Here is a 72,089-nt window from a genome sequence, read left to right as displayed (position 1 = left end):
GTGATGGGTGATAGTAGTTGGCCCTTATATTGGCCCCTTATCCCTCATTAAACCTTGAGAACTCACTCCCCTTAAAGAGCATTTGAGATTTTACAGGTTTGCTGCCAGTAGCCATTAAAATGTCTGAAATGGGGACACTTTTTTCAAATGGTCACAAAATCTTGTACACTTCGAGTTTTTAGCTGAATTTTTTTGTGCATGCCAACAAAAATACAATGATGATTTCTACCAAGTTCGGGGCCAAAAATCCTTTCAAAAAAATTTTAAAAAATCCCGAACCGCAAAACGTTTTGAAAATCATGAAATATAGAAAAGGAATCGTCTTGCCATGAAACTTCACGTGAAGGCTTAAGGGACCATTATATGAATTTACAAGCCGTAAAAATAACATTGGCACGCAGAAATAGGAAGATGTGCCTAAACCCACCTACCACCCTATCAATCCATGGCTTGCGTATCCCGTCTCTCTGGTCGGCGTAGTGCCTGCCCGCCCGCTCGTTTCGTCTTTTGGCTTAGGCATACGGAGTTCATTCCCAGTCTAAGATCGGACCAGACTGAGGGTTGTGGTAGCAAGATTGGTAGCATGTAGAGGGAGACCAAGCCGATCCCCGGCTTGCGCATCCCACCCCTCTGGCCGGCTGAGCGCCCGTATGCTCGTTTCGTGGGTTTACTTAGGCATACAGAGTTCATTCCCAGTCTAAGCATATGGAGTTCATTCCCAGTCTAAGATCGGACCAGACCGAGAGTTACGGCAGCACATGTTGGGCTCGGCCATGTGCTGGTGCTGCTTTTTCCTTCGCCTGGGCACCATCACCGGAGCATCGTCAGAGAACCTGACCGACAGAATTGGGGTTTCGGCGATCGCGGGGGCTGGTGGCTGTGCGCACATGAGGTGCGATGGGTGCTGGCACTTGGCCCTTATATTGGCCTCTATCCCTCATCAAACCTTGAGAACTGACACCCCCTTAAAGAGCATTTGAGATTTTACAGGTTTGCTGCTAGTAGCCATTAAAGTGTCCAAAATGGGGACACTTTTTTCAAATGGTCACAAAATCTTGTACACTTCGAGTTTTTAGCTGAATTTTTTTACGCATGCCAAAAAAAATACAAGGATCACGTCTACCAAGTTTGGGGACAAAACTCCTTTCGAAAAAATTTTAAAAAATCCTGAACCGCAAAAAGTTTTGAAAATCATGAAAAATAGAAAACTAGTCGTCTTGCCATGAAACTTCACATGAAGGCTTAAGGGACCATTATATGAATTTACTAGCCATAAAAATGGCATTGGCATGCAGAAATATGAAGTTGTGCCTAAACCCACCTGCCACCCTATCGATCCACGGCATGCGCATCCCGTCTCTCTAGCTGGTGTAGTGCCCTCCCGCCCTGCCGCTCGCTCGTTTCGTCAATTGGCTTACGCATACGGAGTTCACTCCCAGTCTAAGATCAGACCAGACTGAGGGTTGCGGCAGCCGGATCAGCAGCACGCAGAGGGGGACCCAGTCGATCCCTGGCTTGCGCATCCCACCCCTCTAGCCGGTTGAGCGCCCACACGCTCGTTTCATGGGTTCACTTAGGCATACAGAGTTCATTCCCAATCTAAGCCTACGAAGTTCATTCCCAGTCTAAGATCAGATCGGACCGAGGGTTACGACAGTACTTTTTGGGATCAGGCACGTGCTGGTGCCGTATTTTTCTTCGTCGAGGCACCATCGCCAGAGCATCGCCAGAGAACCTGATCGGCGACATTGGGGTTCCAACGATCGGGCAGGCCGGGGGGTGTACGCACATGATGTGCGATGGGTGCTGGTACTTGGCCCTTATATTGGCCCCCTATCCCTCATCAAACCTCAAGAACTCACACCCCCTTAAAGAGCATTTGAGATTTTACAGGTTTGCTGCCAGTAGCCATTAAAGTGTCTGAAATGGGGACACTTTTTACAAATGCTCACAAAATCTTGTACACTTCGAGTTTTTTGCTGAACTTTTTTGTGCATGCCAAAAAAAATACAAGGATCATGTCTACCAAGTTTGGGGCCAAAACTCCTTTCGAAAAAATTTTAAAAACTCCTGAACCGTAAAAAGTTTTGAAAATCGTGAAAAATAGAAAACGAGTCCTCTTGCCATGAAACTTCACGTGCAGGCTTAAAGGACCATTGTATGAATTTACTAGCCATAAAAATGGCATTGGCAAGCAGAAATATGAAGATGTGCCTAAACCCACCTACCATCCTATCGATCCACAGCTTGCGCATCGCGTCTCTCTGGCCGGCGTAGTGCCTGCCCGCTCGTTTCGTCGGTTGGCTTAGGCATATGGAGTTCATTCCCAGTCTAAGATTGGACCCGACTGAGGGTTGTGGCAGCAGGATCAGCAGCACACAGAGGGGGACCCGATCGATCCTCGGCTTGCTCATCCCGCCCTTCTGGCCAGTTGAGCGCCCGCACGCTCGTTTTGTGGGTTGACTTAGGCATCGCCGGAGAACCCGACCGATGGCATTGGGGTTTCGGAAATCAGTGGGGTCGGGGGGGTGTGCGCACATGATGTGTGATGGGTGCTGGTACTTGGCCCTTATATTGGCCTCCTATCCCTCATCAAACCTCGAGAACTTGCACCCCCTTAAAGAGCATTTGAGATTTTACAGGTTTGCTGCCAGTAGCCATTAAAGTGTCTGAAATGGGGACACTTTTTTCAATTGGTCACAAAATCTTGTACACTTCGAGTTTTTAGCTGAATTTTTTTGTGCATGCCAACAAAAATACAAGGATCACGTCTACCAAGTTTGGGGCCAAAACTACTTCGAAAAATATATTAAAAAATCTTGAACCGTAAAAAGTTTTAAAAATCGTGAAAAATAGAAGACGAGTCGTCTTGCCATGAAACTTCACGTGAAGGCTTAAGGGACCATTGTATGAATTTACAAGCCATAAAAATGGCATTGGCATGCAGAAATATGAAGATGTGCCTAAACCCACCTACCACACTATCGATCCATGGCTTGCACATCCCGTCTCTCTGGTCGACGTAGTGCCCGCTCACCCGCCCGCCTGCTCATTTCTTCGATTGGCTTAGGCATACGGAGTTCATTCCCAGTCTAAGATCAGATCAGACTGATGGTTACGATAGTAGGATCGGTAGAACGTAGAAGAGGACCTAACTGATCCTCGGCTTGCACATCCCACCCCTTTGGCTGGGTTGCACATCCCGCCCCTTTGGCTGGGTTACGCATCCCGCCCCTCTGGGCGGCTGAGCGCCCGCACGCTCATTTCATGGGTTGACTTAGGCATACGGAGTTCATTCCCAGTCTAAGCATGCGGAGTTCATTCTTAGTCTAAGATCAGACCGAACCGAGGGTTGCGACAGCAGATGCTGGGCTCGGGCATGTGCTGGTGCCATATTTTTCTTCGTCGGGGCAACATCGTCGGAGCATGTGCTGTCGCAACCCTCGGTCCAGTCCGATCTTAGACTGGGAATGAACTCTGTATGCTTAGACTGTGAATGAACTCCGTATGCCTAAATCAAACCACGAATCGAGCGTGTGGGCGCTCAGCCAGCCAGAGGGGCGGGATGCGTAAACCGGGGATCGGTCGGGTCCCCCTCTATGTGCTGCCGATCCTACTACTGCAACCCTCGGTCTAGTCTAATCTTAGACTGGAAATGAACTCCGTATACCTAAGCCAACATACGAAACGAGTAGGCGGACGGGCGGGCAAGCACTATACCGACCAGAGAGAAAGGATGCGCAAGCCGTGGATCGATAGGGTGGTTGGTGGGTTTTGGCATATCTTCATATTTCTGCATGCCAATGCCATTTTTATGGCTTGTAAATTCATACAATGCTCCCTTAGGCCTTCACATGAAGTGTCATGGCAAGATGACTCATTTTCTATTTTTCACGATTTTCGAAACTTTTTACGGTTCGAGATTTTTTAAAATTTTTTTGGAAAATGTTTTGGCCCCAAACTTGGTAGACGTGATCCTTGTATTTTTTTGGCATGCACAAAAAAATTCAGCTAAAAACTCGAAGTGTACAAGATTTTGTGACCATTTGAAAAAAGTGTCCCCATTTCAGACACTTTAATGGCTACATGCAGCAAACCTGTAAAATCTCAAATGCTCTTTAAGGGGGTGTGAGTTCTCGAGGTTTGATGAGGGATAGGGGGCCAATATCAGGAACAAGAACCAGCACCCATCGCACATCCTGTGCGCACACCCCCCGGCCCCCCCGATCGCCGGAACCCCAATGCCACCGGTCAGGTTCTCCGGCGATGCTCTGGCGATGGTGCCCCAACGAAGAAAAATGTGGCACCAGCACATGACTGAGCCCAGCATGTGCTGCCGCAACCCTCGGTCCTGTCCGATCTTAGACTGGGAATGAACACCGTATGCCTACGTCAACACACGAAACGAGCGTGCGGGCGCTCAGTCGGCCAGAGGGGCGGGATGCGCAAGCTGGGGATCGATCGGGTCCCACTCGACGTGCTGCCGATCCTGCTACCGCAACCCTCGGTTCAGCCTGATTTTAGACTGGGAATGAACTCCGTATGCCTAAGCTAACCGACGAAACGAGCGGGCGGGCGGGCACCATGCCGGCCAGAGAGACGGGATGCGCAGGCCGTGGATCGATAGGGTAGTAGGTGGGTTTAGGCACATTTTCATATTTCTGCATGCCAATGCCATTTTTATGGCTTGTAAATTCATACAATGGTCCCTTTAGCCTTCACGTGAAGATTCATGGCAAGACGACTCGTTCTCCATTTTTCATGATTTTTGAAACTTTTTACGGTTTGGGATTTTTAAAATTTTTTCGGAAGGAGTTTTGGCCCCCAAACTTGGTAGCCGTGATCCTTGTGTGTTTTTTTTGGCATGCACAAAAAAATTCAGCTAAAAACTCGAAGTGTACAAGATTTTGATACCATTTGAAAAAAGTGTCCCTATTTCGGACACTTTAATGGCTACTGGCAGCAAACCTGTAAAATCTCAAATGCTCTTTAAGGGGGTGTGAGTTCTCGAGGTTTGATGAGGGATAGGGGGCAATATAAGGGCCAAGTACCTGCACCCATCTCACATGATGTGCGCACACCCCCCCGGCCCCCCGATCGCCGGAACCCAAATGTCACCAGTCAGGTTCTCGACGATGCTCCGACGATGGTGCCCCCGTAAAGAAAAATGCAGCACCAGCACATGCCCGAGCAAAGCCTGTGCTACCACAACCCTCGGTCCAGTCTGATCTTAGACTGCGAATCAACTCCGTATGCTTAGACTGGGAATGAACTCCGTATGCCTAAGTCAACCCACGAAACGAGCGTACAAGCGCTTAGCTGGCCAGAGGGGCAGGATGCGCAAGCCGGGGATTAGCTGGCTCCCCCTCTGCGTGCTGCCGATTCTGCTACCACAACCCTCGGTCCGATTTGATCTTAGACTGGGAATGAACTCCGTATGCCTAAGCCAACCGATGAAACGAGCAGGTGGGCGGGTGGGCGACCACTACGTCGGCCAGAGATACGGGATGTGCAAGTCACGGATCGATAGGGTTGTAGGTGGGTTTAGGCACATCTTCATATTTTTGTGTGCCAATAACATTTTTATGGCTTGTAAATTCATAAATGGTCCCTTAAGCCTTCACGTGAAGTTTCATGGTAGGACGACTCCTTTTCTATTTTTCACTATTTTTGAAACTTTTTACGATTCGAGATTTTTTAAAATTTTTTCGTAAGGAATTTTGGCCCGATAGACATGATCCTTGTATTTTTGTTGGCAGGCACAAAAATATTCAGCTAAAAACTTGAAGTGTACAAGATTTTGTGACCATTTGAAAAAAGTGTCCCCATTCCAGACACTTTAATGGCTACTGGCAACAAACCAGTAAAATCTCAAAAACTCTTTAAGGGGGTGTGAGTTCTCGAGGTTTGATGAGGGATAAGGGGCCAATATAAGGGCCAAGTACCATCACCCATCGCGCATCATGTGCGCACACCCCCCCCGGCCCCCCCGATCGTCAGAACCCTAATGCCGCCGGTCAGGTTCTCTGGCGCTGCTCCAGCGATGGCACCCCGGTGAAGAAAAATGCGGCACCAGCACATGCCCAAGCCCAGCATGTGCTACCGTAACCCTCGATCCGGTTCGATCATAGACTGGGAATGAACTCCGTATGCTTAGACTGGAAATGAACTCCATATGCCTAAGTCAACCCACAAAATAAGCGTGCGGACGTTTAGCCAGCCAGAGGGGTAGGATGCGCAGTCCTAGGATCGGTCGGGTCCCCCACTACGTGCTGTCGATTCTGCTGTCGCAACTCTCAGTCTGGTCCGATCTTAGGCTGGGAATGAACTCCTATGCCTAAGCCAACCGACGAAACGAGCGGGCGGGCGGGCGGGCACTACGCCGGCCAGAGAGACGGGATGTACAAGCCGTGGATTGATAGGGTGGTAGGTGGGTTTAGGCACATCTTCATATTTCTGCTTGCCAATGCCATTTTTATATCTTCTAAATTCATACAATGGTCCCTTAAGCCTTCACGTGAAGTTACATGGCAAGACGACTCGTTTTCTATTTTTCACGATTTTTGAAACTTTTTACGGTTTGAGATTTTTAAAATTTTTTTGGAAGTAGTTTTGGCCCCAAACTTGGTAGACGTGATCCTTGATTTTTTGTTGGCATGCCCAAAACAATTCAGCTAAAAACTCGAAGTGTACAACATTTTGTGACCATTTGAAAAAAGTGTCCCCATTTCAGACACATTAATGGCTACTGGCAGCAAACCTGTAAAATCTCAAAGGCTCTTTAAGGGGGCGTGAGTTCTCAAGGTTTGATGAGGGATAGGGGGCCAATATAAGGGCCAAGAACTAGCACCCTTCACACATCATGTGCGCACACCCCCCCGGCCCCCCCGATCGTCGGAACCCCAATGCCGTCGATCAGGTTCTCTGACGATGCTACGGCGATGGTGCCTTAATATTGGCCCCCTATCCCTCATCAAACCTCGAGAACGTACACCCTCTTAAACAGCAATTGAGATTTTACAAGTTTGCTGCCAGTAGCCATTAAAGTGTCTGAAATGGGGACACTTTTTTTAAATGGTCACAAAATCGTGTACACTTCGAGTTTTTAGCTGAATTTTTTTGTGCATGCCAAAAAAAATACAAGGATCACGTCTACCAAGCTTGGAGCCAAAACTCCTTCCAAAAAAATTTTAAAAAATCCCGAACCGCAAAAAGTTTCAAAAATAGTGAAAAATAGAAAACGAGTCGTCTTGCCTTGAAACTTCATGTGAAGGCTTAAGGGGCCATTGTATGAATTTACAAGCCATAAAAATGGCATTGGCACATAGAAATATGAAGATGTGCCTAAACCCACCTACCACCCTATCGATCCACGGCTTGCCCATCCCGTCTCTTTGGCCGAAGTAGTGCCCACCCGCCCGCTCGTTTCGTCGGTTGGCTTAGGCATATTGAGTTCAGTCCCAGTCTAAGGTTGGACCAGACTGAGGGTTGCGGCAGTAGGATGGGCAGCATGCAGAGGGGGACCCAGCCGATCCCCGACTTCTGCATCCCGCCCCTCTGGCCGGCTGAGCGCCCGCATGCTCATTTCATGGGTTGACTTAGGCATACAGAGTTCATTCCTAGTCTAAGCATACGAAGTTCATTCCCAGTCTAAGATTGGACCAGACCGAGGGTTGCAGCAGCACATGCTGGGCTCAGGCATGTGCTGGTGCCGCATTTTTCTTCGTCAGGGCACCATCGCCGGAGCATCGTTGGAGAACCTGACCGGCGGCATTGGGGTTCTGACGATCGGGCGGGCCGGGGGGGTGTGTGCACATAATGTGCGATGGGTGCTGGTACTTGGCCATTATACTGGCCCCCTATCCCTCATCAAACCTCGAGAACTCACACACCCTTAAAGAGCATTTGAGATTTTACAGGTTTGCTGCCAGTAACCATTAAAGTGTCTGAAATGGGGACACTTTTTTCAAATGGTCGCAAAATCTTATACACTTCTAGTTTTTAGCTGAATTTTTTTGTGCATGCCAACAAAAATACAAGGATCACGTCTACCAAGTTTGGGGCTAAAACTCTTTCCAAAAAAATTTTAAAAAATCCCGAACCACAAAAAGTTTTGAAAATCATGAAAAATAGAAAACGAGTCGTCTTACCATGAAACTTCACGTGAAGGCTTAAGGGACCATTGTATGAATTTACAACCCATAAAAATGGCATTGGCATGAAGAAATATGAAGATGTGCCTAAACCCACCTACCACCCTATCGATCCATGGCTTGCGCATCTCGTCTCTCTGGCCGAAGTAGTGCCCACCCGCCCGTCCACTCGTTTCGTCGGTTGGCTTAGGCATACGGAGTTCATTCCTAGTATAAGATCAGACCAGACCGAGGGTTACGGTAGCAGGATCAATGGCACGCAAGGGGGACCCAGCCGATCCCCGACTTGCACATCCCGCCCCTCTGGCCGGCAGAGCACACGCACGCTTGTTTCGTGGGTTGGCTTAGGCATACGGAGTTCATTCCCAGTCTAAGCATACGGAGTTCATTCTTAGTCTTAGATCAGACCGAACCGAAGGTTGCGACAGCACATGCTGGGCTCGGGCATGTGCTGGTGCCACATTTTTCTTCGTCGGGGCAACATCGTCGGAGCATCGCCGGAGAACCTGACCGGCGGCATTGGGGTTCCGGCGATTGGGGTGGCCGGGGGGGGGGGTTGTGCACACATGATGTGCGATGGGTGCTGGTACTTGACCCTTATATTGGCCCCCTATCCCTCATCAAACCTTGAGAACTCACACCCCCTTAAAGAGCATTTGAGATTTTACAGGTTTGCTACCAGTAGCCATTAAAGTGTCTGAAATGGGGACACTTTTGCTAATGGTCACAAAATCTTGTACACTTCGAGTTTTTAGCTAAATTTTTTTGTGCATGCCAACAAAAATACAAGGATCACGTCTTCCAAAATTGGGGCCAAAACTCCTTTTGAAAAAATTTTGAAAAATCCCGAACCACGAAAAGTTTCAAAATCATGAAAAATAGAAAACGAGTCGGCTTGCCATGAAACTTCACGTGAAGACTTAAGGGACCATTGTATGAATTTAGAAGCCACAAAAATGGCATTCTCACTCAGAAATATGAAGATGCCCCTAAACCCACCTACCACCCTATGGATCCACGGCTTGCGCATCCTTTCTCTCTGGCCGATGTAATGCCCGCCCGTCCGCCCGCCCACTCGTTTTGTCGGTTGGCATAGGCATACAGAGTTCATTCCCAGTCTAAGATCAGATCGGACCAAGGGTTGTGGCAGCAAGATCAAAAGTATGCAGATGGGGACTCGATCGATCCCCGGCTTGTGCATCCCGCCCTTCTGGCCGACTAAGCGCCCGCACGCTCGTTTCGTGGGTTGACTTAGGCATATGGTGTTCATTCCCAGTCTAAGCATACGGAGTTCATTCACAGTCTAACATCGAACCGGATCGAGGGTTGCGGCAGCACATGCTGGGCTCAGGCATGTGCTGGTGTTGCATTTTTCATTGTCGGGGCACCACCACCGGAGAACCTGACCGGTGGCTTTTAGGTTCCAGCGATCGAGGGGGCCGGGGGGTGTGCGCACATGATGTGCGATGGGTGCTGGTACTTGGCCCTTATATTGGCCCCCTATCTCTCATCAAACCTCAAGAACTTACACCCCCTTAAAGAGCATTTGAGATTTTACAGGTTTGCTGCCAGTAGCCATTAAAGCGTCTGAAATGGGGACACTTTTTTCAAATGGTCACAAAATCTTGTACACGTCAAGTTTTTAGCTGAATGTTTTTGTTCATGCCAACAAAAATACAAGGATCACCTCTACCAAGTTTGGGGCCAAAATTCCTTCTGAAAAAATTTTAGAAAATCTTGAATCGCAAAAAGTTTCGAAAATCGTGAAAAATAGAAAACCAGTTGTCTTGCCATAAAACTTCACGTGATGGCTTAAGGGACCATTGTATGAATTTACAAGCCATAAAAATGGCATTGGCATGCAGAAATATGAAGATGTGCCAAAACCCACCTACCACCCTATCGATCCACGACTTGCGCATACCGTCTCTCTGGCCGACGTAGTGCCTGCCCGCCCGCCCGCCCACTCGTTTTCTCGATTGGCTTAGGCATACGGAGTTCATTCCCAGTTTAAGATAGACCAGACCAAGGGTTGTGGCAACAGGATCGACAGCACGTAGAGGAGGACCCGACCGATCCTCGACCTACGCATCCCGCCTCTCTGGCCGGCTGAGCACCCGCACGCTCGTTTCGTGGGTTGACTTAGGTATACGGAGTTCAATCCCAGTCTAAGCATACGGAGTTCATTCCCAGTCTAAGATCAAATCGGACCGAGGGTTGTGGCAGCACATGCTGCGCTCGGGCATGTACCGGTGTCGCATTTTTCTTTGTCGGGGTACCATCGTCGGAGCATCATCGGATAACCTGACCGGCGGCATTGGGGTTTCGACGATCGGAGGGGTCGGGGGTGAGGGGTGTGCGCACGTGATGTGCAATGGGTATGGTACTTGGCCCTTATATTGGCCCCCTATCTCTCATCAAACCTCGAGAACTTACACCCCTTAAAGAGCATTTGAGATTTTACAAGTTTGCTACCAGTAGCCATTAAATTGTCTGAAATGGTGACACTTTTTTCAAATGGCCACAAAATATTGTACATTTGGAGTTTTTAGCTGAATGTTTTTGTGCATGCCACCAAAAATACAAGGATCACGTCTACCAAGATTGGGGCCAAAACTCCTTCTGAAAAAATTTTAAAAAATCCCGAACCGTAAAAGTTTCAAAAATCATGAAAAATTGAAAATGAGTCATCTTGCCATGAAACTTCACGTGAAGGCTTAAGGGACCATTGTATGAATTTACAAGCCATAAAAATGGCATTGGCATGCAGAAATATGAAGATGTGCCTAAACCCACCTACCACCCTATTGATCCACGGCTTGCGCATCCCGTCTCTCTGGCCAAAATAGTGCTCGCCCGCCCGTCCGCCCGCTCGTTTCGTCGGTTGGCTTAGGCATACGGAGTTCATTCCCAGTCTAAGATTAGACCGGACCGAGGGTTGTGGCAGTAGGATCAACAGCACACAGAGGGGGACCCTGTCGATCCCCGGTTGTGGATCCCACTCCTCTGGTCGGCTGAGCGCCCGCACGCTCATTTCGTGGGTTGACTTAGGCATACGGAGTTCATTCCCAGTCTAAGCATACGGAGTTCATTCCCCGTCTAAGATCGGATCGGATCGAGGGTTGCAGCAGCACATGCTGGGCTCGGGCAAGTGCTGGTGCCGCATTTTTCTTCATCAGGGCACCATCATCGAAGCATCGTCGGAGAACCAGACCGACGGCATTGAGGTTCCGGTGATTGGGGGGCCGGGGGGGTGTGCGCACATGATGTGCGATGGGTGATGGTACTTGGCCCTTATATTGGCCCCCTAATCCTCATCAAAGATAGAGAACTCACAACCCCTTAAAGTGCGGTTGAGATTTTACAGGTTTCCTGCCAGTAGCCGTTAAAGTGTCTGAAATGGGGACACTTTTTTCAAATGGTCACAAAATCTTGTACACTTCAAGTTTTTAGCTGAATTTTTTTGTGCCTACCAAAAAAAATAGAAGGATCATGTCTACCAAGTTTTGGGCCAAAATTCCTTCCGAAAAAATTTAAAAAAATCTTGAATCGTAAAAAGTTTCAAAAATCATGAAAAATAGAAAAAGAGTCTTGCCATGAAAATTCACGTGAAGGCTTAAGGGACCATTGTATGAATTTACAATTCATAAAAATGGCATTGGCATGCAGAAATATGAAGATGTGCCTAAACCCACCTACCACCCTATCGATCCACGGCTTGCGTATCCCGTCTCTCTGGCCGGCATAGTGCCTGCCTGCCTGGCCGGCTGCTCATTTCATCAGTTGGCTTAGGCATACGGAGTTCATTCCCAGTCTAAGATCAGACCGGACCAAGGGTTACAGCAGCAGGATCGACAGCACGTAGAGGGGGACCCGACCGATCCCCGACTTATGCATCCCGCCCCTCTGGCTGGTTGAGCGCCCGCACGCTCGTTTCGTGGGTTGACTTAGGCATACAGAGTTCATTCCCAGTCTAAGCGTATGGAGTTCATTCTCAGTCTAAGATCGGACCAGACTGAGGGTTGGTGCAGTATATGCCAGGCTCGGGCATGTGCTGATGCCGTATTTTTCTTCGTCGAGGCACCATCACCGGAGAACCTGACCGACGGAATTGGGGTTCCGGCGATCGGGGGGCTGGGGGGGTGTGCGCACATGATGTGCGATGGGTGCTGGTACTTGGACCTTATATTGGCCCCCTATCCCTCACCGAACCTCGAGAACTCACACCCCCTTAAAAAGCATTTGAGATTTTACAGGTTTGCTGCCAGTAGCCGTTAAAGTGTCTGAATTGGGGACACTTTTTTCGAATGGTCACAAAATCTTGTACACTTCAAGTTTTTAGCTGAATTTTTTTGTGCCTGCCAAAAAAAATACAAGGATCATGTCTACCAAGTTTGGGGCCAAAATTCCTTCCGACAAAATTTTAAAAAATCTCAAACCGCAAGAAGTTTCAAAAATCATGAAAAATAGAAAAGGAGTCGTCTTGCCATGAAACTTCACGTGAAGGCTTCAAGGACCATTGTATGAATTTACAAGCCATAAAAATGACATTGGCACACAAAAATATAAAGATGTGCCTAAACGCACCTACCACCCAATCGATCCACGGCTTGCGCATCCCGTCTCTCTGGCGGGCGTAGTGCCGGCTTGCCCGCCCGCTCGTTTCGTCGGTTGGCTTAGGCATACGGAGTTCATTCCTAGTCTAAGATCAGACCGGATCGAGGGTTGTGCCAGCAGGATCGATAGCACGTAGAGGGGGACCCGATCGATCCCCAGCTTACGCATCTCGCCACTCTACCCGACTGAGTGCCCGCACGCTCGTTTCATGGGTTGACTTAGGCATATGGAGTTTATTCCCAGTCTAAGCATACGGAGTTCATTCCCAGTCTAAGATCGGACTAGACCGAGGGTTGCGGCAGCACATGCTGGGCTCAGGCATGTGCTGGTGCCGTATTTTTCTTCGTCAGGGCACCATTGCTGGAGCATCGCCGGAGAACCTGACCGACGAAATTGGGGTTCCAGCGATCGGGGGGGCCGGGGGGTGTGCGCACATGATGTCCGATGGGTGCTGCTACTTGGCCCTTATATTGCCCCCCTATCCCTCACCAAACCTCGAGAACTCACACCCCCTTAAAGAGCATTTGAGATTTTACAGGTTTGCTGCCAGTAGCCATTGAAGTGATTGAAATGCGGACACTTTTTTCAAATGGTCGCAAAATCTTGTACACTTCGAGTTTTTAGCTGAATTTTTTTGTGCATGCCAATAAAAATACAAGGATCACATCTACCAAGTTTGGGGCCAAAACTCCTTTCAAAAGAATTTTAAAAAATCCAGAACCTAAACAGTTTCAAAAATCATGAAAAATAGAAAACGAGTCGTCTTGCCATGAAATTTCACATGAAGGCATAAGGGAGCTTTGTATGAATTTAAAAGCCATAAAAATGGCATTGGCACGTAGAAATATCAAGATGTGCCTAAACCCACCTACCACCCTAACGATCCACGGCTTGCGCATCCCGTCTCTCTGGCCGGCGTATTGCCCGCCCGCCCTCTCGCTCATTTCATCGGTTGGCTTAGGCATATGAAGTTCATTCCCAGTCTAAGATCAGACCGGACCGAGGGTTGCAGCAGCAGGATTGAGAGCACCTAGAGGGGGACCCGACCGATCCTCGGCTTACGCATCCTGCCTCTCTGGCTGGCTGAGCACTCGCACGCTCGTTTCGTGGGTTGACTTAGGCATACGGAGTTCATTCCCAGTCTAAGCATATGAAGTTCATTCCCAGTCTAAGATCGGACCGGACCGAGGTTTGCGGCTGCACATGCTGGCCTCGCACATGTGTTGGTGCCATATTTTTCTTCGCCGGGGCACCATCGCCAGAGCATCATCGGAGAACCTGACCGACGACATTGGGGTTCCGGCGATCAGGGGGGCCAGGGGGTGGGCGCACATGATGTGTGATGGGTGCTGGTACTTGGCCCCTATATTGTCCCCCTATCCCTTATAAAACCTCAAGAACTCACACCCCCTTAAAGAGCTTTTGAGATTTTACAGGTTTGCTGCCAGTAGCCATTAAAGTGTCTAAAATCGGGACACTTTTTTCAAATGGTCACAAAATCTTGTACACTTCGAGTTTTTAGCTGAATTGTTTTGTGCATGCCAATAAAAATACAAGGATCATATCTACCAAGTTTGGGGCCAAAAACCCATTCGAAAAAATTTTAAAAAATCTAGAACCGTAAAAAGTTTCAAAAATCATGAAAAATAGAAAACGAGTCGTCTTGCCATGAAACTTCACATGAAGGCATAAGGGAGCATTGTATGAATTTAAAAGCCATAAAAATGGCATTGGCACGTAGAAATATGAAGATGTGCCTAAACCTACCTACCACCCTAACGATCCACGGCTTGCGCATCCCGTCTCTCTGGCCGACGTAGTGCCCGCCCGCCCTCTCACTCGTTTCGTCGGTTGGCTTAGGCATACGAAGTTCATTCCCAGTCTAAGATCCGACCAGACCGAGGGTTGTGGCAGCAGGATCGGTAGCACGCAGAGGGGGACTCGGCCGATCCCCGACTTGCGTATCCCGCCCTTCTGGTCGACTGAGCTCCCGCACGCTTGTTTCATGGGTTGACTTAGGCGTACGGAGTTCATTCCCAGTCTAAGCATATAGAGTTCATTCCCAGTCTAAGATCAGATCGAACCGAGGGTTGCGGCAGCACATGCTAGGCTTGGGAATGTGTTGGTGCCGCATTTTTCTTCACCGGGGCACCATCGTCGGAGAACCTAACAGGCAGTATTGGGGTTCGAGCGATCGGGGGGGCCGGGGTGGTGTGCACACATGATGTGCAATGGGTGCTGGTACTTGGCCCTTATATTGGCCCTGTTTCCCTCATCAAACCTCAAGAACTCACACCCCCTTAAAGAGCATTTGAGATTTTACAGGTTTGCTGCCAGTAGCCTTTAAAGTGTCTGAAATTGGGACACTTTTTTCAAATGGTGACAAAATCTTGTACACTTCGAGTTTTTAGCTCAATGTTTTTATCTATGCCAAAAAAAATACAAGGATCACGTCTACCAAGTTTGGGGCCAAAGCTCCTTCCAAAAAAATTTTAAAAAATCCCGAACCAGAAAAAATTTTAAAAATCGTGAAAAATAGAAAATGAGTCGTCTTGCCATGAAACTTCACGTGAAGGCTTAAGGGACCATTGTATGAATTTACAGGCCATAAAAATGGCATTGGCAAGCAGAAATATGATGATGTCCCTAAACCCACCTACCACCCTATCGATCCATAGCTTGCGCATCCCGTCTCTCTTGTCGACGTAGTGCCCGCCCGCCCGTTTGCCCTCTTGTTTCGTCGGTTGGCTTAGGCATACGGAGTTCATTCCCAGTCTAAGATTGAACCGAATTGAGGGTTGTGGCAGCTGGACCGGTACCATGCAGAGGGGGACCCGACCGATGCCCGGCTTGCGCATCCCACCCCTCTGGCCGGCTGAGCACCCGAACGCTCGTTTCATGGGTTGACTTAGGCATACAGAGTTCATTCCCAGTCTAAGATCAGACCGGACCAAGGGTTGCAGCAGCACATGTTGGGCTCGGGCATGTGTTGGTGCCATATTTTTCTTCGTCGGGGCACCATCGTCGGAGCATCACTGGAGAACCTGACCGGCGGCATTGCGGTTCCGACGATCGGGGGGGCCGAGGGGTGTGCGCACATGATGTGCAATGGGTGCTGGTACTTGGCCTTTATATTGGCCCCCTATCCCTCATCAAACCTTGAGAACTCACACCCCCTTAAAGAGCATTTGAGATTTTACAGGCTTGCTGCCAGTAGCCATTAAAGTGTCTGAAATGGGGATGCTTTTTTCAAATGGTCACAAAATCTTGTACACTTCGATTTTTTAGCTGAATTTTTTTGTGCATGCCAACAAAAATACAAGGATCACGTCTAGCAAGTTTGGGGCAAAACTCTTTCCAAAAAAATTTTAAAAAATCCCAAACTGTAAAAAGTTTCAAAAATCAAGAAAAATAGAAAACGAGTCATCTTGCCATGAAACTTCACGTGAAGGCTTAAGGGACCATTGTATGAATTTACAAGCCATAAAAATGGCATTGGCACGCAGAAATATGAAGATTTGCCTAAACCCACCTACCACCCTATCGATCCATGGCTTAGGCATCCCGTCTCTCTTGCCGGCGTAGTGCCCGCCCGTTCGTTTCGTCGGTTGGCTTAGTCATATAGAGTTCATTCCCAGTCTAAGATCGGACTTGACCAAGGGTTGCAGTAGCAGGATCGGTAGCACGCAGAGGGGGACCCAACCGATACCCGGCTTGCGCATCCCGCCCCTCTGGTCGGCTGAACGCCCGCACGCTCATTTCGTGTGTTGACTTAGGCATACAGAGTTCATTCCCAGTCTAAGATCGGACTGGACTGAGGGTTGCGGCAGCACATGTTGGGCTCGGGCATGTGTTGGTGCCACATTTTTTTTCGTCGGGGCACCATTGCCGGAGCATCGTCGGAGAACCTGACCGATGGCATTGGGGTTCCGACGATCAGGGGGGCCAGGGGTGTCGAACATGATGTGCGATGGGTGCTAGTACTTGGCCCTTATATTGGCCCCCTTTCCCTCATCAAACCTCGAGAACTCACACCCTCTTAAAGAGCATTTGAGATTTTACAGGTTTGCTGCTAGTAGCCATTAAAGTGTCTAAATGGGGACACTTTTTTCAAATGGTCACAAAATCTTTTACACTTCGAGTTTTTAGCTAAATTTTTTTGTGCATGCCAATAAAAATACAAGGATCACGTCTACCAAGTTTATGGCCAAAACTCTTTTCAAAAAAATTTTAAAAAATCTCGAACCACAAAAAGTTTTGAAACTTGTGAAAAATAGAAAACGAGTCATCTTGCCATGAAACTTCACGTGAAGGCTTAAGGGACCATTGTATGAATTTACAAGCCATAAAAATGGCATTGGCACTCAGAAATGTGAAGATGTGCCTAAACCCACCTACCACCCTATCGATTCACAGCTTGCGCATCCCGCCTCTCTGGCCGGCGTAGTGACCGTCCGCTCGTTTCATCGGTTGGCTTAGGCATACGGAGTTCATTACTAATATAAGATCAGACCAGAATGAGGGTTGCGGCTGCAGGATAGGCAGCACACAAAGGGGGACCCGACTGATCCCCGGCTTGCGCATCTGCCCCTCTGGCTGTCTGAGCACCCGCACGCTCGTTTCGTGGGTTGACTTAGGCATACGGAGTTCATTCCCAGTCTAAGCATATGGAGTTCATTCCCAGTGTAAGATCAGATCGGACCGAGGGTTGCGGTAGCACATGCTGGGCTCGGGCATGTGTTGGTGGCTCATTTTTCTTCACCGAGGCACCATCACCGAACAACCTGATCGACGACAATGGGGTTCCACCGATCGGGGGGTCGGGGGGTGCGCGTACATGATGTGCGATGGGTGCCGGTACATGGCCCTTATATTGGCCCCTTATCCCTCATCAAACCTCGAGAACTCACATCCCCTTAAAGAGCATTTGAGATTTTACAGGTTTGCTCCAGTAGCTATTAAAGTGTTTGAAATGGGGACACTTTTTTTAAATGGTCACAAAATCTTGTACACTTCGAGTTTTTAGCTGAATTTTTTTGTGCATGCCAACAAAAATAAAAGTATCACATCTACCAAGTTTGGGGCCAAAACTCTTTTCAAAAAAATTTTAAAAATCCCGAACCGTAAAAAGTTTCGAAAATCATGAGAAATAGAAAACGAGTCGTCTTGCCATGAAACTTCACGTGAAGGCTTAAGGGACCATTTTATGAATTTACAAGACATAAAAATGGCATTGGCACACAGAAATATGAAGATGTGCTTAAACCCACCTACCACCCTATCGATCCACGGCTTGCGCATCCCGTCTCTCTGGCCGGCGTAGTGCTCGTCGGCCCGCCCGCCCGCTCGTTTCGTCGGTTGGCTTAGGCACACGAAGTTCATTCCCAGTCTAAGATTGGACCGAACCGAGGGTTACGGTAGCAGGATCGACAGCATGCAGAGGGGGACCTGGCTGATCCCCAGCTTGTACATCCCGCCCCTCTGGTCAGCTGAGCGCCCGCACGCTCGTTTCGTGGGTTGACTTAGGCATATGAAGTTCATTCCCAGTCTAAGCATACGGAGTTCATCACCTTTCTAAGATCGGACCGGACCGAGGGTTCCGGCAGCACATGCTAGGCTCGGGCATGTGCTGGTGCCGTATTTTTCTTCGTCGGGGCACCATCGTCGGAGATTCATCGGAGAACCAGACTGTCGGCATTGGGGTTCCGATGATGGGGGGTCGAGGGGATGTGCGCACATGATGTACGATGGGTGCTGGCACTTGGCCCCTTATATTGGCCCCATATCCCTTATCAAACCACGAGAACTCACACACCCTTAAAGAGCATTTGAGATTTTACAGGTTTGCTGCCAGTAGCCATTAAAGTGTCTGAAATGGGGACACTTTTCTCGAAAGGTCACAAAATCTTGTACACTTCGAGTTTTTAGCTGAATTTTTTTGTGCATGCCAAAAAAAATACAAGGATCATGTCTACCAAATTTGGGGCAAAAAATCCTTTCGAAAAAATTTTAAAAAATCTCGAACCGCAAAAAGTTTTAAAAATCTTCAAAAATAGAAAATGAGTCATCTTGCCATGAAACTTCACGTGAAGGCTTAAGGGACCATTGTATGAATTTACAGGCCATAAAAGTGGCATTGGCATGCAGAAATATGAAGACGTACGTAAACCGAACTACCACCCTATCGATCCACGGCTTGTGCATCTCGTCTCTCTGGCCGACGTAGTGCCCGCCCGCCCGCCCGCTCGTTTTGCCGGTTGGCTTAGGCATACGGAGTTCATTCTCAGTCTACGATCGGATCAGACCAAGGGTTGCAGCAGCATGATCAGCAGCACGCAGAGGGGGACCCGACCCATCCCCGGCATGCGCATCCCACCCCTCTGGTCGGTTGAGCGCCCTCACGCTCGTTCCGTGGGTTGACTTAGGCATAAGAAGTTCATTCCCAGTCTAAGATCGAACCAAACCGAGGGTTGCGGCCGCACATGCTGGGCTCGGGCATGTGCTGGTGCCGCATTTTTCTTCGTCGGAGCACCATCGCCTGAGCATCGTTGGAGAACCTGACCGACGGCATTGGGGTTCTGACGATCGGGGGGGCCGAGTGGGGGTCTACGCACATGATGTGTGATGGGTGCTGGTACTTGGCCCTTATATTGGCCCTCTATCCCTCATCAAACCTTGAGAACTCACACCCCCTTAAAGAGCATTTGAGATTTTACAGGTTTGCTGCCAATAGCCATTAAAGTGTCTGAAATGGGGACACTTTTTTCAAATGGTCACAAAATCTTGTACACTTCGAGTTTTTAGCTGAATTTTTTTGTGCATGCCAACAAAAATGCAAGGATCATGTCTACCAAGTTTGGGGCTAAAAAACCTTTCGAAAAAATTTTATAAAATCCCGAACCGCAAAAAGTTTCAAAAATCGTGACAAGTAGAAAACAAGTCATCTTGCAATGAAACTTCACGTGAAGGCTTAAGGGAAAATTGTATGAATTTACAATCCATAAAAATGGCATTCACATGCAGAAATGTGAAGATGTGCCTAAACCCACCTACCACCCTATCGATCCACAGCTTGCGCATTTTGTCTCTCTGACCGATGTAGTGCCCGCCCGCCCGCCCGTCCGCCCACTCGTTTCATCGGATGGCTTAGGCATACGGAGTTCATTCCTAGTCTGAGATTGGGCCAGACCGATGGTTGCGGCAGCAAGATCGGTAGCACGCAGAGGGGGACCCGACCGATCCCCAGCTTGCGCATCCCGCCCTTCTGGCCGACTGAGCGCCCGCACGCTCGTTTCGTGGGTTGAATTAGGCATACGGAGTTCATTCCCAGTCTAAAATCAGACTGGACCGAGGGTTGCAGCAGCACATGCTGGGCTCGAGCATATGCTGGTGCCATATTTTTCTTCGCCGGGGCACCATCGCCGGAGCATCGTCGGAGAACCTGACCGACGGCATTGGGGTTCCGGCAGTCGGGGGGGCCAGGGGGTGTGCGCACATGATGTGCGATGGGTGGTGGTGCTTGGACCTTATATTGGCCCCCTATCCCTCATCAAACCTCGAGAACTCACACCCCCTTAAAGAGCATTTGAGATTTTATAGGTTTGCTGCCAGTAGCCATTAAAATGTCTAAAATGGGGACACTTTTTTCAAATGGTCACAAAATCTGGTACACTTCGAGTTCTTAGCTGAATTTTTTTATGCATGCCAACAAAAATAAATGGATCAGGTCTACCAAGTTTGGGGCCAAAAATCCTTTCAAAAAAATTTTAAAAAATCCCAAACCGCAAAAAGTTTAAAAAAAATCGTGAAAAATAAAAAACGAGTCGTCTTGCCATGAAACTTCACGTGAAGGCTTAAGGGACAATTGTATGAATTTACAAGCCATAAAAATGGCATTGGCACACAGAAATATGAAGATGTGCCTAAACCCACCTTTCACCCTATCGATCCACGGCTTGCGCATCCCGTCTCACTGGTCAGTGTAATGCCCGCCCGTCCACCCACCCATTCGTTTCATCGGTTGGCTTAGGCATACGAAATTCATTCCCAGTCTAAGATCGGACTGGATCGAAGGTTGCGACAGCACACAGAGGGGGACCCGGTCGATCCTCGGCATGCGCATCCAGCCCCTCTAGCCGGCTGATTGCCCGCACGCTCGTTTCATGGGTTGACTTAGTCATACGGAGTTCATTCCCAGTCTAAGCATATGGAGTTATTTCCCAATCTAAGATCGGACCAGACCGAGGGTTGTGGCAGCACATGCTGGGCTTGGGCATGTGCTGGTGCTACATTTTTCTTCACCGGGGCACCATCGCCGGAGCATTAGGGCTCCGACGATCGGGGGCCGGGGGGTGTAGCACATGATGTGTGATGGGTGCTGGTACTTGGCCCTTATATTGCCCCCTATCCCTCATCAAACCTCGAGAACTCATACCCCCTTAAAGAGCATTTTAGATTTTACAGGTTTGCTGCCAGTAGCAATTAAAGTGTCTGAAATGGTGACACTTTTTTCAAATGGTCACAAAATCTTGTACACTTCGAGTTTTTTGCTGAATTTTTTGGTGCATGCCAAAAAAACTACAAGGATCACATCCACCAAGTTTGGGGTCAAAACTCCTTCCGAAAAAATTTTAAAAAATCTCGAACCTTAAAAAGTTTCAAAAATCGTGAAAATAGAAAACGAGTCGTCTTGCCATGAAACTTCACATGAAGGGTTAAGGGACCATTGTATGAATTTACAAGCCATAAAAATGGCATTGGCACGCAGAAATATGAAGATGTCCCTAAACCCACCTACCACCCTATCGATCTACGACTTTCACATCCCGTCTCTCTGGCCAACGTAGTGCCCGCCCGTCCACCCACCCGCTCGTTTCGTCGGTTGGCTTAGGCATACGGAGTTCATTCCCAGTTTAAGATTGGACCAAACCGAGGGTTGCGATAGCAGGATCGGCGGCACGCAGAGGGGGGCTCGATTGATCCCTGGCTTGTGCATCCCACCCTTTTAGCCGGCTGAGCGCCCGCATGCTCGTTTCGTGGGTTGACTTAGGCATACGGAATTCATTCCCAGTCTAAGCATACGAAGTTCATTCCCAGTCTAAGATCAGATGGGATCGAGGGTTACGGTAGCACATGCTAGGCTTGGGCATGTACTGGTGCTGCATTTTTCTTCGTCGGGGCACCATCGTCGGAGCATTGCCAAAGAACCTGATCGGCGGCATTGGGGTTCTGACGATCGGGGGGCTGGGGGGTGTGTGCACAAGATGTGCGATGGGTGCTAGTACTCGACCCTTATGTTGGCCCCCTATCCCTCATCAAACCTTGAGAAGTCACACCCCCCTTAAAGAGCATTTGAGATTTTACAGGTTTGCTGCAAATAGCCATTAAAGTGTCTAAAATGGGGACACTTTTTTCAAATGGTCACAAAATCTCGTACACTTCGATTTTGTAGCTGAATTTTTTTGTGCATGCCAAAAAAAATACAGGGATGACGGCTACCAAGTTTGGGGCTAAAACTCCTTCCGAAAAAATTTTCAAAAATCCTGAACCGCAAAAAGTTTTGAAAATCGTGAAAAATAGAAAACAAGTCGTCTTGCCATGAAACTTCACGTGAAGGCTTAAGGGACCATTATATGAATTTACAAGCCATAAAAATGGCATTGGCACGTAGAAATATGAAGATGTGCCTAAACCCACATACCATACTATCAATCCACGACTTACGCATCCCGTCTCTCTGGCCGGCGTAGTGCCCGCCCGCCCGCTCGTTTCGTCGGTCGGCTTACACATACAGAGTTCATTCCCAGTTGAAGATCAGACCAGACTGAGGGTTGCGGCGGTAGGATCGACAGCACACAGAGGGGGACCCAACCGATCCCCGGCTTGTGCATCCTACCCCTCTAGCCGGCTGAGCGCCCACACATTCGTTTCGTGGGTTGACTTAGGCATACAGAGTTCATTCCCAGTCTAAGCATATGGAGTTCATTCCCAGTCTAAGATCGGACAGGATCGAGGGTTGCGGCAGCACATGCTGGGCTCGGGCATGTGCTGGAGCCTTATTTTTCTTCATCGGGGCACCATCGTCGGAGCATACCGGAGAACCTGATCGGTGACATTGGGGTTCCGACGATCGGGGGGGCCGGGGGGTGTGTGCACATGATGTGTGATGGGTGCTGGAACTTGGCCCTTATATTGGCCCCCAATCCCTCATCAAAACTCGAGAACTCACACCCCCTTAAAGAGCATTTAGGATTTTACAGGTTTGCTGCCAGTAGCCATTAAAGTGTCTGAAATAGGGACACTTTTTTCAAATGGTCACAAATTCTTGTAGACATCGTGTTTTTAGCTGACTTGTTTTGTGCATGCCAACAAAAAAATAAGGATCACGTCTACCAAGTTTGGTGCCAAAAATCCTTTCGAAAAAATTTTAAACAAATCCCGAACTGCAAAAAGTTTCGAAAATCATGAGAAATAGAAAACGAGTCGTCTTGCCATGAAACTTCACGTGAAGGCTTAAGGGACCATTGTATTAATTTACAAGCCATAAAAATGGCATTGGCACGCAAAAATATGAAGATGTGCCTAAACCTACATACCACCCTATCGATCCATGGCTTGCGCATCTCGTCTCTCGGCCGACGTAGTGCCTGCCCGCCCGTCTGCCTACCCGTTTATTTCATCGGTTGGCTTAGGCATACAGAGTTTATTCCTAGTCTAAGATCAGATCAAACCGAGGGTTACGATAGCAGGATCGGCAGCATGCAGAGGGGGACCCAACCGATCCCCGACTTGCGCATCTCGCCCCTCTGGCCAGCTGAGCGCCCGCACGCTCATTTCGTGGGTTGACTTAGGCATACGAAGTTCATTCCCAGTCCAAGCATATGGAGTTCATTCCCAGTCTAAGATTGGATCGGATCGAGGGTTGCGACAGCACATGTTGGGCTCGGGCATGTGCTGGTGCTGTATTTTTCTTCGTTGGAGCACCATCATCAGAGCATCGCCGAAGAACCTGACCGGTTGCATTGGGGTTTCGACGATCGGGGCAGCCGGGGGTGTGCACACATGATGTGCGATGGGTGCTGGTACTTGGCCCTTATATTTGTGCCCTATCCCTGATGAAACCTCAAGAACTCACACCCCCTTTAAGACCATTTGAGATTTTACAGGTTTGCTGCCAGTATGAAATGGGGACACTTTTTTCAAATGGTCACAAAATCTTGTACACTTCGAGTTTTTAGCTGAATGTTATTGTGCATGCCAACAAAAATACAAGGATCACGTCTACCAAGTTTGGGGCCAAAACTCCTTCCGAAAAATTTTTAAAAAATCCCGAACATAAAAAGTTTTGAATATCATGAAAAATAGAAAACGAGTCGTCTTGCCATGAAACTTCACGTGAAGGCTTAAGGGACCATTGTATGAATTTACAAGCCAAAAAAATGGCATTGGCATGCAAAAATATGAAGATGTGCCTAAACCCACCTACCACCGTATCGATCCACGGCTTGCGTAACCCGTCTCTCTGGCCGACGTAGTGCCCACCCGCCCGCCCGCCCACTCATTTCGTCGATTGGCTTAGGCATACAGAGTTCATTCCCAGCCTAAGATTGGACCAGACCAAGGGTTGCAACAGCAAGATCGGCAGCACACAGAGGGGGACCTGGCCGATCCCCGGCTTGCGCATCACGCCCCTCTGGCCGACTGAGCACCCGCACGCTCATTTCGTGAGTTGACTTAGGCATACAGAGTTCATTCCCAGTCTAAGCATACGGAGTTCATTCCCAGTATAAGATCGAACCGGACCGAGGGTTGCAGCAGCACATGCTGGGCTCGGGCATGTGTAGGTGCCGCATTTTTCTTCACCGGGGCACCATCACCGGAGCATCGTCTGAGAACCTAACTGGAGGCATTGGGGTTCCGACGGTCGGGGGGGCCGGGGGGTGTGCGCACATGATTTGTGATGGGTGCTGGTACTTGGCCCTTATATTGGCCCCCTATCCCTCATCAAACCTCGAGAACTCACACCCCCTTAAAGAGCATTTGAGATTTTACAAGTTTGCTGCCAGTAGCCATTAAAGTGTCTGAAATGGGGACACTTTTTTCAAATGGTCACAAAATCTTGTACACTTCAAGTTTTTGGCTGAATTTTTTTATGCATGCCAATAAAAATACAGGGATCACGTCTACCAAGTTTGGGGCCAAACATCCTTCCAAAAAAATTTTAAAAATTCCTGAACCACAAAAAGTTTCAAAAATCGTGAAAAATAGAAAACGAGTCGTCTTGCCATGAAACTTCACGTAAAGGCTTAAGGGACCATTGTACGAATTTAAAAGCCACAAAAATGGCATTGGCATACAGAAATTTGAAGATGTGCCTAAACCCACCTACCACCCTATCGATACACGGCTTGCGCATCCCGTCTCCCTGGTCGGCGTAGCGCCCGTCCGTCCACCCACCGCCCGCTCGTTTCGTCGGTTGGCATAGGCATACAGAGTTCATTCCCAGTCTAAGATCATATCGGACCGAGGGTTGCGACAGCAGGATCGACAGCACGTAGAAGGGGACCCGACCGATCCTCGGCTTGCACATCCCTCCCCTCTTGCCGGCTGAGTGCCCGCACGCTCGTTTCGTGGGTTGACTTAGGCATACGAAGTTCATTCCCAGTCTAAGATCGGATTGGACCGACGGTTGCCGCAGCCCATGATGGGCTCAGGCATGTGCTGGTGCCACATTTTGCTTCGTCGGGGCACCATCGCCAGAGCATTGCCGGAGAACCTGACCGGCGACATTGGGGTTTCGGCGATCGGGGGGGCCGGGGGGTGTGTGCACATGATGTACGATTGGTGCTGGTACTTGTTCCTTATATTGGCCCCCTATCCCTCATCAAACCTCGAGAACTCACACCCCCTGAAAGAGCATTTGAGATTTTACAGGTTTGCTGCCAGTAGCCATTAAAGGGTCTGAAATGAGGACACTTTTTTCAAATGGTCACAAAATCTTGTACACTTCCAGTTTTTAGCTGAAGTTTTTTGTGCATGCCAACAAAAATACAAGGATCTGACTACCAAGTTTGGGGCCAAAACTCCTTCCGAAAAAATTTTAAAAAATCCTGAACCGTAAAAAGTTTCAAAAATCATAAAAAATAGAAAACGAGTCGTCTTGCCATGGAACTTCATGTGAAGGCTTAAGGGACCATTGTATGAATTTACAAGCCATAAAAATGGCATTGGCACGCAGAAATATGAAGATGTGCCTAAATCCACCTACCACCCTATCGATCCACGGCTTGTGCATCCCGTCTCTCTGACCGGCGTAGTGCCCACCCACCCGCCCGCCCGCTTGTTTCGTCGGTTGGCTTAGGCATACGAAGTTCATTCCCAGTCTAAGATCAGACCGAATCGAGGGTTGCGGCAACAGGATTACCAGCACGTAGACAGGCACCCCGTCGATCCCCGGCTTGCGCATCCCACCCCTCTGGTCGGCTGAGCGCCCGCACGCTCGTTTCGTGGGTTTACTTAGCCATATAGAGTTCATTCCCAGTATAAGCGTATGGAGTTCATTCCCAGTCTAAGATCGGACCGAACAAAGGGTTGCGGCAGCACATGCTGGGCTTGGGCATGTTCTGGTGCCGCATTTTTCTTCACCGGGGCACCATCGTGAGAGCATCGACGGAGAACCTGACCGACGACATTGGGGTTCCGGTGATCGGAGGGGCCAGGGGGTGTGCGCACATGATGTGCGATGGGTGATGGTACTTGGCCCTTATATTGGCCCCCTAATTCTCATCAAACCTCGAGAACTCACACCCCCTTAAAGACCATTTGAGATTTTACAGGTTTGCTGCCAGTAGCCATTAAAATGTCTGAAATGGGGACACTTTTTCAAATGGTCACAAAATCTTGTACACTTCAAGTTTTTGGTTGAGTTTTTTTGTGCCTACCAAAAAAAAAACAAGGATCACGTCTACCAAGTTTGGGGCCAAAATTCCTTCCGAAAAAATTTTAAAAAATCCCGAACCTAAAAAGTTTCAAAAATCGTGAAAAATAGAAAGGGAGTCGTCTTGCCATGAAACTTCATGTGAAGGCTTAAGGGACCATTGTATGAATTTACAAGCCATAAAAATGGCATTGGCATGCAAAAATATGAAGATGTGCCTAAACACACCTACAACCCTATCGATCCGCGGCTTGCGCATCCCGTATCTCTGGCCGACGTAGTGCCTGCCTGTCCGCCCGTCCGCTCGTTTCGCCAGTTGGCTTAGGCATACGGAGTTCATTCCCAGTCTAAGATCGGATCAGACCTAGGGTTACGGCAGCAGGATCGGCAGCATGTAGAGGGGGACCCAGTCGATCCCCAGCTTGCGCATCCCGCCCCTCTGGCCGGCTGAGCGCCCGTATGCTTATTTCATGCGTTGACTTAGGCATACAGAGTTCATTCCCAGTCTAAGCATACGGAGCTCATTCCCAGTCCAAGATCGGACCGGACCGAGGGTTACGGCAGCAAATACTGGGCTCGAGCGTGTGTTGGTGCCACATTTTTCTTTGTCGAGGCACTATCGTCGGAGCATCGCCGGAGAACCTGACGGGTGGCATTGGGGTTCCAACGATCGGGGGGCCGGGGGTGGTCATGATGTGCGATGGGTGCTGGTACTTGGCCCTTATATTGGCCCCCTATCCCTCATCAAACCCCGAGAACTCACACCCCCTTAAAGAGCATTTGAGATTTTATAGGTTTGCTGCCATAGCCATTAAAGTGTTTGGAATGGGGACACTTTTTTCAAATGGTCTCAAAACCTTGTACACTTCAAATTTTTAGCTGAATGTTTTTATGCATGCCAGCAAAAATACAAGGATCACCTCTACCATTTTGGGGTCAAAACTCCTTCCGAAAAAATTTAAAAAAATCTCAAACCGTAAAAAGTTTCAAAAATCGTGAAAAATAGAAAACAAGTCGTCTTGCCATGAAACTTCACATGGAGGCTTAAGGGACCATTGTATGAATTTACAAGCCATAAAAATGGCATTGGCATGTAGAAATATTAAGATGTGCCTAAACCCACCTACCACCCTATCGATCCACGGCTTGCGCATCCCGTCTCTCTGGCCGATGTAGTGCCCGCCCGCCCATCCGCTCGTTTCATCGGTTGGCTTAGGCATACGGAATTCATTCTTAGTCTAAGATCGGACTAGACTGAGGGTTGCAGTAGCAGGATCTGCAGCACGTAGACGGGGACTCGGCTGATCCTCGGCTTGCGCATCCTACCCCTCTGGCCGGCTGAGTGCCCGCACGCTCGTTTCGTGGGTTGATTGAGGCATACAGAGTTCATTCCCAGACTAAGCATACGGAGTTCATTCCCAGTCTAAGATCGAAATAGACCGAAGGTTGCGGCAGCACATGCTGGGCTCGGGCATGTACTGGTCCCGTATTTTTCTTCATTGGGGCACCATCGTTGGAGCATCGTTGGAGAACCTGACCGACGGCATTTGGGTTCCGACAATCGGGGGGGCCGGGGGGTGTGCGCACATGATGTGCGATGGGTGCTGGTACTTCGCTCTTATATTGGCCCCTTACCCCTCATCAAACCTCGAGAACTCACACCCCCTTAAAGACCATTTGAGATTTTACAGGTTTGCTGCCAGTAGCCATTAAAGTGTCTAGAATGGGGATTGTTTTTTCAAATGGTCACAAAATCTTGTACACTTCGAGTTTTTAATTGAATTTTTTTGTCCATGCCAACAAAAATACAAGGATACGTCTACCAAGTTTGGGGCCAAAACTCCTTTCAAAAAAATTTTAAAAGTTTCAAAAATCGTGAAAAATAGAAAACGAGTCGTCCTGCCATGAAACTTCACGGGAGGTCTTAAGGGACCATTGTATGACTTTACAAGCCATAAAAATGGCATTGGCAGGCAGAGATATGAAGATGTGCCTAAACCCAACTACCACCTTATCGATCCACGACTTGCGCATCCCGTCTCTCTGGCCGGCGTAGTGCCCGCCCATCCGCTCGTTTCATCGGTTGGCTTAGGCATACAGAGTTGATTCCCAGTCTAAGATCGGACCAGACCGAGGGATGTGGCAGCAGGATCGACAGCACACCGAGGGGGAACCAGCTGATCCCCGGCTTGTGCATCCCGCCCCTCTGGCCGGATGAGCGCCCGCACGCTCGTTTAATGGGTTGACTTAGGCATACGGAGTTCTTTCCCAGTCTAAGCATACGAAGTTCATTACCAATGTAAGATTAGACCTGACCGAGGGTTGCGGCAGCACATGCTGGGCTCAGGCATGTGCTGGTTCCGCATTTTTCTTCATCGGGGCACTATCGTCGGAGAACCTAAATGGTGGAATTGGGGTTTTGGCGATCAGGGGGGTCGGGGGGTGTGCGCACATGATGTGCGATGGGTACTGGTACTTGGCCCTTATATTGGCCCCCTATCCCTCATCAAACCTCGAGAACTCACACCTCCTTGACGAGCATTTGAGATTTTATAGGTTTGCTGCCAGTAGCCATTAAAGTGTCTGAAATGGGGACACTTTTTTCAAACGGTCCCAAAATCTTGTACACTTCGAGTTTTTAGCTGAATTTTTTTGTGGATGGCAAAAAAAATATAAGTATCATGTCTACCAAGTTTGGGACCAAAACTCCTTCCGAAAAAATTTTAAAAAATCCAGAACCGCAAAAAGTTTCCAAAATCATGAAAAATAGAAAACGAGTCATCTTGCCATGAAACTTTAGGTGAAGGCTTAAGGGACCATTGTATGAATTTACATGCCATAAAAATGGCATTGGCATGCAGAAATATGAAGATGTAACTAAACCCACCTACCACCCTATCGATCCAAAGCTTGCGCATCCCGTCTCTCTGGCCGGCGTAGTGCCTGCCGCCCGTCCGCCCGCCCGTTTCATCGGTTGCCTTAGGCATACGGAGTTCATTCCCAGTCTAAGATCGGACAGGACCGAGGGTTACGGTAGCACATGTGATGGTGCCCCGATGAAGAAAAATGTAACACCAGCACTTGCCCGAGCCCAGCATGTGCTGTCGTAACCCTCGGTCTGATCCGATCTTCAACTGGGAATGAAATCCATATGCTTAGACTGGGAATGAACTCTGTATGCCTAAGTCAACCCATGAAACGAGCGTGCGGACGTTCAGCCGGCCAGAGGGCCGGGATGCACAAGCCTGGGATCGATCGGGTCCCCCTCTGTGTGCTGCCGATCCGCTGTCACAACCCTCAGTCCAGTTCAATCTTAGACTGGGAATGAACTCCATATGCCTAAGCTAACCGATGAAATGATCTGGCGAGTGGGCGGGCGGGCAGGCACTACGTCTGCCAGAGAGACGGGATGCGCAAGCCGTGGATCGATAGGGTGGTAGGTGGGTTTAGGCACATCTTCATATTTCTGCGTGCCAATGCCATTTTTATGGCTTGTAAATTCATACAATGGTCCCTTAAGCCTTCGCGTGAAGTTTCATGGCAAGAGGACTCGTTTTTTATTTTTCATGATTTTTGAAACTTTTGGCGGTTCGGGATTTTTTAAAATTTTTTTGGAAAGAGTTTTGGCCCTAAATTTGGTAGACGTGATCCTTGTATTTTTTTTTGGCATGCACAAAAAAATTCAGCTCAAAACTGGAAGTGTACAAGATTTTGTGACCATTTTGAAAAAAGTGTCCCTATTTCAGACACTTTAATGGCTACTGGCAACAAACCTGTAAAATCTCAAATGCTCTTTAATGGGGTGTGAGTTCTCAAGGTTTGATGAGGGATAGGGGGCCAATATAAGGGCCAAGTACCAGCACCCGTCGCACATCATGTTCGCACACCCCCCCCGGCCCCACGATCATCGTAACCCTACGCCGTCGGTCAGGTTCTCCGGTGATGCTTTGACGATGGTGCCCCGGCGAAGAAAAATGCGGCACCAGCACATGCCCGAGCCTAGTATGTGCTGTCGCAACCCTCGGTCCGATCCGATCTTAGACTGGGAATGAACTCCGTATGCTTAGACTGGGAATGAACTCTGTATGCATAAGTCAACCCACGAAATGAGCGTACGGGCGCTCAGCCGACCAGAGGGGCGGGATGCGTAAATCGAGGATCAGCCAGGTCCCCCTCTGTGTGCTACCGTAATCCTCGATCCGGTCTGATCTTATACTGGGAATGAACTCCGTATGCCTAAGCCAACCGACGAAACGAGCGGGCCGACGGGCGGCTGGGCACTACGCCAGCCAGAGAGATAGGATGCGCAAGCCGTGGATCGATAGGGTGGTAGGTGGGTTTAGGCACATTTTCATATTTCTACGTGCCAATGCTATTTTTATGGCTTGTAAATTCATACAATAGTCCCTTAAGCCTTCACGTGAAGTCTCACGGCAAGACGACTCGTTTTCTTTTTTTCACGATTTTTGAAACTTTTTATGGTTCGGGATTTTTTAAAATTTTTTTGGAAGAAGTTTTAGCCTCAAACTTGGTAGACATGATCCTTGTATTTTTGTTGGTATGAACAAAAAAATTCAGCTAAAAACTCGAAGTGTACAAGATTTTGTGACTATTTGAAAAAGGTGTCCCCATTTCAGACACTTTAATTGCTACTGGCAACAAACCTATAAAATCTCAAATACTCTTTAAGGGGGTGTGAGTTCTCGAGGTTTGATGAGGGGTAGGGGTCCAATATAAGGGCCAAGTACCAGCACCCGTCGCACATCATGTGCGCACACCACTCCGACCCCCCGATCATCGTAACCCTACGCCGTCGGTCAGGTTCTCCGGTGATGCTTTGACGATGGTGCCCAGGCGAAGAAAAATGCGGCACCAGCACATGCCCGAGCCTAGCATGTGCTGCACAACCCTCGGTCTGGTCTGATCTTAGACTGGGAATGAACTCCGTATGCTTAGACTGGGAATGAACTCCATATGCATAAGTCAACCCACGAAATGAGCGTACGGGCGCTCAGTCGACCAGAGGGGCGGGATGCGTAAATTGAGGATCAGCCAGGTCCCCCTCTGTGTGCAGCCGCAACCCTCGATCCGGTCTGATCTTAGACTAGGAATGAACTCCGTATGCCTAAGCCAACTGACAAAACGAACGGGCCGACGGGCGGTTGGGCACTACGCCGGCCAGAGAGACAGGATGCGCAAGCCGTGGATCGATAGGGTGGTAGGTGGGTTTAGGCACATTTTCATATTTTTAAATGCCAATGCCATTTTTATGGCTTGTAAATTCATACAATGGTCCCTTAAGCCTTCACGTGATGTCTCACGGCAAGACGACTCCTTTTCTTTTTTTCACGATTTTTGAAACTTTTTGTGGTTCGGGATTTTTTAAAATTTTTTTGGAAGAAGTTTTAGCCTCAAACTTGGTAGACATGATCCTTGTATTTTTGTTGGCATGAACAAAAAAATTCAGCTCAAAACTCAAAGTGTACAAGATTTTGTGACTATTTGAAAAAGGTGTCCCTATTTCAGAAACTTTAATGGCTACTGGCAACAAACCTGTAAAATCTCAAATGCTCTTTAAGGGGGTGTGAGTTCTCGAGGTTTGATGAGGGATAGGGGGCCAATATAAGGGCCAAGTACCAGCACCCGTCGCACATCATGTGCGCACACCCCCTCGGCCCCCCGATCGTCGGAACCCCAATGTCGTCGGTCAGGTTCTCCGACGATGCTCTGACGATGGTGCCCCGACGAAGAAAAATGCGGTGCCAACAAATGCCCGAGCCCAACATGTGCTGACACAACCCTCGGTCTCATCCGATCTTAGACTGGGAATGAACTCCGTATGCTTAGACTGGGAATGAAGTCCATATGCCAAAGTCAACCCACGGATCGAGTGGGCGGGCGGACAGGCGGGTGGGCGGGCACTACGCTGTCCAGAGAGATAGGATGCACAAGTCGTGGATCGATACGGTGGTAGGTGGTTTTAGGCACATCTTCATATTTTTACGTGCCAATGCCATTTTTATGGCTTGTAAATTCATACAATGGTCCCTTAAGCCTTCACATGAAGTTTCATGGCAAGACGACTCATTTTCTATTTTTCATGATTTTTGAAACTTTTTACGGTTCGGGATTTTTTAAAATTTTTTTGGTAGGCCTTTTGACCCCCCTGATCGCTGGATCCCCAATGTCGTCGATCAGCTTCTTCGATGATGCTTCGACGATGGTGCCCCGGCGAAGAAAAATACGACACCAGCAGATGCCCGAGCCCAGCATGTGCTGCCGCAACCCTCGTTCCAGTCCGATCTTAGATTGGGAATGAACTTCGTATACTTAGACTAGAAATGAACTTCGTATGCCTAAGTCAACCCACGAAACGAGCGTACGGGCACTCAGCCAGTCAGAGGGGCGGGATGCACAAGCTGGGGATCGATCGGGTCTGCCTCTGCGTGCTGTCAATCCTACTGCAGCAACCCCCGGTCTGGTCTAATCTTAGACTATGAATGAACTCTGTATGCCTAAGCCAATCGATGAAATGAGAGGGTGGGCGGTCGGACGGGCGAGCACTACGTCGGCCAGAGAGACAGGATGCGCAAGCCGTGGATAGATAGGGCGGTGGGTGGGTTTAGGCACCTATTCATATTTCTACGTGCCAATGCCATTTTTATGGCTTGAAAATTCATATAATGGTCCCTTAAGCCTTCACATGAAGTTTCATGGCAAGACGACTCGTTTTCTATTTTTCTGGATTTTTGAAACTTTTTGTGGTTCGGGATTTTTCAAAATTTTTTCAGTAGGCCTTTTGGCCCCAAACTTGGTAGACGTGATCCTTGTATTTTTGTTGGCATGCACAAAACAATTCAGCTAAAAAATCAAAGTGTACAAGATTTTGTGATCATTTGAAAAACGTGTCCCCATTTTAGACACTTTAATGGCTACTGGCAGCAAACTTGTAAAATCTCAAATGCTCTTTAAGGGGGTGTGAGTTCTGGAGGTTTGATGAGGGATAGAGGGCCAATATAAGGGCCAAGTACCAGCACCCATCGCACATCATTTGCGCACACCCCCCGGCCCCTTCGATCGCCAGAACCCCAATGGCGCCGGCCAGGTTCTCCGACGATGCTCTGGCGATGGTGCCCCGATGAAGAAAAATGCGGCACCAGCACATGCCCTATGCAAGCATATGCTGCCACAACCCTCGGTCTGGTCCGATCTTACACTGGGAATGAACTCCGTATGCTTAACTGGCAATGAACTCCGCATGCCTAAGTGAACCCATAAAATGAGCGTGCGGGTGCTTAGCCAACCGGAAGGGTGGGATGCGTAAGCCCGGGATCAGCCGGGTCCCCCTCTGCGTGCTGCCAATCCTGCTGCCGCAACCCTCAGTTTGGTCCAATCTTAGACTGGGAACGAACTCCGTATGCCTAAGCCGACCGATGAAACGAGCACGCAGACGGGCAGGCGGGCACTATGCCAGCCAGAGAGACGGGATGCGCAAGCCGTGGATCGATAGGGTGGTAGGTGGGTTTGGGCACATCTTCATATTTCTTCGTGCCAATGCCATTTTTATTTCTTGTAAATTCATACAATGGTCCCTTAAGCCTTCACGTGAAGTTTCATGGCAAGACGACTCGTTTTCTATTTTTCATGATTTTCCAAACTTTTTGTGGTTCAAGATTTTTTAAAATTTTTTTGAAAGGAGTTTTCGCCCCAAACTTGGTAAACGTGATCCTTGTATTTTTTTTTGGCATGAACAAAAAAATTCAGCTAGAAACTCGAAGTGTACAAGATTTTGTGACCATTTGAAAAAAGTGTCCCCATTTCAGACACTTTAATGGCTCCTGGCAGCAAACCTGTAAAATCTCAAATGCTCTTTAAGGGGGTGTGAGTTCTCAAGGTTGGTGAGGGATAGGGGGCCAATATAAGGGGCAAGTACCAGCACCCATCACAAATCATGAGCACACACCCCCCCGGCCCCACCGATCGTCGAAACCCCAATGCCGCCGGTCAGGTTCTCCGACGATGCTCTGGCGATGGTGCCCCGATGAAGAAAAATGCCGCACCAGCACATGCCCGAGCCTAGTATGTGCTGCCGCAACCCTCGGTTCGGTCCGATCTTAGACTGGGAATGAACTCCGTATGCCTAATTCAACCCGCGTGCGGGTGCTCAGCTGGCCAGAAGGGCGGGATGCACAAGCCGGGGATCGGTCGGGTCCCCCTTTGGGTGCTGCCAATCTTGCTACCGCAACCCTCGGTCTAATCCAATCTTAGGCTGGGAATGAACTCCGTATGCCTAAGCCAACTGACGAAATGAGCGGGCAGGCAGGCGGGCGGGCGAGCGGGCACTACGTCGGCCAGAGAGACGGGATGCGCAAGCCGTGGATCGATAGCCTGGTAGGTGCGTTTAGGCACATCTTCATATTTTTGTGTGCCAATGCAATTTTTATGGCTTGTAAATTCATACAATGGTCCCTTAAGCCTTCATGTGAAGTTTCATGGAAAGACGACTCGTTTTCTATTTTTCACGATTTTCAAAACTTTTTACGGTTCGAGATTTTTTAAAATTTTTTAGAAAAGGTTTTTATCCCCAAACTTGGTAGACGTGATCCTTGTATTTTTGTTGGCATGCAAAAAAAAAATTCAGCTAAAAACTCCAAGTGTACAAGATTTTGTGACGATTTGAAAAAAGTGTCCCCATTTCAGACACCTTAATGGCTACTGGCAGCAAACCTGTAAAATCTCAAATGCTCTTTAAGGGGGTATGAGTTCTCGAGGTTTGATAAGGGATAGGGGCCCAATATAAGGGCCAAGTACCAGCACACATTGCACATCATGTGCGCACACCGCCCCCACACCCAAGCCCAGCATGTGTTGCCGTAACCCTTGGTCTGGTCCAATCTTACACTGGGAATGCACTCCGTTTGTTTAGACTTAGAATGAACTCTGTATGCCTAAGTCAACCCATGAAATGAGCGTGCGTGCGTTCAGCCGGCCAGAGGGGCAGGACTTACAAGCCGGGGATCGATCGGGTCCACCTCTGCACGCTGCCGATCCTGGTGCCGCAACCCTCAGTCCAGTCTGATCTTAGACTGGGAATGAACTCCATATGCCTAAGCCAACCGACGAAACGGGCGGGCTGGCAGGTACTACACCGACTAGAGAGATAGGATGCGCAAGTCGTGGATCGATAGGATGGTAGGTCGGTTTAGGGACATCTTCATATCTCTGCATGCCAATGCCATTTTTATGGCTTGTAAATTCATACAATGGTCCCTTAAGCCTTCACATGAAATTTCATGGCAGGATGACGCGTTTTCTATTTTTCATAATTTTTGAAACTTTTTACGATTTTAAATTTTTTAAAATTTTTTCGAAAGCATTTTTTGCCCCAAACTTGGTAGACGTGATCCTTGTATTTTTGTTGGCATGGACAAAAACATTCAGCTAAAAACGCGAAGTGTACAGGATTTTGTGACCATTTGAAAAAAGTGTCCCCATTTCAGAAACTTTAATGGCTACTGGGAGCAAACCTGTAAAATCTCAAATGATCTTTAAGAGGGTGTGAGTTCTCGAGGTTTGATGAGGGAGAGGGGGCCAATATAAGGGCCAAGTACCAGCACCCATCGCACATCATGTGCGCACACCCCCCGGCCCCCCCGATCGTCAGAACCCCAATGCCGTCGGTCAGGTTCTCCGGTGATGCTCCGACGATGGTGCCCCGATGAAGAAAAATACAACACTAGCACATGCCTAAGCCTAGCATGTGCTGTCGCAACCCTCGATCCGATCCGATCTTAGACTGGGAATGAACTCCATTTGCTTAGACCGGGAATGAACTTCGTATGCCTAAGTCAACCCAAGAAATGAGCGTGCGGGCTCTCAGCTGGCCAGAGGGGCGGGATGCGCAAGCTAGGGATCGATCGGGTTCCCCTCTGCGTGCTACCGATCCTGCTCCAGCAACCCTCGGTCCGGTCTAATCTTAGACTAGGAATGAACTCCGCATGCCTAAGGCAACCGACGAAACGAGCGGGCAGGCGGGTGGGCGGGCACTAAGCCGGCCAGAGAGACGAGATGCGCAAGTCATGGATCGATAAGGAGGTAGGTGGGTTTTGGCACATCTTCATATTTCTGTGAGCCAATGCCATTTTTATGGCTTGTAAATTCATACAATGGTCCCTTAAGCCTTCACGTGAAGTTTCATGGCAAGACGACTGGTTCTCTATTTTTCACGATTTTTGAAACTTTTTGCGGTTCAAGATTTTTTAAAATTTTTTCCGAAGCTGTTTTGGCCCCAAACCTGGAAGATGTGATCCTTGTATTTTTGTTGGCATGCACAAAAAAATTCAGCTAAAAACTCGAAGTGTACAAGATTTTGTGACCATTTGAAAAAAGTGTCCCCATTTCAGACACTTTAATAGCTACCGGTAGCAAACCTGTAAAATCTCAAATGCTCTTTAAGGGGTGTAGGTTCTCGAGGTTTGATAGGGATAGGGGGCCAATATAAGAGCCAAGTACTAGCACCCATCCCACATCATGTGCGCACACCACCCCCGGCCCCCCCGATTCCCGGAACCCCAATGTCGCCGATCATGTTCTCCGGCGATGGTGCCCCAACGAAGAAAAATGTAGCACCAGCACATGCCCGAGCCCAGCATGTGCTGCCGTAACCCTCGGTCCGATCCGATGTTAGACTAGGAATGAACTCTGTATGCTTAGACTGGGAATGAACTCCATATGCCTAAGTTAACCCACGAAATGAGCGTGTGGGTGCTCAGTCGGCCAGAGTGGCGGGATGCACAAGCCAGGGATTGGCCGGATCCCCCTCTGCGTACTGTCAATCCTACTGCCGCAACCCTCGGTCCAGTCTGATCTTAGAGTGGGAATGAACTCCGTATACCTAAACCAACCGACGAAACAATCGGGCAAGAGGGCGGGCGGGCACTACGTCGGCCAGAGAGATGGGATGCGCAAGCCGTGGATCGATAGGGTGGTAGGTGGGTTTAGGCACATCTTCATATTTCTGTGCCATTGCCATTTTTATGGCTTGTAAATTCATACAATGGTCCCTTAAGCCTTCACGTGAAGTTTCATGGCAACACGGCTCGTTTTCTATTTTTCATGATTTTTGAAACTTTTCGTGGTTCAGGATTTTTTTAAATTTTTTTGGAAGGATTTTTGGCCCCAAACTTGGTAGACGTGATCCTTGTATTTTTTTTGGCATGCAAAAAAAAATTCAGCTAAAAACTCGAAGTGTATAGGATTTTGTGACAATTTCAAAAAAATGTCCCCATTTCAGACACTTTAATGGCTACTGGCAGCAAACCTGTAAAATCTCAAATGCTCTTTAAGGGGGTGTGAGTTCTTGAGATTTGATGAGGGATAGGGGGCCAACATAAGGGCCAAGTACCAGCACCCATCGCACATCATGTGGGCACACCCCCCGGCCCCCCCGATCGACAGAGCCCCAATGCCGCCGGTCAGGCTCTCCGGCGATGCTTCGACGACGGTGCCCCGGCGAAGAAAAATGTGGCACCAACACATGCTTAAGCCCAGCATGTGCTGTCGCAACCCTCGGTCCGGTCCGATCTTAGACTGGAAATGAACTCCGTATGCTTAGACTGGGAATGAACTCCGTATGCCTAAGTCAACCCGCGAAACGAGCGTACGGGTGCTCAGCCAGCTAGAGGGGCGGGATGTGCAAGCCGGGGATCGGTCGGGTCCCCCTCTGTGTGCTGCTGATCCTGCTGCCGCAACCCTCAGTCCAATCTGATCTTAGACTGGAAATGAACTCCGTATGCCTAAGCCAACCGACGAAACGAGCGGGCGAGCGGGCACTACGCCGGCCAGAGAGACGGGATGCGCAAGTCGTGGATCGATAGGGTGGTAGGTGGGTTTAGGCACATCTTCATATTTCTGCATGCCAATGCCATTTTTATGGCTTGTAAATTCATACAACGGTCCCTCAAGCCTTCACGTGAAGTTTGATGGCAAGACGACTCGTTTTCTATTTTTCACGATTTTTGAAACCTTTTACGGTTCGAGATTTTTTAAAATTTTTTCGAAAGGAGTTTTGGCCCCAAACTTGGTAGAAATTATCCTTGTATTTTTGTTGGCATGCATAAAAAATTCAGCTAAAAACTCGAAGTGTACAAGATTTTGTGACCATTTGAAAAAAGTGTCCCCATTTCAACACTTTAATGGCTACTGGCAGCAAACCTGTAAAATCTCAAATGCTCTTTAAGGGGGTGTGAGTTCTCGAGGTTTGATGAGGGATATGGGGCCAATATAAGGGCCAAGTACCAGCACCCATCACACATCATGTGCGCACACCCCCTGCCCCCCGATCGTCGGAACCCAAATGCCGTCGGTCAGGTTCTTCGGCGATACTCCGACGACGATGCCCCAACGAAGAAAAATGCGGCACCAATACATGCCCGAGCCTAGCATGTGTTACCGCAACCCGCGGTCTGGTCCGATCTTAGACTGGGAATGAACTTCGTATGCTTAGACTGGGAATGAACTCCGTATACCTAAGTCAAACCATGAAATGAGCGTACGGGGCCAGAGGGGCAGGATGCGCAAGCCGGGGATCAGTCGGGTCCCCCTCTGTGTGCTGTCGATGCTACTATTGTAACCCTCAGTCCGGTCTGGTCTTAGACTGGGAATGAACTCCGTATACCTAAGCCAACCGACAAAATGAGCGGGCGGACGGGCGAGCAGGTGGGCACTACGTCGGCCAGAGAGACGGGATGCGCAAGTCGTGGATCGATAGGGTGGTAGATGGGTTTTAGCACATCTTCATATTTCTGCATGCCAATGCCATTTTTATGGCTTGTAAATTCATACAATGGTCCCTTAAGCCTTCACGTGAAGTTTCATGGCAAGACGACTCGTTTTCTATTTTTCACGATTTTTGAAACTTTTTACGGTTCGGGATTTTTTAAAATTTTTTCGGAAGGAGTTTTGGCCCAAAACTTGGTAGACGTGATCCTTGTATTTTTTTTGGCATGCACAAAAAAATTCAGCTAAAAACTCAAAGTGTACAAGATTTTGTGACCATTTGAAAAAGGTGTCCCTATTTCAGACATTTTAATTGCTACTGGCAGCAAGCCTATAAAATCTCAAAATGCTCTTTAAGGGGGTGTGAGTTCTCGAAGTTTGATGAGGGATAGGGGGCCAATATAAGGGCCCAGTACCAGCACCCATCGCACATCATGTGCGCACACCCCCCCGGCCCCCCCGATCGTCGGAACCACAATATCGATGGTCAGGTTCTCCGACGATGCTCCGGTGACGGTGCCCCGGAGAAGAAAAATACGACAACAACACTTGGCCGAGCCCAGCATGTGCTACCGCAACCCTCGGTCCGGTCTGATCTTATACTAGGAATGAACTCCGTATGCTTTAAGTCAACCCACGAAACGAGCGTGCGGGTGCTCAGCCGGCCAGAGGGGCGGGATGTGCAAGCCGAGGATCAGCCGGGTCCCCCTCTGCATGTTACTGATCCAGCTGCCGCAACCCTCGGTCTGGTTCGATCTTAGACTGGGAATGAACTCCGTATGCCTAAGCCAACCAACGAAACGAGCGGGCGGGCGGATACTACGTCGACCAGAGAGATGGGATGCGCAAGCCGTGGATCAATAGGGTGGTAGGTGGGTTTAAGCACATCTTCATATTTCTATTTGCCAATGCCATTTTTATGGCTTGTAAATTCATACAGTGGTCCCTTAAGCCTTAACGTGAAGTTTCATGGCAACACAACTCGTTTTCTATTTTTCATGATTTTCGAAACTTTTTGCGGTTCAAGATTTTTTAAAATTTTTTTGGAAGGAGTTTTAGCCCCAAACTTGGTAGACGTGATCCTTGTATTTTTGCTGGCATGCAAAACAAAATTCAGCTAAAAACTCGAAGTGTATAGGATTTTGTGACAATTTGAAAAAAATGTCCCCATTTCAGACACTTTAATGGCTACTGGCAGCAAACCTGTAAAATCTCAAATGCTCTTTAAGGGGGTGTGAGTTCTTGAGGTTTGATGAGGGATAGGGGGCCAACATAAGGGCCAAGTACCAGCACCCATCGCACATCATGTGGGCACACCCCCCCGGCCCCCCCGATCGACAGAGCCCCAATGCCGCCGGTCAGGCTCTCGACGATGCTTCGACGACGGTGCCCCGACGAAGAAAAATGTGGCACCAACACATGCTGAAGCCCAGCATGTGCTGCCGCAACCCTCGGTCCGGTTCGATCTTAGACTAGAAATGAACTCCGTATGCTTAGACTGGGAATGAACTCCGTATGCTTAAGTCAACCCACGAAACGAGCGTACGGGTGCTCAGCCAGCCAGAGGGGCGGAATGTGCAAGCCGGGGATCGGTCGGGTCCCCCTCTATGTGCTGCCGATCCTGCTACCGCAACCCTCAGTCCAATTTGATCTTAGACTGGGAATGAACTCCGTATACCTAAGCCAACCAACAAAACGAGCGGACGGGAGGGCACTACGCCGGCCAGAGAGACGGGATGCGCAAGTCGTGGATCGATAGGGTGGTAGGTGGGTTTAGGCACATCTTCATATTTCTGCATGCCAATGCGATTTTTATGGCTTGTAAATTCATACAATGGTCCCTCAAGCCTTCAGGTGAAGTTTGATGGCAAGACGACTCGTTTTCTTTTTTTCATGATTTTTTAAACCTTTTGCGGTTCGAGATTTTTTAAAATTTTTTCGAAAGGAGTTTTGGCCCCAAACTTGATAGACATTATCCTTGTATTTTTTTTTGCATGCATAAAAAATTCAGCTAAAAACTCGAAGTGTACAAGATATTGTGACCATTTGAAAAAAGTGTCCCCATTTCAGACACTTTAATGGCTACTGACAGCAAACCTATAAAATCTCAAATGCTCTTTAAGGGGGTGTGAGTTCTCGAGGTTTGATGAGGGATAGGGGGCCAATATAAGGGCCAAGTACCAGCACCCATCGCACATCATGTGCGCACACCCCCTGCCCCCCCGATCGCCAGAACCCCAATGCGGCCGGTCAGGTTCTCCAATGATGCTCTGGCGATGATGCCCCGACGAAGAAAAATACGGCACCAACACATGCCCGAGCCTAGCATGTGTTACCGCAACCTGTGGTCCGGTCCGATCTTAGACTGGGAATGAACTTCGTATGCTTAGACTGGGAATGAACTCCGTATACCTAAGTCAAACCATTAAATGAGCGTGCGGGTGCTCAGCTGGCCAGAGGGGCAAGATGCGCAAGCCGGGGATCAATCGGGTCCCCCTCTGTGTGCTATCGATCCTAGTACTGTAACCCTCAGTCTGGTCTGGTCTTAGACTGGGAATGAACTTCGTATACCTAAGCGAACCGACAAAATGAGCGGGCGGACGGGCGAGCGGGCAGGCACTACGCCGGCCAAAGAGACGGGATGCGAAGCTGTGGATCGATAGGGTGGTAGATGGGTTTTAGCACATCTTCATATTTCTGCATGCCAATGCCATTTTTATGGCTTGTAAATTCATACAATGGTCCCTTAAGCCTTCACATGAAGTTTCATGGCAAGACGACTCGTTCTCTATTTTTCATGATTTTTGAAACTTTTTGCAGTTCAGGATTTTTTAAAATTTTTTCGGAAGGAATTTTGGCCCCATACTTGGTAGACACGATCCTTGTATTTTTGTCGGCATGCAAAAAAAAAATTCAGCTAAAAACTCGAAGTGTACAAGATTTTGTGACCATTTGAAAAAAGTGTCCCCATTTCAGACACTTTAATGGCTACTGGCGGCAAACCTGTAAAATCTCAAATGCTCTTTAAGGGGGTGTCAGTTCTCTAGGTTTGATGAGGGATAGGGGGCCAATATAAGGGCCAAATACCAGCACCCATCACACATTATGTGCGCACACCCCCCAGGCGCCCCCGATCGTCGGAACCACAATGCCGTCGATCAGGTTCTCCGACGATGCTCCGGCGATTATGCCCCGACGAAGGTGCCCCGGTGAAGAGAAATGCGGCACCAACACATGCTCAAGCCCAGCATGTGCTGCCGTAACCCTCGGTCCGATCTGATCTTATACTGGGAATGAACTCCGTATGCTTAGGCTGGGAATGAACTCTGTATGCCTAAGTCAACCTACGAAACGAGCGTACGGGTGCTCAGTCGACCAGAGGGGCAGGAAGTGAAAGCCGGGGATCGATCGGGTCCCTCTCTGTGTGCTGTCAATCCTGCTGCCGCAACCCTCGGTCCGATCCGATCTTAGACTGGGAATGAACTCCGTATGCCTAAGCCAACTGACGGAACTAACGAGCGGGCGGGCGGGCGGACGGGCACTACGCCGGCCAGAGAGACGGGATACGCAAGCCGTGGATCGATATGGTGGTAGGTGGGTTTAGGCACATCTTCATATTTTGGTGTGCCAATGCCATTTTTATGGCTTGTAAATTCATACAATGGTCCCTTAAGCCATCACGTGAATTATCATGGCAAGATGACTCATTTTTTATTTTTCATGATTTTCGAAACTTTTTACGGTTCGGGGATTTTTTAAAATTTTTTCGGAAGTAGTTTTGGCCCCAAACTTGGTAGACGTGTCCCCATTTCAAACACTTTAATGGCTACTGGCAGCAAACCTGTAAAATCTCAAATGCTCTTTAAGGGGGTGTGAGTTCTTGAGGTTTGATGAGGGATAGGGGGCTAACATAAGCGCCAAGTACCAGCACCCATCGCACATCATGTGCGCACAACCCCCCGGCCCCACCGATCGCCAGAGCCCTAATGCCGCCAGTCAGGCTCTCCGTCGATGCTTTGACGACGGTGCCCCGGCGAAGAAAAATGTGGCACCAACACATGCTTAAGCCTAGCATGTGCTGCCGTAACCCTTGGTCCGGTTCGATCTTAGACTGGAAATGAACTCTGTATGCTTAGACTAGGAATGAACTCCGTATGCCTAAGTCAACCCACGAATCGAGTGTACGGGTGCTCAGCCAGCCAGAGGGGTGGGATGTGCAAGCCGGGGATCGGTCGAGGTCCCCCTCTGTGTGCTGTCGATCCTACTGCTGCAACCCTCAGTCCAATTCGATCTTAGACTGGGAATGAACTCTGTATGCCTAAGCCAACCGACGAAATGAGCGGGCGGGCGGGCACTACGTCGGCCAAAGAGACGGGATGTGCAAGCCGTGGATCAATACGGTGGTAGGTGGGTTTAGGCACATCTTCATATTTCTGCATGCCAATGCCATTTTTATGGCTTGTAAATTCATACAATGGTCCCTTAAGCCTTCACGTGAAGTTTCATGGCAAGACGACTCGTTTTCTATTTTTCAAGATTTTTGAAACTTTTTACGGTTCGGGATTTTTTAAAATTTTTTCGGAAGGCGTTTTGGCCCCAAACTTGGTAGATGTGATCCTTGTATTTTTGTTAGCATGAACAAAAAAATTCAGCTAAAAACTCGAAGTGAACAAGATTTTGTGACCATTTGAAAAAAGTGTCCCCATTTCAGACATTTTAATGGCTACTGGCAGCAAACCTGTAAAATCTAAAATGCTCTTTAAGGGGGTGTGAGTTCTTGAGGTTTGATGAGGGATAGGAGGTGAATATAAGCGCGAAGTACCAGCACCCATCGCACATCACGTGCGCACACCCCCCCGACTCCCCCGATCGCCGGAACCTCAATGCCTCCGGTCAGGTTCTCTGGCGATGCTCCGACGATGTGCCTCGACAAAGAAAAATACGGCACCAACACATGCCCGAGCCCAGCATGTGCTGCCACAACCCTCGGTCTGATCTGATGTTAGACTGGGAATGGACTCTATATGCTTAGACTGGGAATGAATTACGTATGCCTAAGTCAACCCACGAAACGAGCGTGCGGGTGCTCAGTCGGCCAAAGAGGTGAGATGCGCAAGCCGGGGATCGACCGAGTCCCCCTCTGCGTGCTGTCGATCTTGGTGCTGCAACCCTCGCTCTGGTCTGATCTTAGACTGGGAATGAACTCCGTATGCCTAAGCCAACAGACGAAACGAACGGGGGGGCACTACGCCAGCCAGAGAGACGGGATGCGCAAGCCGTGGATCGATAGGGTCATAGGTGGGTTTAGGCACATCTTCATATTTTTGCATGCCAATGCCATATTTATGGCTTGTAAATTCACACAATGGTCCCTTAAGCCTTCACGTGAAGTTTAATGGCAAGACGACTCGTATTTTTCATGATTTTTAAAACGTTTTGGGGTTCGAGATTTTTTAAAATTTTTTCGGAAGGACTTTTAGCCCCGAACTTGGTAGACGTGATCCTTGTATTTTTATTGGCATGCACAAAAAAATTCAGCCAAAAAATTGAAGTGTACAAGATTTTGTGACCATTTGAAAAAAGTGTCCCCATTTCAGACACTTTAATGGCTACTGGCAGCAAACCTGTAAAATCTCAAATGCTCTTTAAGGGGGTGTGAGTTCTCGAGGTTTGATGAGGGATAGGGGACCAATATAAGGGCCAAGTACCAGCACCCATCGCACATCATGTGTGGACACCCCCTGACCCCCTCAATCTCCAGAACCCCAATGCCGTCGGTCAGGTTCTCCGACGATGCTCCGGCAATGGTGCCCCAATGAAGACAAATGCGGCAGCAGCACATGCTCGAGCCCAGCATGTGCTGCCGTAACCCTCGGTCCAGTCCGATCTTAGACTGGGGAAGAACTCCTTATGCTTAGACTAGGAATAAACTCCGTATGCCTAAGTCAACCCACGAAACGAGTGAGCGGGCGCTCAGCCGGCCAGAGGGGCGGGCTGTGTAAACCGGGGATCGATCGGGTCCCCCTCTACGTGCTACCGATCCTGCTACTGCAACCCTCGATCCGGTCCGATCTTAGATTGGGAATGAACTCCGTATGCCTAAGCCAATCGACGAAATGGGCAGACGGGCACTATGTTGGCCAGAGAGACGGGATGCGCAAGCCGTGGATCGATAGGGTGGTTGGTGGGTTTAGGCACATCTTCATATTTCTACATGCCAATGCCATTTTTATGGCTTGTAAATTCATACAATGGTCCCTTAAGCCTTAACGTGAAGTTTCATGGCAGGACGACTCGTTTTTTATTTTTGACGATTTTTGAAACTTTTTGCGGTTCGAGATTTTTTAAAATTTTTTCGGAAGGTGTTTTGTTTCCAAACTTGGTAGACGTGATCCTTGTATTTTTTGTTGGCATGCACAAAAAAATTCAGCTAAAAACTCGAAGTGTACAAGATTTTGTGACCATTTGAAAAAAATGTCCCCATTTCAGACAATTTAATGGCTACTGGCACCAAACCTGTAAAATCTAAAATGCTCTTTAAGGGGGTGTGAGTTCTTGAGGTTTGATGAGGGTTAGGGGGCCAATACAAGGGCCAAGTACCACCACCCATCGCACATCATGTGCGCACACCCCCCCGATCGCCGGAACCCCAATGCCGACGGTTAGGTTCTCTGACGATGCTCCGGCGATGGTGCCTCGACGAAGAAAAATGCAGCACCGATACATGCCCGAGCCCAGCATGTGCTACCGCAACTCTCCTACTGGTCTGATCTTAGACTGGGAATGAACTCCGTATCCTTAGACTGGGAATGAACTCCGTATGCCTAAGTCAACACACGAAATGAGCATGCAAGTGCTCAACCGGCCTGAGGGGCGGGATGCGCAAGTCGAGGATCGATCGGGTCCCTCTCTGCATGCTGTCGATCCTGCTGTCGCAACCCTCGGTCCGGTCCAATCTTAGACTGGGAATGAACTCTGTATGCCTAAGCCAACTGACGAAACGAGCGGGCGGGCATTACGTTGGCCAGAGAGATGGGATGCGCAAGCCGTGGATCGATAAGGTGGTAGGTGGGATTAGGCACATCTCCATATTTCTATGTGCCAATGCCATTTTTATCTCTTGTAAATTCATACAATGGTCCCTTAAGCCATCACGTGAATTATCATGGCAAGATGACTCATTTTCTATTTTTCATGATTTTTGAAACTTTTTGCGGTTCGAGATTTTTTAAAATTTTTTCGGAAGTACTTTTGGCCCCAAACTTGGTAGACGTGATCCTTGTATTTTTTTTGGCACGCACAAAAAAATTCAGCTAAAAACTCGAAGTGTACAAGATTTTGTGACCATTTGAAAAAAGAGTCCCCATTTCAAACACTTTAATGGCTACTGGCAGCAAACCTGTAAAATCTCAAATGCCTTTTAAGGGGGTGTGAGTTCTCGAGGATTGATGAGGGATAGGGGGCCAATATAGGGGCCAAGTACCAGCACCCATCACACATCATGCGCCCCCACCCCCCCGGCCCCCCCGATCATCGAAACCTAATGCCGCCGGTTAGGTTCTCCGGCGATGCTCCGTCGATGGTGCCCCGGCGAAGAAAAATGCGGCACCAGCACATGCCCGAGCCCAGCATTTGCTGCCGCAGCCCTCGGTCCGGTCCGATCTTAGACTGAGAATGAACTCCATATGCTTAGACTGGGAATGAACTCCGTATAACTAAGTCAACCCTCGAAATGAGCATACAGGCGCTCAGCCGGCCAGAGGGGTGGGATACACAAGCCGGGGATCGATCGGGTCCCCCTCTATGTGCTGCCAATCCTGCTGCCACAACCCTTGGTCTGGTCCAATCTTAGACTGGGAATGAACTCCATATCCCTAAGCCAACCGACGAAATGAGCGGGCGGGCGGGCACTACGCCGGTCAGAGAGACGGGATGCGCAAGCTGTGGATCGATAGGGTGGTAGGTGGGTTTAGGCACATCTTCATATTTCTATGTGCCAATGCCATTTTTATGGCTTGTAAATTCATACAATTGTCCCTTAAGCCTTCACGTGAATTATCATCGCAAGATGACTCGTTTTCTATTTTTCATGATTTTTGAAACTTTTTGCTGTTCGGGATTTTTTAAAATTTTTTAGAAAGTAGTTTTGGGCCCAAACTTGGTAGACGTGATCCTCGTATTTTTGTTGGCATGCATAAAAAAATTCAGCTAAAAACTCGAAGTGTACAATATTTGGTGACCATTTCAAAAAAGTGTCCCCATTTCAGATACTTTAATGGCTACTGGCAGCAAACCTGTAAAATCTCAAATGCTCTTTAAGGGGGTGTGAGTTTCGAGGTTTGATGAGGGATAGGTGGCCAATATAAGGGCCAAGTACCAGCACCCATCCCACATCATGTGCACACCCCCCCGGCCCCCCTGATTGCTGGAACCCCAATGCCACCGGTCATGTTATCCGGTGTTTCCCAACGATGGTGCCCCAGCGAAGAAAAATGCGGCAGCAGCACATGCTCAAGCCGAGCATGTGCTGTCGCAACCCTCAGTCTGGTCCGATCTTAGACTGAAAATGAACTCCGTATGCCTAAGTCAACCCATGAAACGAGGGTGCGGTGCTCAGCCGGCCAGAGAGACGGGATGCGCCAGCCGTGGAACGATAGGGTGGTAGGTGGGTTTAGGCACATCTTCATATTTCTGTGTGCCAGTGCCATATTTATGGCTTGTAAATTCATACAATGGTCCCTTAAGCCTTCACGTGAAGTTCCATGGCAAGACGACTCGTTTTCTATTTTTCATGATTTTTGAAACTTTTTGTGATTCGGGATTTTTAAAAATTTTTTCGGAATGAGTTTTGGCCCAAAACTTGGTAGACGTGATCCTTATATTTTTTTTGGCATGCACAAAAAAATTCAGCTAAAAACTCGAAGTGTACAAGATTTTGTGACAATTTGAAAAAAGTGTCCCCATTCCAGACACTTTAATGGCTACTGGCAGAAAACCTGTAAAATCTCAAATGCTCTTTAAGGGGGTGTGATTTGTCAAGGTTTGATGAGGGATAGGCCAAGTACCAGCATCCATCACACATCAAGTGCGCACACCCCCCCGGCTCCCCCGATCGTCGGAACCCCAATGCTGTCGGTCAGGTTCACCGACGATGCTCCGACGATGCTCCGGTGATGGTGCCCCGGTGAAGAAAAATGTGACACCAGCACACGTCCGAGCCCAGCATGTGCTGCCACAACCCTCGATCCGGTCCGATCTTAGATTGGGAATGAACTCCATATGCCTAAGCCAACCGACAAAACAAGCGGGCGGGCGGGCGGGCACTACACCGGCCAGAGAGACGGGATGCGCAAATCGTGGATCGATAGGATGGTAGGTGGGTTTAGGCACATCTTCATATTTTTGGGTGCCAATGCCATTTTTATGGCTTGTAAATTCATACAATGGTCCCTCAAGCGTTCACGTGAAGTTTCATGGCAAGATGACTCGTTTTCTATTTGTCACTATTTTTGAAACTTTTTTTGGTTCGAGATTTTTTAAAATTTTTTCTGATGGAGTTTTGGCATCAAACATGGTAGACGTGATCCTTGTATTTTTGTTGGCATGCACAAAAAAATTCAGCTAAAAACTTGAAGTGTACAAGATTTTGTGACCATTTGAAAAAAGTGTCCTCATTTCGGACACTTTAATGGCTACTAGCAGCAAGCCTGTAAGATCTGAAATGCTCTTTAAGTGGGTGTGAGTTCTCAAGGTTTGATGAGGGATAGGGGGCCAATATAAGGGCCAAGTACCAGCACCCATCCCACATTATGTGCGCACACCCCCTGGCCCCCCCGATCGCTGGAACCCCAATGCCATCAGTAAAGTTCTCCGACGATGCTCCGGCGATGGTGCGTCGGCGAACAAAAATGCGGCACCAGCACATGGCCAAGCCCAGCATGTGCTGCCACAACCCTCAATCCAGTCTTAGACTGGGAATGAACTCCGTATGCTTAGACTGGGAATTAACTCTGTATGCCTAAGTCAACCCATGAAACGAGCGTGCGGGCGTTCAGCCGGCCAGAGGGGCGGGATGCGGAAGCCGGGGATCGGTCGGGTCCCCCTCTGCATGCTATCGATCCTGCTGCCGTAACCCTCAATCTGGTCTGATCTTAGACTGGGAATGAACTCCGTATGCCTAAGCCAACTGACGAAATGAGCGGGCGGGCGGGCGGGCGGGCACTACGTCGGCTAGAGAGACGAGATGCGCAAGCCGTGGATCGATAGGGTGGTAGGTGGGTTTAGCCACATCTTCATATTTCTGTATGCCAATGCCATTTTTATGGCTTGTAAATTGGTAGAATGGTCCCTTAAGCCTTAACGTGAAGTTTCATGGCAAGATGACTCATTTTCTATTTTTCACGATTTTTGAAACTTTTTGCACTTTGGGATTTTTCAAAATTTTTTCGGAAGGAGTTTTGGCCCCAAACATTGTAGACATGATCCTTGTATTTTTGTTGGCATGCGCAAAAAAATTCAGCTAAAAACTTGAAGTGTATAAGATTTTGTGACCATTTGAAAAAAGTGTCCCCATTTCAGACACTTTAATTGCTACTGGCAGCAAACCTGTAAAATCTCAAATGCTTTTTGAGGGGGTGTGAGTTCTTGAGATTTGATGAGGGATAGGGGGCCAATATAAGGGCCATGTACCAGCACCCATCGCACATCAAGTGCGCACACCCACCCCCATGGCCCCCCCGATCGTCGGAACCCCAATGCCGCCGGTCAGGTTCTCCAATGATGCTCCGACGATGGTGCCCCGGTGAAGAAAAATACGGCACCAGCACATGCCCGAGCCCAGCATATGCTACCGCAACCCTCGGTCCGATCTGATCTTAGACTGGGAATGAACTACGTATGCCTAAGTTAACCCACGAAACGAGCGTGCGGGCGCTCAACCGGCCAGAGTGGCGGGATGCGCAAGCCGGGGATCGATCGGGTCCCTCTTTGCGTGCTGCCGATCCTACTACCGCAACCCTCAGTCAGTCCGATCTTAGACTGGGAATGAACTCCATTTGCCTAAGCCAACCGATGAAACGAGCGGGCGGGCGGGCGAGCAGTACGCAAGCTAGAGAGACGAGATGCGCAAGCCATGGATCGATTGGGTGGTAGGTGGGTTTAGGCACATCCTCATATTTCTACGTGCAAATGCCATTTTAATGGCTTGTAAATTCATATAATGGTCCCTTAAGCCTTCACGTGAAGTTTCAAGGCAAGACGACTCGTTTTGTATTTTTCATGATTTTTGAAACTTTTTGCGGGTCGGGATTTTTTAACATTTTTTCAACAGGAGTTTTTGCTTCAAACTTGGTAGACGTGATCCTTGTATTTTTATTGGCATGCAAAAAAAAATTCAGCTAAAAACTCGAAGTGTACAAGATTTTGTGACCATTTGAAAAAAGTGTCCCCATTTTAGACACTTTAATGGCTACTGGCAGCAAACCTGTAAAATCTCAAATGCTCTTTAAGGGGGTGTGAGTTCTCGAGGTTTGATGAGGGATAAGGGGCCAATATAAGGGCCAAGTACCAGCACCCATCACACATCATGTGCGCACACCCCCCGGCCCCCCTGATCGTCGGAACCCCAACATCGCCGGTCAGGTTCTCCATCAATGCTCTGGCGATAGTGCCCCGGTGAAGATAAATGCGGCACCAGCACATGCCTGAGCCCAGCATGTGCTGTCGCAACCCTTGGTCTGGTTCGATCTTAGACTGGGAATGAACTCCGTATGCTTAGAATGGGAACGAACTCCGTATGCTTAGAATGGGAACGAACTCTGTATGCCTAAGTCAATGCAGGAAACGAGCGTGTGGGCGCTCAGCCGGCCAGAAGGGTGGGATGCGCAAGCCGGGGATCGACTTGGTCCCCCTTTGCGTGTTGTCGATCCAGCTGCTACAACCCTCAGTCTGGTCTGAACTTAGACTGGGAATGAACTCCGTACGCCTAAGCCAACCGACGAAACAAACGGGCGGGCGGACGGGCACTACGTCGGCCAGAGAGACAGGATGCACAAGCCGTGGATTGATAGGGTGCTAGGTGGGTTTAGGCACATCTTCATATTTTTGTGTGCCAATGCTATTTTTATGGCTTGTAAATTCATACAATGCTCCCTTAATCCTTCACGTGAAGTTTCATGGCAAGACGACTCGTTTTGTATTTTTCATGATTTTTGAAACTTTTTGCCGTTTGAGATTTTTTAAAATTTTTTCAGAAGCATTTTTGGCTTCAAACTTGGTAGACGTGATCCTTGTATTTTTATTGGCATGCACAAAAAGATTCAGCTAAAAGCTCGAAGTGTATAAGATTTTGTGACCATTTGAATAAAGTGTCCCCATTTCAGACACTTTAATGGCTACTGGCAGCAAACCTGTAAAATCTCAAATGCTCTTTAAGGGGGTGTGAGTTCTCGAGGTTTGATGAGGGATAGGGGGCCAATATAAGGGCCAAGTACAAGCACCCATCACACACCATGTGCGCACACCCCCCCGGCCCCCATGATTGCCGAAACCCCAATGCCGCCGGTCAGGTTCTCCGACGATGCTCTGGCGATGGTGCTCCGGTAAAGATAAATGCGGCACCAGCACATGCCCGAGCCCAGTATTTGCTGCCGCAACCCTCGGTTTGGTCTGATCTTAGACTGGGAATGAACTCTGTATGCTTAGAATGGGAATGAACTCTGTATGCCTAAGTCAACCCACGAAACGAGAGTGCGGGCGCTCAGCCGGCCAGAGGGGTGGGATGTGCAAGCCGAGGATCGGTCGGGTCCCCCTCTGTATGCTGTTGATCCAGCCACCGAAACCCTCAGTCTGGTCTGATCTTAGACTAGGAATGAACTCCGTATGCCTAAGCCAACCGACGAAACGAGCGCGCGAGCGGGCGGGCGGGCACTACGCCGGCCAGAGAGATGGGAGGCACAAGCCGTGGATCGATAGGGTGGTAGGTGGGTTTAGGCACATCTTCATATTTTTGTGTGCCAATGCCATTTTTATGGCTTGTAAATTCATACAATGGTCCCTTAAGCCTTCACGTGAAGTTTCATGGCAAGACGACTCGTTTTCTATTTTTCACGATTTTCAAAACTTTTTGCGGTTGGGGATTTTTTAAAATTTTTTCGGAAGGATTTTTGGCCCCAAAGTTGGTAGACGTGATCTTTGTATTTTTGTTGGCATGCGCAAAAAAATTCAGCAAAAAACTCGAAGTGTACAAGATTTTGTGACCATTTGAAAAAAGTGTCCCAATTTCAGACACTTTAATGGCTACTGGCAGCAAACCTGTAAAATCTCAAATGCTCTTTAAGGGGGTGTGAGTTCTCAAGGTTTGATGAGGGATAGGGGGCCAATATAAGGGCCAAGTACCAGCACCCATCGCACATCATGTGCCCACACCCCCCGGCCCCCCCGATCGTCGAAACCCCAATGCCGCCGGTCAGGTTCTCCGGTGATGCTCCGGTGATGGTGCCTTGACGAAGAAAATTGTGGCACCAGCACATGCTCGAGCCTAACATGTGCTGCCCCAACCCTCAGTCCAGTCTGATATTAGACTGGGAATGAACTCCATATGCTTAGACTGGGAATGAACTTCGTATGCCTAAGTCAACCCACGAAAGGAGCGTGTGGGCGCTCAGCCGGCTAGAGGAGCGGGATGCAGAAGTCAAGGATCGGCTGGGTCCCCCTCTGCGTGCTGCCAATCCTACTGCCACAACCCTCGGTCTGGTCCAATCTTAGACTAGGAATGAACTCCGTATGCCTAAGCCAATCGATGAAATGAGCGGGCAGGCAGGCTGACGGGTGGGCATTACGCCGACCAGAGAGACGGGATGCGCAAGCCATGGATCAATAGGGTGGTAGGTGGCTTTAGGCACATCTTCATATTTCTGCATGCCAATGCCATTTTTATGGCTTGTAAATTCATACCATGGTCCCTTAAGCCTTCACGTGAAGTTTCATGGCAAGACGACTCGTTTTCCATTTTTCATGATTTTCGAAACTTTTTGCGGTTCAGGATTTTTTAAAATTTTTTCGGAAGGATTTTTGGCCCCAAACTTGGTAGACATGATCCTTGTATTTTTGTTGGCTTGCACAAAAAACTTCAGCAAAAAACTCGAAGTGTACAAGATTTTGTAACCATTTGAAAAAAGTGTCCCCATTTCAGACACTTTAATGGCTACTGGCAGCAAACCTGTAAAATCTCAAATGCTCTTTAAGGGGGTGTGAGTTCTCGAGGTTTGATGAGGGATAGGGGGCCAATATAAGGGCCAAGTACCAGCACCCATCGCACATCATGTGCGCACACCCCCCCGGCCCCCCCGATCGCCGGAACCCCAATGCCGCGGGTCAGGTTCTCCGACGATGCTCCGGTGATGGTGCCCCGACGAAGAAAAATGTGGCACCAGCACATGCCTGAGACTATCCTGTGCTACCGCAACCCTCGGTCTGATCCGATCTTAGACTGGGAATGAACTCCGTATGCTTAGACTGGGAATGAACTCCGTATGCTTAGACTTGGAATGAACTCCGTATGCCTAAGTCAACCCACGAAACGAGCGTATGGGCGCTCAACCGGCTAGAGGGGCGGGACGCGCAAGTCGGGGATCGGTCGGGTCCCCCTTTACGTGCTGCCAATACTGCTGCCTCAACCCTCGGTCTGGTCTGATCTTAGACTGGGAAAGAACTCCATATGCCTAAGTCAACCCACAGAACGAGCGTGCGGGTGCTCAACCGGCTACCGATCCTGCTGTCGTAACCCGTGATCCGGTCTGATCTTAGACTGGGAATGAACTCTGTATGCCTAAGACAACTGACAAAATGTGCGGGCAGGCAGACGGGCGGGCGGGCACTACGTCGGCCAGAGAGACGGGATGCGCAAGCCGTGGATCGATAGGGTGGTACGTGGGTTTAGGCACATCTTCATATTTCGGCATGCCAATGCCATTTTTATGGCTTGTAAATTCATACAATGGTCCCTTAAGCCTTCATGTGAAGTTTCATGGCAAGACGACTCGTTTTCTATTTTTCATGATTTTTGAAACTTTTTGTGGTTTGGGATTTTTTAAAATTTTTTCGAAAGGAGTTTTGGGCCCAAACTTGGTAGACGTGATCCTTGTATTTTTGGTGGCATGCACAAAAAAATTTGGCTAAAAACTCAAAGTGGACAAGATTTTGTGACCATTTGAAAAAAGTGTCCCCATTTCAGACACTTTAGTGGCTACTGGCAGCAAACCTATAAAATCTCAAATGCTCTTTAAGGGGGTGTGAGTTCTCGAGGTTTGATGATAGATACGGAGCCAATATAAGGGCCATGTACCAGCACCCATCGCACATCATGTTCGCACACCCCCCCGGCCCCTCGATCGTCGGAACCCCAATGCCGCCGGTTAGGTTCTCCGGCGATGCTCCGACGATGGTGCCCCGACGAAGAAAAATGCGACACCAACACATGCCCGAGCCCAGCATGTGCTGCTGCAACCCTCGATCTGGTTCGATCTTAGATTGGGAACGAACTCCATATGCTTAGACTGGGAATGAACTCCATCTGCCTAAGTCAACTCACGGAACGAGCGTGCGGGTGCTCAGCCGACCAGAGGGGCGGCATGTGCAAGCTGGGGATCGGTCGGGTCCCCCTCTGCATGCTGCCAATCCTACTGCCACAACCCTCAATCTAGTCTGATCTTATACTGGGAATGAACTCCATATGCCTAAGCCAACCGACGAAACGAGTGGGCGAGCGGGCGGGCGGGCATTACGCCGGCCAGAGAGATGGGATGCACAAGCCGTGGATCAATAGGGTGGCAAGTGGGTTTAGGCACATCTTCATATTTCTACATGCCAATGCCATTTTTATGGCTTGTAAATTCATACAATGGTCCCCTAAGCCTTCACGTGAAGTTTCATGGGAAGACGACTCGTTTTTTATTTTTCACGATTTTTGAAACGTTTTTGCGGTTCGGGATTTTTAAAATTTTTTTGGAAGGGGATTTGACCCCAAACTTGGTAGGCATGATCCTTGCATTTTTGTTGGTATGCACAAAAAATTTCAGCTAAAAACTTGAAGTGTACAAGATTTTGTGACCATTTGAAAAAAAATCTCCATTTCAGACACTTTAATGGCTACTGGCAGCAAACCTGTAAAATCTCAAATGCTCTTTAAGGGGGTGTGAGTTCTCGAGGTTTGATGAGGGATACGGAGCCAATATAAGGGCCATGTACCAGCACCCATCGCACATCATGTGTGCACACCCCCCGGCCCACCGATCACCGGAACCCCAATGCCGTCGGTTAGGTTCTCCGGCGATGCTCCGACGATGGTGCCCCGACGAAGAAAAATGTGGCACCAACACATGCCCGAGCCCAACATATGCTGCCACAACCCCCGGTCCGGTCTGATCTTAGATTGGGAATGAACTCTGTACGCTTAGACTGCGAATGAACTCCGTATGCCTAAGTCAACGCACAAAACGATCGTGCGGGTGCTCAGCCGGCCAGAAGGGCGGGATGCACAAGCCAGGGATCGACCGGGTCCCCCTCTGCATGCTACCGATCCTGCTACCGCAACCCTCGGTCCAGTCCATTCTTAGACTGGGAATGAACTTCGTATGCCTAAGCCAAGTGACGAAACGAGCGGGCGGGCGGGCGGGCACTACGTCAGCCAGAGAGACGAGATGCGCAAGCCGTGGATCGATAGGGTGGTAGGTGTGTTTAGGCACGTCTTCATATTTCTGCCTGCCAATGCCATTTTTATGGCTTGTAAATTCATACAATGGTCCCTTAAGCCTTCATGTGAAGTTTCATGGCAAGATGACTCGTTTTCTATTTTTCACGATTTTTGAAACTTTTTATGGTTCGGGATTTTTTAAAATTTTTTTGGAAGGAGTTTTTGTCTCAAACTTGGTTGACGTGATCCTTGTATTTTTGTTGGCATGCACAAAAAAATTCAGCTAAAAACTCGAAGGGTACAAGATTTTGTGACAATTTGAAAAAAGTGTCCCCATTTCAGACACTTTAGTGGCTACTGGCAGTAAACCTGTAAAATCTCAAATGCTCTTTAAGGAGGTGTGAGTTCTCAAGGTTTGATGAGGGATAGGGGGCCAATATAAGGGCCAAGTACCAGCACCCATCGCACAACATGTGCGCGCACCCCCTTGCCCCCCGATCGCCAGAACCCTAATGCCGTCGGTCAGGTTCTCCGACGATGGTGCCCCGGCGAAGAAATATATGGCACCAACACATGCCTGAGCCCAGCTTGTGTTGCCGCAACCCTCGATTTGGTCCGATCTTAGACTGGGAATGAACTCCGTATGCTTAGTCTGGGAATGAACTCCGTATGCCTAAGTCAACCCATGAAACGAGCGTGCGGGTGCTCAGCCGAACAGAGGGGCGGGATGCGCAAGCCGGGGATCGGTCAGGTCCCCCTCTGCGTGCTGCCGATCATGCTGCTGCAACCCTCGGTCCGGTCCGATCTTAGACTTGGAATGAACTCTGTATGCCTAAGCCAACCGACGAAACGAGCGGGCGGGTGGGCACTACGCCAGCCAGAGAGACGAGATGCGCAAGTTGTGGATCGATAGGGTGGTAGGTGGGTTTAGGCACATCTTTATATTTCTGCATGCCAATGCCATTTTTATGGCATGTAAATTCATACAATGGTCCCTTAAGCCTTCACGTGAAGTTTAATGGTAAGACGACTCATTTTCTACTTTTCATGATTTTCAAAACTTTTTACGGTTTCAAATTTTCGAAAATTTTTTGCGAAGGAGTTTTGGCATCAAACTTGGTGGACATGATCCTTGTATTTTTGTTGGCATGCACAAAAAATTCAACTAAAAACTCGTACTGCACAAGATTTTGTGACCATTTGAAAAAAGTGTCCCCATTTCAGACACTTTGATGGCTACTGGCAGCAAACCTGTAAAATCTCAAATACTCTTTAAAGGGGTGTGAGTTCTCGAGGTTTGATGAGGGATAGGGGGCTAATATAAGGGCCAAGTACCAGCACCCATCGCACATCATATGCGCACACCCCCCTGACCCCCCCGATCGCCGGAACGCCAATGCCACTGGTCAGGTTCTCTAGCGATGCTCCGGCATGGTGCCTCGGTGAAGAAAAATGCGGCACCAACACATGTCCGAGCCCTGCATCTGCTACTGTAACCCTCAGTCCGGTCCGATCTTAAACTTGGAATGAACTCCAATTCGATCTTAAACTTGGAATGAACTCCAGTCCGGTCCGGTTCGATCTGGCCAGAGGGGCTGGATGCACAAGCTGGGGATCGACTGGGTCACCCTCTGTGTGCCACTGATCCCACTGCCGCAACCCTTAGTCCAGTCCAATCTTAGACTGGGAATGAACTCCATATGCCTAAGGCAACCGACAAAACGAGCAGGCGGGCAGGCGGGCGGGCACTAAGCCGGCCAGTGAGACGGGATGCGAAAGCCGTGGATCGATAAGGTGGTAGGTGGGTTTAAGCACATCTTCATATTTCTACATGCCAATGCCATTTTTATGGCTTTTAAATTCATACAATGGTCCCTTAAGCCTTCACGTGAAGATTCATGGCAAGACGAATTGTTTTATATTTTTCATGATTTTTTAAACTTCTGCGGTTCGGGATTTTTTAAAATTTTTTTGGAAGGAGTTTTGGCCCTAAACTTGGTAGATGTGATCCTTGTATTTTTGTTGGCATGCATAAAAAAATTCAGCTCAAAACTCGAAGTGTACAAGATTTTGTGACCATTTGAAAAAAGTGTCCACATTTTAGACACTTTAATGGCTACTGGCAACAAACCTGTAAAATCTTAAATGCTCTTTAAGGGGGTGTGAGTTCTCGAGGTTTGATGAGGGATAGGGGGCCAATATAAGGGCCAAGTACCAGCACCCATCACACATCATGTGCACAAACCCCTCCCGGCCCCCCCGATCATCGGAACCCCAAGGCCGTCGGTCAAGTTCTCCGGCGATCCTCCGACGATGGTGCCCCGGTGAAGAAAAATGAGGCACCAACACATGCACGAGCCCAGCATCTGCTGCTGCAACCCTTGGTCTGGTCTGATCTTAGACTGGGAATGAACTCTGTATGCTTAGACTGGGAATGAACTCCATATGCCTAAGTCAACCCATGAAACGAGCGTGCAGGTGCTCAGTCGACCAGAGGGGCGGGATACGCAAACCAGGGATCGATCGGGTCCCCCAATGTGTGCTGCCGATCCTGCTACTGCAACCCTCGATTTGGTCTGATCTTAGACTGGGAATGAACTCTGTATGCCTAAGCCAACCGACGAAACGAGCGGGCGGGCGGGCGGGCACTACGTCGGCCAGAAAGACGGGATGCGCAAGCCGTGGATCGATAGGGTGGTAGGTGGGTTTAGGCACATCTTCATATTTCTGCATGCCAATGCCATTTTATGGCTTGTAAATTCATACAATGATCCCTTAAGCCTTCACGTGAAGTTTCATGGCAAGATGACTCGTTTTCTATTTTTCACGATTTTTGAAACTTTTTATAGTTCGGGATTTTTTAAAATTTTTTTGGAAGGAGTTTTTGTCTCAAACTTGGTTGACGTGATCCTTGTATTTTTGTTGGCATGCACAAAAAAATTCAGCTAAAAACTCGAAGTGTACAAGATTTTGTGACAATTTGAAAAAAGTGTCCCCATTTCAGACACTTTAGTGGCTACTGGCAGTAAACCTGTAAAATCTCAAATGCTCTTTAAGGAGGTGTGAGTTCTCAAGGTTTTATGAGGGATAGGGGGCCAATATAAGGGCCAAGTACCAGCACCCATCGCACAACATGTGCGCGCACCCCCTTGCCCCCCGATCGCCAGAACCCTAATGCCGTCGGTCAAGTTCTCCGACGATGGTGCCCCGGCGAAGAAATATATGGCACCAACACATTCCCGAGCCCAGCTTGTGTTGCCGCAACCCTCGATTTGGTCCGATCTTAGACTGGGAATGAACTCCGTATGCTTAGTCTGGGAATGAACTCCGTATGCCTAAGTCAACCCATGAAACGAGCGTGCGGGTGCTCAGCCGAACAGAGGGGCGGGATGCGCAAGCCGGGGATCGGTCAGGTCCCCCTCTGCGTGCTGCCGATCATGCTGCTGCAACCCTCGGTCCGGTCTGATCTTAGACTTGGAATGAACTCTGTATGCCTAAGCCAACCGACGAAACGAGCGGGCGGGTGGGCACTACGCCAGCCAGAGAGACGAGATGCGCAAGTTGTGGATCGATAGGGTGGTAGGTGGGTTTAGGCACATCTTTATATTTCTGCATGCCAATGCCATTTTTATGGCATGTAAATTCATACAATGGTCCCTTAAGCCTTCACGTGAAGTTTAATGGTAAGACGACTCATTTTCTATTTTTCATGATTTTCAAAACTTTTTACGGTTTCACATTTTTGAAAATTTTTTGCGAAGGAGTTTTGGCATCAAACTTGGTGGACATGATCCTTGTATTTTTGTTGGCATGCACAAAAAATTCAACTAAAAACTCGTACTGCACAAGATTTTGTGACCATTTGAAAAAAGTGTCCCCATTTCAGACACTTTGATGGCTACTGGCAGCAAACCTGTAAAATCTCAAATACTCTTTAAAGGGGTGTGAGTTCTCGAGGTTTGATGAGGGATAGGGGGCTAATATAAGGGCCAAGTACCAGCACCCATCGCACATCATATGCGCACACCCCCCTGACCCCCCCGATCGTCGGAACGCCAATGCCACTAGTCAGGTTCTCTAGCGATGCTCCGGCATGGTGCCTCGGTGAAGAAAAATGCGACACCAACACATGTCCGAGCCCTGCATCTGCTACTGTAACCCTCAGTCCGGTCCGATCTTAAACTTGGAATGAACTCCAATTCGATCTTAAACTTGGAATGAACTCCAGTCCGGTCCGGTTCGATCTGGCCAGAGGGGCTGGATGCACAAGCTGGGGATCGACTGGGTCACCCTCTGTGTGCCACTGATCCCACTGCCGCAACCCTTAGTCCAGTCCAATCTTAGACTGGGAATGAACTCCATATGCCTAAGGCAACCGACAAAACGAGCAGGCGGGCAGGCGGGCGGGCACTAAGCCGGCCAGTGAGACGGGATGCGAAAGCCGTGGATCGATAAGGTGGTAGGTGGGTTTAAGCACATCTTCATATTTCTACATGCCAATGCCATTTTTATGGCTTGTAAATTCATACAATGGTCCCTTAAGCCTTCACGTGAAGATTCATGGCAAGACGAATTGTTTTATATTTTTCATGATTTTTGAAACTTCTGCGGTTCGGGATTTTTTAAAATTTTTTTGGAAGGAGTTTTGGCCCTAAACTTGGTGGATGTGATCCTTGTATTTTTGTTGGCATGCATAAAAAAATTCAGCTCAAAACTCGAAGTGTACAAGATTTTGTGACCATTTGAAAAAAGTGTCCCCATTTTAGACACTTTAATGGCTACTGGCAACAAACCTGTAAAATCTTAAATGCTCTTTAAGGGGGTGTGAGTTCTCGAGGTTTGATGAGGGATAGGGGGCCAATATAAGGGCCAAGTACCAGCACCCATCACACATCATTTGCACAAACCCCTCCCGGCCCCCCCGATCATCGGAACCCCAAGGCCGTCGGTCAGGTTCTCCGGCGATCCTCCGGCGATGGTGCCCCGGTGAAGAAAAATGAGGCACCAACACATGCACGAGCCCAGCATCTGCTGCTGCAACCCTTGGTCTGGTCTGATCTTAGACTGGGAATGAACTCTGTATGCTTAGACTGGGAATGAACTCCATATGCCTAAGTCAACCCATTAAACGAGCGTGCGGGTGCTTAGTCGACCAGAGGGGCGGGATGCGCAAACCAGGGATCGATCGGGTCCCCCAATGTGTGCTGCCGATCCTGCTACTGCAACCCTCTATTTGGTCTGATCTTAGACTGGGAATGAACTCTGTATGCCTAAGCCAACCGACGAAACGAGCGGGCGGGCGGGCGGGCACTACGTCGGCCAGAAAGACGGGATGCGCAAGCCGTGGATCGATAGGGTGGTAGGTGGGTTTAGGCACATCTTCATATTTCTGCATGCCAATGCCATTTTATGGCTTGTAAATTCATACAATGATCCCTTAAGCCTTCACGTGAAGTTTCATGGCAAGATGACTCGTTTTCTATTTTTCACGATTTTTGAAACTTTTTATGGTTCGGGATTTTTTAAAATTTTTTTGGAAGGAGTTTTTGTCTCAAACTTGGTCGACGTGATCCTTGTATTTTTGTTGGCATGCACAAAAAAATTCAACTAAAAACTCGAAGTGTACAAGATTTTGTGACAATTTGAAAAAAGTGTCCCCATTTCAGACACTTTAGTGGCTACTGGCAGTAAACCTGTAAAATCTCAAATGCTCTTTAAGGAGGTGTGAGTTCTCAAGGTTTGATGAGGGATAGGGGGCCAATATAAGGGCCAAGTACCAGCACCCATCGCACAACATGTGCGCGCACCCCCTTGCCCCCCGATCGCCAGAACCCTAATGCCGTCGGTCAGGTTCTCCGACGATGGTGCCCCGGCGAAGAAATATATGGCACCAACACATGCCCGAGCCCAGGTTGTGTTGCCGCAACCCTCGATTTGGTCCGATCTTAGACTGGGAATGAACTCCGTATGCTTAGTCTGGGAATGAACTCCGTATGCCTAAGTCAACCCATGAAACGAGCGTGCGGGTGCTCAGCCGAACAGAGGGGCGGGATGCGCAAGCCGGGGATCGGTCAGGTCCCCCTCTGCGTGCTGCCGATCATGCTGCGGCAACCCTCGGTCCGGTCCGATCTTAGACTTGGAATGAACTCTGTATGCCTAAGCCAACCGACAAAACGAGCGGGCGGGTGGGCACTACGCCAGCCAGAGAGACGAGATGCGCAAGTTGTGGATCGATAGGGTGGTAGGTGGGTTTAGGCACATCTTTATATTTCTGCATGCCAATGCCATTTTTATGGCATGTAAATTCATACAATGGTCCCTTAAGCCTTCACGTGAAGTTTAATGGTAAGACGACTCATTTTCTATTTTTCATGATTTTCAAAACTTTTTACGGTTTCAAATTTTTGAAAATTTTTTGCGAAGGAGTTTTGGCATCAAACTTCGTGGACATGATCCTTGTATTTTTGTTGGCATGCACAAAAAATTCAACTAAAAACTCGTACTGCACAAGATTTTGTGACCATTTGAAAAAAGTGTCCCCATTTCAGACACTTTGATGGCTACTGGCAGCAAACCTTTAAAATCTCAAATACTCTTTAAAGGGGTGTGAGTTCTCGAGGTTTGATGAGGGATAGGGGGCTAATATAAGGGCCAAGTACCAGCACCTATCGCACATCATATGCGCACACCCCCTGACCCCCCCGATCGCCGGAACGCCAATGCCACTGGTCAGGTTCTCTAGCGATGCTCCGGCATGGTGCCTCGGTGAAGAAAAATGCGGCACCAACACATGTCCGAGCCCTGCATCTGCTACTGTAACCCTCAGTCCGGTCCGATCTTAAACTTGGAATGAACTCCAATTCGATCTTAAACTTGGAATGAACTCCAGTCCGGTCCGATTCGTTCTAGCCAGAGGGGCTGGATGCACAAGCTGGGGATCGACTGGGTCACCCTCTGTGTGCCACTGATCCCACTGCCGCAACCCTTAGTCCAGTCCAATCTTAGACTGGGAATGAACTCCATATGCCTAAGGCAACCGACAAAACGAGCAGGCGGGCAGGCGGGCAGGCGGGCGGGCACTAAGCCGGCCAGTGAGACGGGATGCGAAAGCCGTGGATCGATAAGGTGGTAGGTGGGTTTAAGCACATCTTCATATTTCTACATGCCAATGCCATTTTTATGGCTTGTAAATTCATACAATGGTCCCTTAAGCCTTCACGTGAAGATTCATGGCAAGACGAATTGTTTTATATTTTTCATGATTTTTGAAACTTCTGCGGTTCGGGATTTTTTAAAATTTTTTTGGAAGGAGTTTTGGCCCTAAACTTGGTGGATGTGATCCTTGTATTTTTGTTGGCATGCATAAAAAAATTCAGCTCAAAACTCGAAGTGTACAAGATTTTGTGACCATTTGAAAAAAGTGTCCACATTTTAGACACTTTAATGGTTACTGGCAACAAACCTGTAAAATCTTAAATGCTCTTTAAGGGGGTGTGAGTTCTCGAGGTTTGATGAGGGATAGGGGGCCAATATAAGGGCCAAGTACCAGCACCCATCACACATCATGTGCACAAACCCCTCCCGGCCCCCCCGATCATCGGAACCCCAAGGCCGTCGGTCAGGTTCTCCGGCGATCCTCCGGCGATGGTGCCCCGGTGAAGAAAAATGAGGCACCAACACATGCACGAGCCCAGCATCTGCTGCTGCAACCCTTGGTCTGGTCCGATCTTAGACTGGGAATGAACTCTGTATGCTTAGACTGGGAATGAACTCCATATGCCTAAGTCAACCCATGAAACGAGCGTGCGGGTGCTCAGTCGACCAGAGGGGCGGGATGCGCAAACCAGGGATCGATCGGGTCCCCCAATGTGTGCTGCCGATCCTGCTACTGCAACCCTCGATTTGGTCTGATCTTAGACTGGGAATGAACTCTGTATGCCTAAGCCAACCGACGAAACGAGCGGGCGGGCGGGCGGGCACTACGTCGGCCAGAAAGACGGGATGCGCAAGCCGTGGATCGATAGGGTGGTAGGTGGGTTTAGGCACATCTTCATATTTCTGCATGCCAATGCCATTTTATGGCTTGTAAATTCATACAATGATCCCTTAAGCCTTCACGTGAAGTTTCATGGCAAGATGACTCGTTTTCTATTTTTCACGATTTTTAAAAGTTTTTACGGTTCAAATTTTTTAAAATTTTTTCGCAAGGAGTTTTGGCCCCAAACTTGGTAGACGTGATCCTTGTATATTTTTTTGGCATGCAAAAAAAAATTCAGCTAAAAAGTTGAAGTGTACAAGATTTTGTGACCATTTGAAAAAAGTGTCCCCATTTCAGACACTTTAATGGCTACTGGCAGCAAACGTGTAAAATCTCAAATGCTCTTTAAGGGGGTGTGAGTTCTGGAGGTTTGATGAGGGATAGGGGGCCAATATAAGGGCCAAGTACCAGCACCCATCACACATCATGTGCGCACACCCCCCGCCCCCCGATCACCGGAACCCCAATGCCGTCGGTCAGGTTCTCCGACTATGATCCAGCAATGGTGCCCCCGCGAAGCAAAATGTGGCACCAGCAAATGCCTGAGCCCAGCATGTGCTACCGTAACCCTCGGTTTGGTCTGATCTTAGACTGGGAATGAACTCCGTATGCTTAGACTGGGAATGAACTCCGTATGGCTAAGTCAACCCACGAAATGAGCGTACGAGCGCTCAGCCGGCCAGAGGGGCGGGATGTGCAAGCCGGGGATTGGTCGGGTTCCCCTCTGCGTGCTGCCGATCCTGTTGCCACAACCCTCGGTCTGGTTCAATCTTAGACTGGGAATGAACTCCGTATGCCTAAGCCAACCGACGAAACGAGCGGGCGTGCGGGCGGGCGAGCACTACGCCGGCTAGAGAGACGGGTTACGCAAGTCGTGGATCGATAGGGTGGTAGGTGGGTTTAGGCACATCTTCTTATTTCTACATACCAATGCCATTTTTATGGCTTGTAAATTCATACAATGGTCCTTTAAGCCGTCTCGTGAAGTTTCTTGGCAAGACGAGTCGTTTTCTATTTTTCATGATTTTTCAAACTTTTTGTGGTTTGGGATTTTTTAAAATTTTTTCGGAAGGTGTTTTGTCCCCAAACTTGGTAGACATGATCCTTGTATTTTTGTTAGCATGCACAAAACAATTCAGCTAAAAACTCGAAGTGTACAGGATTTTGTGACCATTTGAAAAAAGTGTCCCCATTACTGACACTTTAATGGCTACTGGCAGCAAACCTGCAAAATCTCAAATGCTCTTTAAGGGGGAGTGAGTTCTAGAGGTTTGATGAGGGATAGGGGGTCAAAATAAGGGCCAAGTACCAGCACCCATCGGACATCATGTGCACACACCCCCCGCCCCCCCGATCGCCGGAACACCAATGCCGCCGGACAGGTTCTCCGGCAATGCTCTGGCGATGGTGCCCTGGCAAAGAAAAATGCGTAAGTAGGGGATCGGCTGGGTCCCCCTCTGCATGCTGCCAATCCTGCTGCTGCAACCCTCGGTCCGATCGGATCTTAGACTGGGAATGAACTCCATACACCTAAGCCAACCGACAAAATGAGTGGGCGGGCGGGCACTATGCTGGCCAGGGAGACGGGATGCGTAAGCTGTGGATCGATAGGGTGGTAGGTGGGTTTAGGCACATCTTCATATTTTTGCATGACAATGTCATTTTTATGGCTTGTAAATTCATACAATGGTCCCTTAAGCCTTCACGTGAAGTTTCATGGCAAGACAACTCGTTTTCTATCTTTCACGATTTTTAAAACTTTTTACGGTGCGGGATTTTTTAAAATTTTTTCAAAAGGAGTTTTGGCCCCAAATTTGGTAGACGTGATCCTTGTATTTTTTTTGGCAAGCAAAAAAAAATTCAGCTAAAAACCCGATGTGTCCAAGATTTTGTGACTATTTGAAAAAAGTGTCCCCATTTCAGACACTTTAATGGCTATTGGCAGCAAACATGTAAAACTCAAATGCTCTTTAAGGGGGTGTGAGTTCTCAAGGTTTGATGAGGGATAGGGGGCAATATAAGGGCCAAATACCAGTGCCCATTGCACATCATGCGTGCACACCCCCCTGACCCCCTCGATCGCTGGAACCCCAATGCCGTCCGTCAGGTTCTCCGGTGATGGTGCCCCGATGAAGAAAAATGCGGCACCAACACATGCCCGAGCCCAGCATGTGCTATCGAAACCCTCGGTCCGGTCCGATCTTAGACTAGGAATGAACTCCGTATGCTTAGACTGGGAATGAACTCCGTATGCCTAAGTCAACCCACGAAACGAGCGTGCAGCCGGCCAAAGGGGCGGGATGCACAAGTCGGGGACCGACCGGGTCCCCCTTTGCGTGCTGTCGATCTTGCTGCTGCAACCCTCGGTCCCGTCCGATCTTAGATTGGGAATGAACTCAGTATGCCAAAGCCAACCGACGAAACGAACGGGCGGGCGGCCGGGCACTACGTCGGCCAGAGAGACGGGATGCGCAAGCCGTGGATCGATAGGGTGGTAAGTGGCTTTAGGCACATCTTCATATTTCTGTGTGCCAATGACATTTTTATGGCTTGTAAATTCATACAATGGTCTCTTAAGCCTTCACGTGAAGTTTCATGGCAAGACGACTCGTTTTCTATTTTTCACGATTTTCAAAACTTTTTACGGTTTGAGATTTTTTATAATTTTTTCGGAAGGCATTTTGAACCCAAACTTGGTAGACGTGATCCTTGTATTTTTGTTGGCATGCACAAAAAAATTCAGCTAAAAACTCAAATTGTACAAGATTTTGTGACCATTTGAAAAAAGTGTCCCCATTTGAGACACTTTAATGGCTACTGGCAGTAAACCTGTAAAATCTCAAATGCTCTTTAAGGGGGTGTGAGTTCTTGAAGTTTGATGGGGGACAAGGGGCCAATATAAGGGCCAAGTACCAGAATCCATCGCACATCATGTGCGCACACCCCCAGAACCCCCCCGATCGTTAGAACCCCAATGCTACCGGTCAGGTTCTCTGGCGATGCTCCGGTGATGGTGCCCCGACGAAGAAAAATGCGACACCAACACATGCTCGAGCCCAGCATGTGCTGCCGCAACCCTCTGTTCGGTCCAATTTAGACTAGGGATGAACTCCGTATGCTTAGACTGGGAATGAACTCCGTATGCCTAAGTCAACCCACGAAATGAGCGTGCGGGTGCTCAGCCAGCCAGAGGGGCGGGATCCGCAAGCCGGGGATCGACAAGGTCCCCCTCTATGTGCTGTCAATCCTGCTACCGTACCCCTCAGTCTTGTCAGATCTTAGACTGGGAATGAACTCCGTATGCCTAAGCCAACCGACGAAACGAGCCGGCGGGCGGGCGGGCACTACACTGGTCAGAGAGACAGGATGCGCAAGCCGTGGATCGATAGGGTGGTGGGTGGGTTTAGGCACATCTACATATTTTCTGCGTGCCATTGCCATTTTTATGGCTTGAAAATTCATACAATGGTCCCTTAAGCCTTCACGTGAAGTTTCATGGCAAGACGACTCGTTTTCTATTTTTCATGATTTTTGAAACTTTTTGCGGTTCGAGATATTTTAAAATTTTTTCGGAAGGAGTTTTGGCCCCAAACTTGGTAGACGTGATCCTTGTATTTTTGTTGGCATGCACAAAAAAATTCAGCTAAAAACTCGAAGTGTACAAGATTTTGTGACCATTTGAAAAAATTGTCCCCATTTCAGACACTTTAATGGCTACTGGTGACAAACCTGTAAAATCTCAAATGCTTTTTAATGGGGTGTGAGTTCTTGAGGTTTGATGAGGGATAGGGGGCCAATATAAGGGCCAAGTACCAGCTCCCATCGCACATCATGTGTGCACACCCCCCGACCCCTCGATCGCTGAAACCCCAATGTCGTCGGTCAGGTTCTCCTGCGATGGTGCCCTGGCGAAGAAAAATGCGGCACCAACACATGCCCGAGCCCAGCATGTGCTGCCGCAATCCTCGGTCCTATCCAATCTTAGACTGGGAATGAACTCCGTATGCCTAAGTCAACCCACGAAATGAGCGTGCGGGTGCTCAACCGGCTAGAGGGGCGGGATGCGTAAGCAGGGGATCAACCGGGTCCCCCTTTGCGTGTTGTCGATCCTGCTCCCGCAACCCTCGGTCCGGTCTGATCTTAGAGTAGGAATGAACTCCGAATGCCTTAGCCAACCGACGAAAGGAGCGGGCGGGTGGCTGGGCGGGTGGCTGGGCGGGTGGCTGGGCTCTATGCCGACCAGAGAGACGAGATGCGCAAGCCATGAATCGATAGGGCAGTAGGTGGGTTTCGGCAGATCTTCATATTTCTGTGTGCCAATGCCATTTTTATGGCTTGTAAATTCATATAATGGTCCCTTAAGCCTTCATGTGAAGTTTCATGGCAAGACGACTCGTTTTCTATTTTTCACGATTTTTGAAACTTTTTGCGGTTTGGGATTTTTTTAAATTTTTTCGGAAAGAGTTTTGGCCACAAACTTGGTAGACGTGATCCTTGTATTTTTGTTGGCATGCACAAAAAAGAATTCAGCTAAAAACTCGAAGTGTACAAGATTTTCTGACCATTTGAAAAAAGTGTCCCCATTTGAGACACTTTAATGGCTACTGGCAGCAAACCTGTAAAATCTCAAATGCTCTTTAAGGGGGTGTGAGTTCTCAAGGTTTGATGAGGGATAGGGGGCAATATAAGGGCCAAATACCAGCACCCATCGCACATCATGTGCGCACACCCCCCCCCGACCCCCCCGATCGTCAGAACCCCAAAGTCGCCGGTTAGGTTCTCCGACGATGCTCCGACGATGGTGCCCCGACGAAGAAAAATACGGCACCAGCACATGCTCGAGCCCAGCACGTGCTACCGCAACCCTTGGTCCGATCTGATCTTAGACTGGGAATAAACTCCGTATGCCTAAGTCAACCCACGAAACAAGCGTGTGGGTGCTCAGCCGACCAGAGGGGTGGGATGCGCAAGACGGGGATCGGACGGGTCCCCCTCTGCGTCCTGCCGATCCTGCTGCTGCAACCCTCAGTTCAATCCGATCTTAGACTGGCAATGAACTCCGTATGCCTAAGCCAACCGACGAAACGAGCGGGCGGGCGGGCGGGCGGTTTTTAGCTGAATTTACACTTGAGTTTTTAGCTGAATGTTTTTGTGCATGCCAACAAAAATACAAGGATCACGTCTACGAAGATTGGGGCCAAAAGTCCTTCTAAAAAAATTTTAAAAAATCTCGAACCGCAAAAAGTTTCAAAAATCGTGAAAAATAGAAAACGAGTCGTCTTGCCTTGAAACTTCACGTGAAGGCTTAAGGGGCCATTGTATGGATTTACAAGCCATAAAAATGGCATTGGCATGTAGAAATATGAAGAAGTGCCTAAACCCACCTATCACCCTATCGATCCACGGCTTGCCCATCCCGTCTTTTTTGCCGGCGTAGTGCCCGCCTGCCCGCCCGTCCGCTCGTTTCGTCGGTTGGCTTAGGCATACGGAGTTCATTCCCAGTCTAAGGTCAGACCAGACCAAGGGTTATGGTAGCAGGATCGGCAACATGTAGAAGGGGACCCGACTGATACCCGGCTTGCGCATCCTGCCCCTCTGGTCGGTTGAGCGCCCACACACTCGTTCCGTGGGTTGACTTAGGCATACGGAGTTCATTCCCAGTCTAACCATACGGAGTTCATTCCCAGTCTAAGATCGGATCGGACCGAGGGTTACGGCAACACATGCTGGGCTCGGGCATGTGCTGGTACCGTATTTTTCTTCACCGGGGCACCATCACCAGAGCATTGCTGGAGAACCTAACCGACGGCATTGGGGTTCCGGCGATCGGGGGGGCCGGGGGGGTGTGCACACATGATGTGCGATGGGTGCTGATACTTGGCCCTTATATTGGCCCCCTATCCCTCATCAAACCTTGAGAACTCACACCCCTTTAAAGAGCATTTGAGATTTTATAAGTTTGCTGCCAGTAGCCATTAAAGTGTCTGAAATGGGGATACTTTTTTCAAATGGTTACAAAATCTTGTACACTTCGAGTTATTAGCTGAATTGTTTTGTGCATGCCAACAAAAATACAAGGATCACATCTACCAAGTTTGCGGCCAAAACCCCTTCCGAAAAAATTTGAAAAAATCCTGACCTACAAAAAGATTCAAAAATCGTGAAAAATAGAAAACGAGTCGTATGAATTTACAAGCCATAAAAATGGCATTGGCACGTAGAAATATAAAGATGTGCCTAAACCAACCTACCACCCTATCGATCCATGGCTTGCACATCCCGTCTCTCTGGTTGGAGTAGTGCCCACCCGACTGCCCGCCCACTCGTTTCGCTGGTTGACTTAGGCATACGGAGTTCATTCCCAGTCTAAGCATACGGAGTTCTTTCCCAGTCTAAGATCGGACCGGATCGAGGGTTGCGACAGCACATGTTGGGCTCGACATGTGCTGGTGCCGCATTTTTCTTTATCGGGGCACCATCACCGGACCATCACCGGAGAACCTGACCAGTGGCATTGGGGCTCCGACGATCAGGGGGCCAGGGGGGTGTGCGCACATGATGTGCGACGGGTGCTGGTACGTGGCCCTTATATTGGCCCCCTATCCTTCTCCAAACCTCGAGAACTCACACCCCCTTAAAGAGCATTTGAGACTTTACAGGTTTGCCGCCAGTAGACATTAAAGTGTCTAAAATGTGGACACCTTTTTCAAATGGTCACAAAATCTTGTACACATCGAGTTTTTAGCTGAAGTTTTTTGTGCATGCCAAAAAAGATACAAGGATCACGTCTACTATATTTGGGGCCAAAACTCCTTCTGAAAAAATTTTAAAAAATCTCAAACCATAAAAAGTTTAAAAAATCATGAAAAATAGAAAACGAGTTGTCTTGGCATGAAACTTCACGTGAAGGCTTCTGGGACCATTGTATGAATTTACAAGCCATAAAAATGGCATTGGCACACAGAAATATGAAGATGTGCCTAAACCAACCTACCACCCTATCGATCCACGGCTTGCGCATCCCGTCTCTCTGGCCAGCGTAGTGCCCGCCCGCCCGCCCGCCCGCCCGCCCGTTCGTTTCATCGGTTGGCTTAGGCATACGGAGTTCATTCCCAATCTAAGATCGGATCGAATCGAGGGTTGCGGCAGCAGGATCGGCAGCACGTAGAGGGGGACCTGGCCGATCCCCGGCTTGTGCATCCCACCCCTCCGGCCGACTGAGCGCCCTTACACTCGTTTCGTGGGTTGACTTAGGCATACGGAGTTCATTCCCAGTCTAAGCATACGCAGTTAATTCCCAGTCTAAGATAGGACTGGACTGAGGGTTGCGGCAGCACATGCTGGGCTGGGGCATGTGCTGGTGTCGTATTTTTCTTCGCCGGGCACCATCGCCGGAGCATCGCCGGAGAACCTGATCGGCGGCATTGGGGTTTCGGTGATCAGGGGGGCCGGGTAGGGTGTGCATACATGATCTGTGATCGGTGCTGGTACTTGGCCCTTATATTGGCCACCTATCCCGCATCAAACCTCAAGAACTCACACCCCCTTAAAGAGCATTTGAGATTTTACAGGTTTGCTGCTATTAGCCATTAAAGTGTCTGAAATGGGGACACTTTTTTCAAATGGTCACAAAATCTTGTACACTTCGAGTTTTTAGCTGAATTTTTTTATGCATGCCAACAAAAATACAAGGATCACGTCTACAAAGTTTTGGAATAAAATCCTTTCGAAAAAATTTTAAAAAATCCCGAACTGCAAAAAGTTTCAAAAATCGTGAAAAATAGAAAACAAGTCGTCTTGCCATGAAACTTCACGTGAAGGCTTAAGGGACCATTCTATGAATTTGAAAAACATAAAAATGGATTTGGCATGCAAAAA

Source organism: Durio zibethinus, chromosome 5 (genome assembly GCF_047325235.1).
Source record: "Durio zibethinus cultivar Kanyao isolate XHJ-2024 chromosome 5, ASM4732523v1, whole genome shotgun sequence".
Taxonomy (NCBI): Eukaryota; Viridiplantae; Streptophyta; class Magnoliopsida; order Malvales; family Malvaceae; genus Durio; species Durio zibethinus.
The sequence above is the reverse complement of the archived record's forward strand: the minus strand, read 5'-3'. Positions refer to the sequence as shown.